The sequence below is a fragment of the Dreissena polymorpha genome, chromosome 12 (genome assembly GCF_020536995.1).
Source record: "Dreissena polymorpha isolate Duluth1 chromosome 12, UMN_Dpol_1.0, whole genome shotgun sequence".
Taxonomy (NCBI): Eukaryota; Metazoa; Mollusca; class Bivalvia; order Myida; family Dreissenidae; genus Dreissena; species Dreissena polymorpha.
Window position 1 is genome coordinate 63,837,031 of NC_068366.1, and position 72,089 is coordinate 63,909,119.

The 72,089-nt window shown below is 35.4% G+C and overlaps 2 protein-coding genes across 15 annotated transcripts; one reads left to right on the top strand and one right to left on the bottom strand.

The window, feature by feature from the left end:
* Positions 1–1,960: 1,960 nt before the first annotated feature.
* On the bottom strand, positions 1,961–53,974 carry LOC127853339 (polyphosphoinositide phosphatase-like). 14 transcript variants are annotated; one of them, XR_008036576.1, is made up of 24 exons: positions 44,504–44,685; positions 42,145–42,243; positions 40,187–40,313; positions 37,445–37,604; positions 36,629–36,679; positions 32,411–32,511; positions 31,364–31,489; positions 30,895–30,995; positions 30,115–30,277; positions 29,137–29,234; positions 25,236–25,378; positions 22,038–22,151; positions 20,443–20,578; positions 19,982–20,040; positions 18,909–19,075; positions 18,438–18,576; positions 17,146–17,204; positions 14,131–14,266; positions 11,629–11,703; positions 9,002–9,079; positions 5,961–6,215; positions 4,982–5,059; positions 3,229–3,458; positions 1,961–3,188 (listed from the first exon to the last, which is right to left on the bottom strand). XR_008036576.1 is itself a non-coding variant. In XM_052387782.1 (24 exons), exons 1-24 carry the CDS (start codon positions 44,558–44,560, stop codon positions 3,284–3,286), a joined length of 2,697 nt encoding a protein of 898 aa, XP_052243742.1. In that variant the 5' UTR covers positions 44,561–44,686; the 3' UTR covers positions 1,961–3,283. The 14 variants fall into 14 exon arrangements, 10 of the variants coding, with proteins under 10 accessions (XP_052243742.1, XP_052243743.1, XP_052243741.1 ...); XR_008036579.1 differs by having other exon boundaries at positions 1,961–3,068; positions 44,504–44,684; XR_008036577.1 differs by having other exon boundaries at positions 1,961–3,068; positions 3,189–3,458; positions 44,504–44,684.
* LOC127853340 (kelch-like protein 12) lies at positions 46,745–51,207 on the top strand. The gene is made up of 2 exons (XM_052387788.1): positions 46,745–46,877; positions 48,759–51,207. The coding sequence occupies exon 2, from the start codon at positions 48,786–48,788 to the stop codon at positions 50,817–50,819; it is 2,034 nt and encodes a 677-aa protein (XP_052243748.1). The 5' UTR covers positions 46,745–46,877; positions 48,759–48,785; the 3' UTR covers positions 50,820–51,207.
* Positions 53,975–72,089: the final 18,115 nt, after the last annotated feature.

Sequence of the window (72,089 nt, forward strand, 5' to 3'; positions counted from 1 at the left end):
TTCTACAATTGTTCTTTATCTGACTGTGTGTCACAAGTAATACTCAGGTCTCTAGGTCAAGGTCACACACTAACGTCAACTGTTACAAATTTTGATTAAATATGCCTTGTTATGTTAGGATTCTACTATACATCAAGAGATTTTCAAATGCCCTGATGTAATTGTTCATCGATATCAAGCAGTGGGGCACATGCAAGACTCATTACAGTCTGCAAAGGCTTTATTACTAGGAAAATGGGGCTTAATGCATGAGCATAAAGTGTCGTCCCAGATTAACCCATGTATTCAGCACAGAATAATCAGGAGCAACACTTTCCACATAAATGGTATTTTTAGTTTAAAAGAAATTTCTTCTAAGCAAAAGCTTGTCTAGGCAGAAAGTGTAGTCCCCATTTTAGCAGAGCGAGGCTCATACACATACATCGAACCGCCATTGTGCCAGATGTATCAATTGGATAGGAAACGGGCTGGGCACAAATGTTTTCAGTGCAGTAAGTGTAAAATGCTTCAAATGTAAGCAGAATGAATGATAAAACATAACTAACACGAGCTTTTGTCACAAACATGAATAACCGCCACAGCTCTATTGTCAGAAGCATAGCAGCCATGCCCATGGCTAAGTTTAAAGCCACATTATACGAAAATGAAAGGATTACTTGTGTGTTATTTATGTCTTGCACATCTACACTTCACATTGAGAATATATTAAAAGTTTCAGCTTAATCGCTTGAAAAATGTGTAAGTAGCTTGCTCTACAAACTTAAGAGCATTTAATCTTCTGCTATGAAAAAAAGCAATGTTCAAGGGCAAAGAATGTGCGGATCTCTTATAATGAACAAAAAGAGTCTTGCACATCTATATTTTATGGTGTTTATATATTTCAAGTTTATTTTTTAATTGCATCAGAAATGTAAAAGTACTTAGCTCAGGGTGCAGGATCACGTGACTTTGTGGGGTTCACAATTGAACGTTAATGGATGTAAACACACCAGTATGTGGTGCTTTTCTTCAAATAACTTTTTCAAACAATTTTTCTTAAGAATTTCAACTAGTCCATAAATGACAGTTTTTTACACTACTTATGGCAATATGAAAGACATCAGAATTACTTTGTGTAATAAACCTGTGTTCAATGTTGCACGCATTCATGTTCACTGTTATGCTGCACGCAACGTGAAATTTTGGCAACAAAATCAAATTTTTTCAATTATTTATTCTTTAATCTTTAGATATCCACACAAAATGCAGGAAAGACTGTCTTTTATGTACTACAGATTTTTGTAAATGTATTTAAATAACTTGAGATATAATATATATATATAATTCAAAATAAAAGTTCTTTATGGTGTGTTTACATTATGTCAGCCCGTGTGTAAACCCCTGTGAACCCCATTGACCCGGCACCGTGAGCTCCAAACACGTATAACATTTTATGCAAACCAACCTACAAACCAACCTTGTTAGGGGTAAAATTCAAAATTTATAAAATAATAAAGCAACTGTATTTATGTTGAACTGATAGCTTATTATATTCATAGAACCTTTTACTAGTATTTTCTTTACTGACTTTTGACCTTGAGGTCACAGCATCCCATTGTAGACACTCCTTTGAAATGTTTTACTTAACAATGTTCTTGTTTACACATATATGTATTGTGAAGATGATGTAGTTTTTGGCGCATAAGAGTATATTTTACAGCCTCTGAAGTGGTATTTGCAGACTTTACTGTTAAAATTGAATTTATTATCTTAATAATTGGAATAATATGTGATGTCCCATTAAATCATTATAGGTAGTCAATTAAATATTACAATTGCAATGATGTATTTCTACTTCATTCTCATTCTGTTCCCATTGATATTCATGTATCAGCAAGGGAGCTTATTAAAAATGAAACCCATTGATTGTAAACCAGAGTGACTGAACATGACATTAGTCTTAATCATATTGAGTATAACACATTTTGCACTCATTTTATTTTAAATTTATAATTTACAGTCAATATTTCAATGTCAACAACAAAGTAGTATTTAGATATCAACAATTATGGCACATACATAGCGCACACATGCATTGATTTATTGCACCCTAAGACACCATGAAAATTGTCAGACATGTCTGAGAAAACTTGAATATCACATATTTTGTGTTAGTTTCACATTAGTTCAATAAATAAAGGCAATCTTCTTGTAACAAATATCGTAAATACTAATGATGCATCATATAAAACATAACTTACTTTTTTATGCTGGTGTGCTTAAAAACCTGATATATAACATAACACAGACTGGATGCTCTTAGTGAATGACAACTATCCACATTTGCATATAGAGTTGAAATGTGCACCACTAAGTCCTTTAAGGTCAATCACATATAGAGCTGTCGTTATATTCCAACAAACACATTCTGGTTCATCACATATAGAGCTGTCGTTATATTCCAACAAACACATTCTGGTTCATCACATAAAGAGCTGGGGTATGTACCCATAGGTCCATTGTGATTGTAGCTGGCATATGTAGATCCATTCAGGTATTATTGAGTTTTATTTTATGCTTTCCGGTGGTTTATAGGGAAATATCAGTGAATTAAAACTGATTATTTCACTGTTCAAACAATGAAAATTATCAGTGAAAATTATCGATAATTTTCACTGTCTACTGTGAAATGACGTCATTTCTTTGACGAAATGACGTCATTATCGCAGCGAAATTCTTTAGTTAAACTCTTTAACAATGTATAAAAACTGTTAAAAAAGGCATAAAATAAAAAGAAAATTTGTTGGAATCGGTGGATAATCCATTTCAATTCACGAGTGATCATAGAAAATAAATGTTTTTTATGATCACGAGTGAATTAAAATCGATAATCTATGTCATTTGTAACACTATGTCCATTCTGGTACATTAAATTAAGAGCTGTCAATAAAAGGTCCATTCTGAAACATCACAGAAAAAATTGGCGTATGCAGTTGCTTGGTCCATTTCGGTACCTCAGATATAGAGCTGGCGTATGTAGGTCCACTCTACATGTAGTGCATCAGATAAAATAGAGCCCTCAAATATAGGTCCTTTCTGGTACATTACATATAGAGCTGGCCTATGTAGGTCCATTCTGGTACATCACATATAGAGCTGGCCTATGTAGGTCCTTTCTGGTTCATTACATATAGAGCTGGCCTATGTAGGTCCTTTCTGGTACATTACATATAGAGCTGGCCTATGTAGGTCCTTTCTGGTACATTACATATAGAGCTGGCCTATGTAGGTCCATTCTGGTACATCACATATAGAGCTGGCGTATGTAGTTGCGATAGATCTCCTTGTTGGCAGCAGACGGCTCACTGGCGCCTCCCAGGCCACACTGCACGTAGCGGATGTAGACATCCATGGACCTCTTGCTGACCTCTGGCTCTTCCACACCGTATATGTCACCAGGATACTCTCCTAGAGGCTCGCTGTAAAGAAATGCAGAAATACATGAGGATTGCTCTGTATAAACAGGGATTAATGCATGTGCAGAAAGTGTCATCCCAGATTAGACTTTGCTGTTTGCACAGGCTAATCAGGAACAACACTTACCGCCTTAACTGGATTTTTGCTATGAAGAGACCTACTTCATGCAAAATTACCCACAAGTGGAAATTGTCATTCCTGATTAGCCTGTGCAGACTGCACAGGCTAATCTGGGACGATACTTTCACACATGCATTAAGCACAATTTTAACACGGCGTGGCTGACCTCTGGCGGTTCCACACTCTATTCATCATTAACGTACTCCTCTAGAGACTGGCTGAAATTGAATCCACTAAAACATGAAGGTATGCCTTTATCTGTTAACCCTTCACCACAAAGATAAGCATTTTTACCTATTTTTATTCCCATAGACAATCAAATAATATATTTAAAACCTTAATTAGTTCTCATGACCAGCAAACAGCATAAAACCAGAACTCGCAGTTACTTGCAGACTGTTCTGGTTTTATGCTTGTTGCATTTAGGCATTTTCACTTTGTGTAATATTTCTAAAATCAAATCTACTGTCCAGTTGTCACGGCAGATTTAGTATTCTTGTTGTTTTTTACATTCAAAAGAAGTTTGATGTCTGAGGAAAAAACCCAGGGGAAACTGCTTTTAAATTTTTTAGAGCAGACTTCAGGGATATGGAAATCCCATCACAAAATTGTCAGATGCAGGTATTTACATGTATTCATGTCCTCTTGTCCAAGGACAATGTAGAGGTAATAATTCAAGGTACATGTATGAACATGACGCCAAAGTTGCATGGTATCATACAATCATATGCTAAAACATTTTAAAGGTGCCTTTTCATGTTTTGGTAAATTGACAAAATTAAAAAAAAAAGTTTCAGATTCACAAATTTACGTTGATATTTGTGAGAAAACAGTCATACTGGACATTTACTATGCTTTAAAATATCGATTAAATGCATCTTTTGACGATTGAAAAACCTGAAAATTATAAAGCATTGCAACACGAAACGATTGAATAATTTGGAGAGTTCTGTTGTTGTTGTTATATTTTGTGATACTACAAGGATTGCTTATATAAATTATAAAATACATCACTCATTGTATGAGCACAGATGGCCAAGTGGTCTAAGTGACAGACTTTTACTCCAGGGGTCAGTGGTTCGAGCCCAGTTAAGGGTCCAAAGGGATTTTAGGTCCAATCTTTACATTTATCAATATAAAGCATTTAATGACAAATTTCAATACATGCCAAAATCTGTGAAAAGGTCCCTTCAATTACAAATTATGTTGTTATATCAATTTAATGAAATTAAAAGTCTACAACGTGTGTATACTGCATCTATAGTTGTTTATTAGACCTTTAAGTGACTTTTTCTTGCAGCATGCAAACAAGTTAACATTTGCAATGTACTGGTCCATGGACAAGTACACCATTATGTTAATCCCACATTTCCTTACTATCAAATCAGAATGGTTAATGCCTTACATTTTAGGAGAAGCCATGAGGTGCGGCACCTTCATCTCCGACAGTTTACTCTGGTCAGCAGCACCAATGTCAACATACCTGGATATGATTCAATGATAATATGAGCCTCGTGAGAAAATTGGGCTAAATGCATGTGCCTAAAGTGTCATCCCAGATTATCGTGTGCAGTCTGCAAAGGCTAATCAGGGACAACACTTTTCAGTTTTATGGTATTTTTTGTTTTAAATGGAGTCTTGTCTTACCAAAAATCCAATTAAGGCAAAAAAGTTGTCCTTGACTAGCCTATGCAGACTCCACAAGCTAATCCAGGACCACACCTTACACACATGCATTCACCTCTGTTTTCCCAGAGTGACAGTCAATTAGTTGCCATATCTCAACTTCCAGCTATATATGACCCTTCTGGTTTGACCTGTACATCAAGGTACTCATATGCTCAGAGTATATACAATAAGAGTATAATCTACCGAAACGGCTGGATTGCAGACATCAATTGAAACACCTTATTATTAATAGCACTGACTTCAATGCACGCTATATATGGATTTTGATTGGTTGCATGAGTTGTAGTAAACTTTACTATATAAGGAAATTTACAACCAGTATACACATGTTCAGTGACGTGGTATCAGCATGACATTGTGCAAGGAAACCACAAACTAGTATCTTATTTCCCAGAGCCTTGCTCTTTGAAAACTGGGCTTGATGCATATTTGTGAAGGTATTACACTTTTAAGGTATTTTTCCTTTGATGGAAGTTTGTTCTGAACAAAAATCCAGTTAAGGTGAAAAGTGTTGCCCTTGATTGCCTGTGAAGAGTTCCCTGAGCTCAGTAACTTATTTAATGAATCACAATAAAAAAGTACAGTACCTATGCATGACCAAAAGATGATGGGAAGTGAGGATTGTTAGCATACAGCAACACATTTCATTTTTCTTTGCAAAGTAAATTAAAGAGAAGTAACTTCAGCTAACTTGCCTCTTGTACAACTCCTGTGTAAACTCATCTTCCTCATACTGGGCTAGGTCAAGGTCATACACGTTAGGCTCAGGGTGGCTGACCTTGGCCACGCGGTGTTTAAAGTGGGACTTTTCATCGTCACTACAACTGGAGGTGACAATATCCCCCTCCACGCTACTAGCGCTGCTTGAGCTGTCCTCCGATGATTTCGATGTGTTTGACGTCGTGGAAGCAGTGGAGTCCTTCACACTGATCGTGCGACCCAGTTCTTGGCTGAGAATGAAATGAGCCTTGTTCTTGGAAAACTGGGCATTATGCGTGTGCTTTAAGTGTCATTCGAGGTTAGCCTGTGCAGTCTTCAGAGGCTAATCAGGGATAAAACATTCCGCCTACACTGGATTTATGCTTAGAAGAGACTACCTCTTAACAAAATATTTTTTAAGCGGAAAGTTTCTTCTCTGATTAGCCTGTGCGGAATCCACAGGCTATTCTGGGACGACACTTTACACACATATATTATGCCCAGTTTTCAAAGAACGCGGGCCTTATAATGAACAAGTTACTTTTGTGATTCTAATAACATTTAGGCTTAAAGAGATTTTTAGGGTTCAAAAATTACGAAAATAACATGCTGACCCTTGAGGTAAGTTTCCTAGAGTCCTTTATATATCATCTATAGTCTGAATCTTAATGACTACAAAGATGAACTATTAGTATGTTATATTACGTTAAAATTTTCTGGCTGTTTGTGTGTATTTTTCAATAGGTAGAGTAGAGAATTTTCATATGCATGTTCAATTGAACAAGAGCTGTCTCCATAGGAAGACATATGCCCCAAATAAACACTTTGATAGAAGTTATTGAAATGCACTAAGTGACCCCGTGACCTAGTTTTTGACGAGGCATGACTCATATTCGAACTTGACCAAGATATTTCTAGATACAACTTCTGACCAAGTTTGGTAAAGATCGGATGAAAACTATTTGAATTAGAGAGCGGACATGAAAAGTGGTTATTGAAATGCACTAAGTGACCCCGTGACCTAGTTTTTGACCCGGCATGACCCGTATTCAAACTTGACCTAGATATTGTCTAGATACAACTTCTGACCAAGTTTGGTAAAGATCGGATGAAAACTATTTGAATTAGAGAGCGGACATGAAAAGTGGTTATTGAAATGCACTTAGCGACCCCGTGACCTAGTTTTTGAACCGGCATGACCCATATTCAGACTTGACCTAGATATTGTCTAGATACAACTTCTGACCAAGTTTGGTAAAGATCGGATGAAAACTATTTGAATTAGAGAGCAGACACAAAAAGGGGTTATTGAAATGCACTAAGTGACCCCATGACCTAGTTTTTGACCCGGCATGACCCTTATTCGAACTTGACCTAGATATTGTCAAGATACAACTTCTGACCAAGTTTGGTAAAGATTGGATTAAAACTATTTGAATTAGAGAGCGGACACGAAAAAAAAGTGTGACAGACTGACAGACAGACTGACAGTGCGAAAACTATATACCCCCTTTTTTTCAATATGAAATTGTTAACAAGATACAATAGTTTCACTCTGAACCCTGCATACATAAATACATTTACATATCGGAGAATCATTTGCTTTGGTTTAGATATACAATTAATTTTTTAGTTTAACATGTTTTATATTCATCATACGTGCAACAAGTAAGTGCTACACAAGAAATATTGTAATTGCGTTTACAGAACATGCGCAGGCATTTACAAACACAAGGTACACGGACTATTAAAACATCCATCACAGTACAGTATCATACATCTTTAGTTAATATGTTATTTACATGTTTACTATTTGAACGGTCAGTAGATATTCAAATATACTACTATGTTAACAATTAACTCTATACTAATTCTTTACCGGTATTTGTAACCATATCTAATATTAATAAACATAAAAAATTTGTAACTATTAGTAAGATTGTAACAGAGCCTACATTCATTTACACCCTTTCTGAAACTTTGTATTTATACTTATTGCAAAATTAAGGTTTCTTTTTACATCCATTTCTTTAAGACTACTTTTGCTTGTTTTGTATGGGTAAGAGTGGGCACATGCACAAAGAATAAAGCATAGGTGAAAGTAAAAAGACAGCAAAAGAACAAAGCAGTATATATGATTTTGTAGTTTTTATTAAGAAATGCTTCTAAAAAATTGTATATCTGTCAAATGGTTTACATTATTTTATGCATAATGCAGCCATTACATTTTTGTTCAATCTTAGACACATGCAGGATAACAATTTACCTGTTTTCATGTGCTGTACAGTCTTTGACTAACCAATCACATTATATTATTTTGGGGAAAATTATATCATCAACATGAAATGATGCCATACAAATTAATACACTTAGATAATAACTTATAATTTGCAAATATTATTTATTTATTAAGGTTTTATGTATTCTGAATAGAAAATGCAGGTCCAACAGAACAGGATATAGGAGATGGTGTACTTTTGTATAATGTAAAGTTCCAAGAAGACATCAAAATACTGTTTCAAACATTAATGTGTACTATGCATATTTTAATTCATATAGGCAAAGCAATAAACTATTGTTGAGTTTGCAAACGCGGTATCAGATAAAGAAATGTTACGCAGATATGTACAACAGTTTCACACTAAATCTTCAAAATTTTAATATTTATGAACACAAGGGAGCCATGGTGGCCATGAAGCCCTCACCTGAGTTCAAGGTACACTAATAGTCAAAGACTTGGCATGATGACCTTTTTAACCCCACTTACCCCAGATTTGATACTGTCAAGATAGACATTCTTACAAAGTTTCATTTATGATGAGTCATAAATGTTAATTTTAACATCATTTTAACTGAAAATTTAAAAAATTTGCCCCAAATCTTTTAATAAAAAAATACAAATATCCTTTGCAGAACAGGCTTATGCTTATTGATGTCTTATTAAAATGTCACATAATGCCGTGCTATGAGCAGTTTAAATATTTTGGCAGAAATATGGTCGCAGCAAAGATAGAAATTCAGGAAAGACATAAATAACCTGGCTGACTGTAACATAAATTTCCCAGAATGATGATGATGATGGGAACTACTTCCTCCAATGGATAAAGCAGCAAATCTGAGGAAACAATTTCCAGTGAAAAGAATACAAAAAAGTCATGCTTAACTTAACATTTACATCAAGCATAAATTGTCTTAACCGATACAGGATTTTAAAAATGTCTTCACAAAAACTTTTGGTCAAAAATTTCAGTCCCTTAATATTTTAAATACTCTGTTGATATTGAAACGATCATTGGTTTAAAAAAAAAAAATTACATTTAACAATAAAACAATTAAATTATACATTAAACTTAATGGTTTATTAGATTCCCCAATAAATAATGATTTAGAGCAAATACTGGTAAAATTTGTATATTCTTCTTTGATATTTTGCTCTAAATGCCTCAAAAATGAAAATAAAATTGTATTTCTCTGTATAAAATCTTTGAAGAAGAAAACATATATACATCAATGCCAAAACTTTACAAAAACAGTCTGTCCAAGGGAATCACTGTACTGGGTAACAAAACAAAAACTTAATTACGAGGACGTTACATCATTTCATGTACTGGAAGGCAGTTAGCAGACATTTTCTGTATAGAACTGATTCTGCACTCCATTGCCTGCATGAGAGCACTAAGAAACAAACAGTTATAGCACTTATCTATCTTCCTTTGAATTTCAACTTAAAACAGCATTAGCAAATAACAAACTTCTTAAGATTTTTAACTTAAAACAGTATTCAAATGCATTTCAACATAAAACAGCGATAGCAAATATTGAATTAATGTTAAATTTCAACAAATATCTACTTATTAAGTTCAACTTAAAACAGCATTAGCAAAAATCCAACTTCTAAATTTCAACTGAAAATATCATTATCAAATATCCAACTTTGAACAAAGTTTGAACCTAAACAGTATTGGTAAATATCCAATTTCTTATGCATTTCTACTTAATATAACAATATTATCAAATACACATGTATCCCATTTCTTATAAATTTATAATAAAAGTGACCTTAGCAAATATCCAATTTCATATGTATTTCAATCAAAACTGAATGAGCAAATAATCAATATCATTAAACCTCCATCCAAACTCAAGTTTTTCAGCAGAAACCATTTGTTTATGTTACAATGACCTTGACTTTTAGGTGACTCCCCCCAAATGCAATCCCAAGCTTGTTCAGCATGTAAGCTTCCTATACATTCAATTACAATACTTGCATCCAAACTCAGTTATTGAGTAAAAGCTGTATTTCTAATCAAACCAATGTGGTGATTGAAATATACCCGCTCTTAAAAACAAAATGTATATATATGACATAATATAAAATGCAACAAAAGCAAATCAAAAACAGTACATTAGCAAAAAAACATTAGCAAAAGAAAGATATACAAAATTCTACAGATTTGCCAAAAGTACTCCATTTACGAGTATTGTAAGAATGTAACTACATGTTAAACTAATCAGTCCCCAATGTTTCCATACCTAAATCAACAATCATACCTGTATACATCTCTCCCAAACACTGTTCCTTTTGCACTTAATAGTTCAAAAGCTCATTCCATAAAATTCCAAAAAATGTTTAAGAAAATACAAAGAAACCAACAGAGAGCAGTTTCGTAAAAATAAAGATCCAAGCAGCTGCACTTTGCACTTTTTTGTCACCCTGCCTAATCTGGCCAGAAAAATAAGTGTACAAATATTTGGATATTAAATATTATTTTGCAAATATTCAATACCATGTTAAGCTTTGTGCTAAAAATCTTCATTACAAGTATTACTAAGGGATCTCATGGACTAGCAAATATTTGGAACATGTCACCAGACTTTTCCACCCTGCCCTTTTTATCAATAGCTATCTTGATACTAAAATCTTAAAGGGACTGTCAACCATGAATGACGAAAAAAGAAAAGTGGTAAAATACCGTATTTGTATACTATTATTAGTTTATATTGATTAAAATTTCACGACTGGTGTATTACATAACATGGAACAAAGTTCGTATTTTCAGTATATTCGGTAATAAAATTTCGAGATGTGAAATTGAAAGTACATCACAAAAAAAAGTGACATAACGATATACTCACTATAAATAACCGAAGTAGATTGATCATTATATATATAAAATATATACAATTCACCACTCATGCAAAATTTGCATTCCTGGGTTTACCACGTGACGATGATAATCAATCTGCTGGCGTTATTTATTGATAACTGGTAGTTACCTGGTAGACATACCCAGTAAAATTTATTACCTAATATACTGAAAATATGAAACTTAACAACTTTTTTCAAGTAATGTATTATACCAGTCAAGATATTTTAATGCATATAAACTAATAATTGTTAAAAAATACAATATTTTACAACTTTTCTTTTCTTCGTCGTCGTGGTTGACAGTCCCTTTAAATCTCTATGAGCCTCTCTTTGGGAAAACAGGGTTACATACATGTGCGTAAAGTGTCATCCCATATTAGCCACATAAGCCTGTGCTGTCTGCATTGGCTACTATCGCCCCTGATTTGCCAGTACACAAATGCATTAAGAGTTGTCTTCCCATAATGAGGCTCGGACTCAGACTATTTCTGTGAACACCACATGCAGCATCTTACCTACTGTCTTTGCCATCAAAACTGGCCCGCCTCTCAAATGGACTCGGATTGCGGTAGATTCTATGCCTGTAGTTTCTACAAGAGATTTTCAATAACATATTATATGACAAATTTCTGACATAATTAACATTATGTTACAAAAAATAAAAATAACTCTTGCTTCATATGTAAAAAACACTGTTTTATCCATGATAGGTGGGTAACAAATTTCAAGGGCAATAAATGAAAAAAATCTTCCAATTCTAAGGCACTGACAATAAATGTTCAACAATTTTCGAAACCTATAAACTCAGTTAAGTTCGAAATCAAACTCAACACCAATGCAAATGATTCTAATACAAAAAGACTTGGAACTGAGCAATCCAGTGAATTTTGTCAATCCTACCTGATTTAATCATGATGTCTTGGTTCTATTCTTACACACGATAATATAATGGTGCCAGCCTTGTGACAGGTAGGCCTCATGTTTGATTCCTACTGGATGAAATTTTTCAGGATCTTTACATGGAAACCAAGACTAAGTACTGGGCCTCCACAGAAAACTGACTCAAGAGCATCGCTATAAGGCTAGGGTAGTACAGTTGTAACAATTGACCAGTCGCCAAATTAATCGATCGCTCCGCCCACATAGATGCGAACTCCTACAAGCAGATCGCAATTATAGCGGACTACGTGAGTGAAATACTATATTTGTATCGATGTATCATGCTCTTTTCTATAATATAAATTATTAAAGGCGCACATTAAACTAAACTGCTTTGGAAACTGTAATACAATACATAAATGCTTTAGAGAGAAATGGCGTAATCAAAATTATTGAGTTAACGGCAGACTGACTATCAGAAACGTTTCTTATACATTTTATAGGGATTTGTTGAAAAATCCGTTGTAAAAATGAGCATTTATTTCATATTGATTTTGAACTTGTATAAAACCGTCTGACAGTGAATCCGGTGGCTATTCATATATAATTTTGAAAATATTTTTATTAAAATGCAAATTACACATCCATATCATGATGGGTTTTTTGTTTATTAAAAATGTTTAGATCTTTGTTTTATTGTGTTATTTTTAAAAAGACACCGATTTTTTTTATTTAGATATAAATTAAAATTTGATTGTAACCATAATTTAATACAGGCCTAATTTCGTGGTTTCATTAACAGATAGTCTAATATGCATTTTATTTCATTTATTTTAAATGCAAACCTGTCACATTTCACTATCGAAAAATGAAATGTTGGTATTACGGTGCTGTTCACGACCATTCAAATTGAATACATTTAGCATATTATGCATTTGTTTATCTATAACAAGATGGTCCTTATATGTTAATTGCAATTTTCACATTTCTCCCTGTATCAATATATGTTGTATTAGAAATGTTGTTGTTGTAGATAAGTCGTACATTTTACACTTGAAGTCGCTTTAAGCTGGCTAAGCCGCGTTGAAATCACCTTTTTGTTGTTTTTACTTTAGTTAAAACGATATTTAAGTTAACAATTTATAATGATTTCCCTTGTTTATGATCAACAGAAAATAAATATATAATTGGAAATCATTTAAGTAATTAAATAGTTTTCTTTTCTTGTGTACAGTACCTTACAATGCCTTAATGTTCCTTCATTCTGAGATCCACGCAACATACAGTCATTTATTAATCATCAACCATTACACTAAGATTATTAAGCACGTGTGGCAATTATTATGTTGCCCAAACTGCTTTAATAATAATATTGTGCATCAAACGGTATAACACATTTTATAGAACACACAACTGGTGTGGTTAAACTATTTATTGTGTTTGTTTTCTCATTACTCAATCATATGTTCAAGAAATAAAGATACAATAATAACCTTTTATAAAGTATGTATAGCACCTACAATTTTGAATAATGATCGAACAGCAATGATCATGCATTTGATATAAAATCTGTGTAAACTCTTAAAAATTACGTCCATTCCATATGTACGACACGCTTTGTTTGTCGGACAAAATGGCGGCCAGATTAGCATTGCTGAGGGGTGTGTGAAAAATCGATATCTGATTGGCTGATCGAAAAATGTGGGCGGAGCGATCGATACTTTGGCGACTGGTCAATTAGGTTTAAACAAAGGGTTTCTTGATAATTTGCACAAAAGGCTTTTGATGTAATCAAGATAGTAAAATGAGCTGCATTCTAGAAAAACTGAACTTCATGTATCTGGGTAAGTGTCATCCCAGATTAGCCAGTGCATTCTGTACAGGCTAAACAGGGACGAAACTTTCTGCTTTTGTGGAATCTTTGTTTGAAGGAGATCATGTCTTAACAAAAATCCATTGTAGGCCTTGAGTGTTGTCCCTGATTAGCCTGTGTGCACTGCACAGGTTATTCTGTGGTTACACTTTAGACAACAGCATTAATCCCAGTTTTCCAAGAAGAAGGCTCACATAACAAAATAGCTTTAAATTGGGGATTCTCAACAATTAAGTTATACAAACAGGCTCTCAGTTTAACAAACCTTATGACTTTCTCCATGTCCTGAGCGAGACGTTTGATGTCTGTCAGTGTGTACGGCTTGTAGTTCTCAAACAGCACATTGACAGCCTCGTCTTCTCTAGATAACACCTGTATCAGGCTATGACTGGGCTTGCAGGCTGGAAATAACAAGAGAGGACAACACCTGTATCAGGCTATGACTGGACTTGCAGGCTGGAAATAACAAGAGAGGACAACACCTGTATCAGGCTATGACTGGGCTTGCAGGCTGGAAATAACAAGAGAGGACGACACCTGTATCAGGCTATGACTGGGCTTGCAGGCTGGAAATAACAAGAGAGGACGACGCCTGTATCAGGCTATGACAGGGCTTGCAGGCTGGAAATAACAAGAGAGGACGACACCTGTATCAGGCTATGACTGGGCTTGCAGGCTGGAAATAACAAGAGAGGACGACGCCTGTATCAGGCTATGACAGGGCTTGCAGGCTGGAAATAACAAGAGAGGACAACACCTGTATCAGGCTATGACTGGGCTTGCAGGCTGGAAATAACAAGAGAGGACGACGCCTGTATCAGGCTATGACAGGGCTTGCAGGCTGGAAATAACAAGAGAGGACGACACCTGTATCAGGCTTTGACTGGGCTTGCAGGCTGGAAATAACAAGAGAGGACAACACCTTTATCATGCTATGACTAGGCTTGCAGGCTGGAAATAACAAGAGAGGACAACACCTGTATCAGGCTATGACTGGACTTGCAGGCTGGACATATAGAGAGGACAACACCTGTACCAGGCTATTTAGGCTTGCAGGCTGGAAATAACAAGAGAGGACAACACCTGTACAAGGCTATACTTGCACTTGCAGACTGGAAATAACAAGACAAGAGAGGACAACACCTGTACAAGGCTATGTTTGGGCCTAAAGGCTGGAAATAACAAGAGAGGACAACACCTGTACAAGGCTATGTTTGGGCCTAAAGGCTGGAAATAACAAGAGAGGACAACACCTGTACAAGGCTATGTTTGGGCCTAAAGGCTGGAAATAACAAGAGAGGACAACACCTGTACAAGGCTATGTTTGGGCCTAAAGGCTGGAAATAACAAGAGAGGACAACACCTGTACAAGGCTATGTTTGGGCCTAAAGGCTGGAAATAACAAGAGAGGACAACACCTGTATAAGACTATGACTGGGCTTGCAGACAGAAAATAACAAGAGAGGACAACACCTGTATCAGGCTATGACAGGGCTTGCAGGCTGGAAATAACGAGAGAGGACGATGCCTGTATCAGGCAATGACAGGGCTTGCAGGCTGGAAATAACAAGAGAGGACGACACCTGTATCAGGCTATGACAGGGCTTGCAGGCTGGAAATAATGAGAGAGGACGATGCCTGTATCAGGCAATGACAGGGCTTGCAGGCTGGAAATAATGAGAGAGGACGATGCCTGTATCAGGCAATGACAGGGCTTGCAGGCTGGAAATAACAAGAGAGGACAACACCTTTATCATGCTATGACTAGGCTTGCAGGCTGGAAATAACAAGAGAGGACAACACCTGTATCAGGCTATGACTGGACTTGCAGGCTGGACATATAGAGAGGACAACACCTGTACCAGGCTATTTAGGCTTGCAGGCTGGAAATAACAAGAGAGGACAACACCTGTACAAGGCTATACTTGCACTTGCAGACTGGAAATAACAAGACAAGAGAGGACAACACCTGTACAAGGCTATGTTTGGGCCTAAAGGCTGGAAATAACAAGAGAGGACAACACCTGTACAAGGCTATGTTTGGGCCTAAAGGCTGGAAATAACAAGAGAGGACAACACCTGTACAAGGCTATGTTTGGGCCTAAAGGCTGGAAATAACAAGAGAGGACAACACCTGTATAAGACTATGACTGGGCTTGCAGACAGAAAATAACAAGAGAGGACAACACCTGTATCAGGCTATGACAGGGCTTGCAGGCTGGAAATAATGAGAGAGGACGATGCCTGTATCAGGCAATGACAGGGCTTGCAGGCTGGAAATAACAAGAGAGGACAACACCTGTATAAGACTATGACTGGGCTTGCAGACAGAAAATAACAAGAGAGGACAACACCTGTATCAGGCTATGACAGGGCTTGCAGGCTGGAAATAACGAGAGAGGACAACACCTGTACAAGGCTATGTTTGGGCCTAAAGGCTGGAAATAACAAGAGAGGACAACACCTGTACAAGGCTATGTTTGGGCCTAAAGGCTGGAAATAACAAGAGAGGACAACACCTGTATAAGACTATGACTGGGCTTGCAGACAGAAAATAACAAGAGAGGACAACACCTGTATCAGGCTATGACAGGGCTTGCAGGCTGGAAATAACGAGAGAGGACGATGCCTGTATCAGGCAATGACAGGGCTTGCAGGCTGGAAATAACAAGAGAGGACAACACCTGTATCAGGCTATGACTGGGAAAATATAGGGATAGATTTCCTTTTTCTGTTGGTTATATGACCCAATAACATCCTTTTATTTTACGCTTTCCAATGGTTTGTAGAGAAATATCAGTGAATTAAATCTGATATTTCACTGTTTTAAACAGTGTAAAATAACAGTGAAAATTATCGATAATTTTCATTGTTTGACCAGAACCATTTTAAGATATCTTTGATTTTCCAGTTGTGACCCAAATGTTACCAAAGGGTGAAAACTCTGCATTGAATGTTTATAAAAACATTCGGATAAGCTTCCCTTGAACAAACATGTTTTAACATTTCGTGGCGCCTAGCGTGGAACTATATTGTCCGGAATGGCAAAAATACAAAAATAATCATTTGCAAGCATAAAATAAAAAGAAAATTTATTGGATTTGAAGGAATATAGATTTTTATTCACATGTGATCATAGAAAAAATATTCTGCCCCACTCGTGAAAATATCATTTTCTATAATCACTTGTGAATTAAAATAAATATTTCACCAAATCCAACAAATATCCTTTATAAAATGTGCAAAATGCACTAAATAGCCTTTACAATCAAATGCTTACCTTCTTCAAAGGGCAGAGGCAGGTGATTGAAGATTGCAGGATCACACCACATGGTGTAGCTGCAATCAGAGTTGGCAATACACATCAGTACACAACTTTGAAAACTTTATTTGGTACAATATGAGTTTTATCTGCTATTGGCAATCTGATTGAATTTTTTTTTAAAGATTTTCTGTATCTTTTATAGAAAAATATTATATGACCATGTTTTACCTTATCATTCGTATTCAATTAAACTATCAATCCAAGTCAGTCTCAAGAGAGTGGTTGTTCTTGTGTATTTTGAAACAAAATATGATAATAAGAGCACTTCTGCAGTATCTATTAAAGAAATGTTAAGCTGATACAACACTTTTATGCTTAACCCCCAACAAATACTAGTTTCAAATTCAGCTGACTTTTTCAATGTGATATCCCGTGTCTAACACACTGTACTTATTATCAACTAAAAGTGTAAATGAATTCATTAGATAACAAGGGACAAAACTGTCACAAAACCAGGTTTTCATTGTGAAAAAAAATCTGATAAAGGGAGACAACTGAAACTGAACTTTTGAAATGAACAAACAAAATTAACCCCCTTTGTAAGTTTGTTTTAAAATAAATCTATTTTTAGTCGTGGCGACCTTAACATTGGAGATATTGACGTGATTCTTTTGTGCGACACACCGTCCCATGATGGTGAACAAATGTGCCAAATGATTTTAAAATCTCATAATGAATGACATAGTTATAGCCCAGACAAGGTCATTTATGGCTATTTTTTACCTTTGAACTCAAAGTGTGACCTTGACCTTGGAGATATTGACGTAATTTTTTCGCGCGACACACCGTCTAATGATGGTTAACAAATGTGCCAAATGATTTTAAAATCTCACAATATACGACAAAGTTATGGCCCGGACAAGCTTGTTCCGCCCGCCCGCCAGCCCGCCAGCCAGCCCGCCCGCATTCGCCAATCTAATAACCAGTTTTTTCCTTCGGAAAACCTGGTTAAAAAACAATGTTGACAAATTGTGCCTTGGTCTAGCAATAATGGGCTTAATGCATGTGCATTTAGTATCGTCCCAGATTAGACTCTGCAGTCAAAACAGGCTAATCAGGGACGACACTTTCCACATTAATTGTATTTTTTATTTTAAAGAAGTCTCTTCATTGGTCAAATTCAGTTTTAGCAGAAAGTGCTTTCCCTAATGAGCCTAGGCAGACAGCACAGCCTAATCTGGGAAAACACTATGCATATCGATATGCCAAGAGGCGCATTTTTCCAGACCAAGTCATGAAGTGCATACCTTTTTCTATGCATTTTCAGGCCCGCTGCATCGGGGTTATGAAGGTAGAAATCAGTGGGCAGGTCCCAGATGTTGAGCTCGTTGTCATGGGCAACAAACACCCCCAGAAACACGTTCATAGCCTGCTGCTTCTCTAGGTCTACAACAGCAAGACGTATGATCAATATGGAGCGTGTTTTCCCTTACACAAAACAATAGTACTTGTATGAATTTGGGTAAAGGGCTATCCAATAAACTAATTTGTATGTTTGTTAATAATTTCACATCTTTTCAACAATAAGTCTTGGTGTTTGGCTCTTTAAAAAAAACTTTTGGTTTGTTGAAATGGCAAACAGAGTCTATTGCAATACGGAATTGAAACAATTCTATAAGGGCCACCCACCAATTCTTCCAAGTTTAAGCATGAGTTGCAAAAAAATCTTAATGCCAATGAAAAATACATCTTCAAAATTTTCTAGGCATGCAACATACCAGAGAATGCGTTACTGTAGTATCGAGACAAAGTCTGGAATATGTCCACAGAGTGCGCCTTCCATGGTGCAATCTTGCGGTATCCTTCAATCCTGTGGACGAGTAGCGAACCTCCATATTGAAGGGCCAGCGTGTTGCCCATGTTTTCATACAGCTCTTCCAACATCCTGCAACATAAAAGAGTATACATTGCATGTGCATTTAGTATCGTCCCAGATTAGACTCTGCAGTCAAAACAGGCTAATCAGGGACGACACTTTCCACATTAATTGTATTTTTTATTTTAAAGAAGTCTCTTCATTGGTCAAATTCAGTTTTAGCAGAAAGTGCTGTCCCTAATGAGCCTAGGCAGACAGCACAGCCTAATCTGGGAAAACACTAAATAATAAATACCCGGTAATTACTTCTTTGTGACTGAACAGAGATTTTACAAGAAATTGCTCCAGTAAGTTTTAAAAGTTGTGATTTACTAAATTTAAAGTAAGCAAACACTTGGGGGAAAAAAAGCTGCGTTCTGGTAAAACGGGGCTTGATGCATTGTACAAAAGTGTCGTCCTCACAGGTTGATAAATTTTTCGTTTAAAGGAAGTCTCTTCTCAAAAACAAGAGCACTGCATAACGGGTGCCACGCTCGGCTGCGGATGCAGTTTTGAATAAATGAAAGCTTGTCAGATTTTTTTTAGGTAACAGTGAATTTGACCTTTGACCTAGTGACCCAAAAATGGGTGTGGCATGTAGAAATCATCAAGGTGCAGCTTCATATAAAGTTTCAAAGTTGAAGGTTGAAGCACTTTAATTTTAGAGCCAATGTTAAAAACCTTGACAAAATGTTAAGGTTTTAGCACGACGCAGATGACATGACGAGCAGGCTATGACAATACCTCGGGTTTTCTCCGAAAACAGCCGAGCTAAAAATCCAGTCCATGCAGAAAGTGTCATCCCTGATTATCCAGTGCGCACTTCACAGGCTAGTCAAGGACAACACTTTATGCACATGTATTAAGCCATGTTTTCCCAGAACCAGGCCCAAATGTGATGTACCAACAATCAAACAAACTTTATGAGCTACCTACGTGACACAGTCTGTATCAAAGTCGAGATCAGGGACTGGTAGAACACCAAGGGCACATAACTGTGGGGATAACAAACAATATTCTTTATTAAAATAAACATTATTTGTTGGTATGTTCTTATAACCCACCTCTTGTTTGATGGCAAAAAACTATTTTATTGTGATAAAATACAAAGTTAACATAATTCTTTGCAAAGTTTTACAGAAACCCACCAATCCATATGTGCAATGGTGATATGTTGTTTGACCCCAAATATATCAATATAAGTCTTATTTAGAAACTACTCCTTATTCATCAAACATACTTAAGCTGTACTCCAACATGTAAAAGTGTAAATGACGCCTCGTATACATGTAATAAATGCACCTAAACTATCAGATCCTAAATTGTGGAAAAATCAAGAAAACTGCCATTTTAATGCATCTAAACGCTTCTTTTCACATGAAAGCACTTTCCAATACCTGATATCCTAATGCACACTTCCCTACAGCAAACTGTGCCGTGTTGGTTCTGTCTATACAATCCACACAGTTGGTTCGCACAGCACCTGTCTGTCTGCACCCAGACTCCGTCTTGTTTCCCTTCACGCCATCATATCTGATTACGGACAGATAGAGCCAGGTTATTGGAAAACTGGACTGTATGCATGTGCGTAAAGTGTTGTCCCATATTAGCCTGTGCTGTCTGCCTAGGCTAATCAGGGATGTCACTTCTCTTTTGTGGAATTCTTTGTCTATGCAGAAAGTTTTGTCCCTGATTAGCCTGTGCAGACTGCACACTTTATGCGCAAATTGTATACAGCCAAGTTTTCCCAGAAAGAGCCTTAATTGCATTCTCTATCCTATTCTCTATTCAAGGATAATGAAGACATAGAAGAGTATTGCGAAATGCAATGATAATGTTTTTGTCGTAGGGTACAAATTATTCACAAACCATCCATACTATTTAGTTATTTTAATCTTAGGTTTTAATATTAATTTGAATACATTTCACTAGTCAAAGGGAAGCAACCTAACAATTTAACCTTATGCATGATTTACTAACATTAGCGTTATCTTATACTTGCTCATGATGCACGTGCACATAAATTTCAACTGTCATAGATGGTCGTATTTCTATTTGTTGGAGGAAAATTATATATTTACTCAGAGAAATTCTAAACGTTAACATTGTTAATACGGTCATCTGCAATAAAATCATTAATATTGCTTCTGTGTTTGGTCAAAATAAAACCTCGCAGAACGCGAACTCTGAAATTTTGGTATGCATGACTGATTACATCTTACATGCCAACATAGTTTTACAATGATCATTTTGTTCTTTTGATAGAATTTAGCTTTAACATATTTACTTTACCTCAATTGAATTGACAGCCAAGGTCTTATTGAAACACTCTAAAGTCTGTTTCCTGGGTAGAACCAGTACTTAGTGTCTGCAGAGGGAAATGAAAGAATTTAAAGAACCATTCAATGTAAAAGTCTGGATTCTTGAGAAGAAGAACTGTTGGACACCCGGCTTGACTTTTCTTGTACTTGTAAGATTTTCTGGCGCTTTTTTTCTCTAAACTGAACTGTTTGTAACTTAGGTACATTATTTAAGCTTTCAAGTTTTTTAGATGTTTTCTTATTTGCAAAATATACTTCAAGACACACATGTTTAAGAGAGAAAACCATTTTCAATGTTAATAAACAGTAACCTTGAATGTTAACCTTGACCTAATGTGCCCCATATGCAAACAAAAATGAGTAACTTGCAGGCTGTTCTGGTTTTATGCTGGTTGCATACAGCTATTTATACTTGCTGTTCTGGTTTTATGCTGGTTGCATACAGCTATTTATACTTGCTGTTCTGGTTTTATGCTGGTTGCATACAGCTATTTATACTTGCTGTTCTGGTTTTATGCTGGTTGCATACAGCTATTTATACTTTTCATCTGAGCGGGAAAGGGATAACTAAATATTTATCAAGAGCACTAGTAAGTGCCTTCGTTGAAGAATACTTAAGAACAAGGTCAAGAACATGTTAGATAAATACATCACTGGACTGGTTTACTCACTCTGGTTGCTCCCAGAAGCCACTTCTCAATTGTGGCAGTTGCAAAAAGAAACCAGTCTGCTTGACACAGAACCTGGATATCCCTGCCAGACGGTCAAACACGTCATTGGTGTGTCTGCAAGTGTGGAACACATGTATGAAAGATTATGTCAGCCTTATTCGGAGAAAACTGGCCTTAATGCATATGCGTAAAGTATTTTCCCAGTGCAGTCCGCACAAACTAATCAGGGACGACACTTTCCACCAAAACTGGATTATTGTTTACAAGAGACTTCCTTTAAACAAAAAATTCCATAAAAGTGAAAAGTGTCATCCCTGATTAGCCTGTGAAGATTGCACAGGCTAATCTGGAATGGCACAGTCACACATTACCCACATCAGGCTAATCTGGAATGGCACAGTCACACATTACCCACATCAGGCTAATCTGGAATGGCACAGTCACACATTACGCACATGCATAAGGCCCAGTGTTTCCAGAATGTGAATCATAATAATCTTTGTTACAGAAGGTTAAATATGAGTTTGGTTTTTAGGTTGGCACTTAGAATAGTCAATAATGATCAACATACTTTTGTTACAAAACTACATGTTTATATAAATATTTCTGAAAACTGGTCACATTGAATCTGTGAAATATATTTCACTTCCAAATATTGCAAGAAATATTATTGTTAAGTAGATTAACCCTTTGTATGCTGGGAAATTTGTCTTCTGCTAAAATGTCGTCTGCTGAATTTCTAAAATTAGCATTTTCTTCGATTTTTTTCAAAGAATACTATCAGAATAGCAAACAGTTTGGATCCAGATGAGACGCCACGTTCTGTGGCGTCTCATCTGGATCCAAACTGTTTGCAAAGGCCTTCAAAATTCGGTTCCCGCACTGAAAGGGTTAAGCAAACAGACTTTTTAGTATGAATTTGCTATTTAGCTACTTGCATTGTTATCATGTATTACTTTATATACTAAACATACAAAACAAAGGTATTTGTAATGGACAGTGGATTGTTCCTTTTCTATGAATAAAATGTTCATAAATACAGTTGTATACACATTATTTTCATTGTTTAAACAGAAATGATTTTTTAAAAATTACAAAGAGATTACCAATATCAGTTAAAGTTGAATTTATTTGGTAGAAAAAATATATACATGTAGCACACAAATGTTAGACTGTAGTAAAAGCAAAAGGCTGTGCATTCCACACTAGAAAGAATATAATCAACAGAAAAACAATTCCCGTAATATTCTGATGAAATACAAAGTACCTAAGTGATGGTACTTTTCCACCATTAAAAAGCAAAACAAATGTTTCGAAAATAGTGATTATGTTTAAATAATTTGCACAACCGAATACTCCATAAAACCATATAATATGCTTATTTTTATAAATAACACATTTCTTGATTCAAATGGAATTTACTTTTCTATATTCCAGATACATATTGATAAACACAATTTAACAAGCTGAACATATAAATGATAATTATATTTGGAAATGCGCCAGTCTCTGGGAGAACCCTGCTGAATACATGTGCATAGACCCAGAACAGCCTGTACAGTTCGCACAGGCTATTTATCGACAACACTTTCTGCCTTTACTGGAATTTTATCAAGAAGAGACTTCATTCAAATGATAAATTCCATAAATGCGGATATTTACTAGCTTTTGTGGACTGGGACAACAATTTAACCACATGAATTAAGCACAGTTTCCCCAGAGCGCCGCTCAAATGTAAACAGAATGGAAGCATAGTAAAGGAGAAACAGTCACATTAATCTGATGTGTTCCAAGCATAAAAATCAGCCTTGCTTTTGGAAAATGGCATTTAATGCATGTGAATAAAGTCTCGTCCCAGATAAGCCTGTGCAGTCCGCACTGGCTAATCTGGTACCATACTTTACACACATGCATTTATTCCAATTTTCCCAGAACGCTGCTCAAATTCTTTTCAAGAAATTTAAAGTAAGGGAAGATATTTTGGAATGTAATACACATGCAATAAAGAACATAATTAAGGTACACAGCTGATCTTTAAGCCAAACATTAAAATGTTCTTTTTGAAATAAAAAGAGTGCATGCTCATTTAAATGTATTATATAAGCAAGGGTGATACATGCATTCAATATTCAAACTCAATCAAAGTAGACAGTTTCACACTACCCATCTACAACGGAAAGAAAACAAAAAAAATAAATTATTTTTACTATTTAATAATTATCATATATACTTAATTATACACATTTCTTATGAGGCATTAACTTTTGCTAAACAACCAATTATCAATAAAATAGTTTCACAACTTAGCATGAAAACCTTTACATTGTCTGACTTCAAAAACCACAATTTTAAACATAACATCTACATGGTTTATAGGGATGGAAACAAATCCTACAATGATATTCAAATGTATTTTTTTATTTGAATTGATTCAAATATTAGAGTTATAAACCCATAGATTCAATTTTCGCTTTACCTTTCAATATGATGGTATTCTTTACAATAATTTATTTACTTTATCGAATACACTTACAAATGTGTCAAAAATACGCATGTATAATAGTGAAATCTGGATTGCCTAACTGAATATAAATGTGTATGCAAGTAAAACATAAGTGCTAAATTATATGTGGACATGTACAACATCAGGTAATCCATGTGGGTAGCATGATATGCAAGTTAAATAAAAACTGTGTACTGCTCAGAACTTTGGTACTTTCATTTTTATATGAAAGTTTCATAATGCTAAACAACAAAATTACGTATCTTAGCCCAAATGATGTGATATAGGTATTTCCAATTCCACAAAAGAATTTTACCCTAAACATTTATCGTAATTGTTTAGTTATGTATACAGCCTCCTTTGAACAAAGTGTTTTTCGGATTTTAATAAAAGTGACCTATAACAAGAGCACCGCATAACGGGTGCCACGCTCGGCTGCGAAAGCTTGTCAGAATTTTTTTTTTTTTTTAGAGGTCACAGTGACCTTGACCTTTGACCTAGTGACTCAAAATGGGTGTGGCGTGTAGAACTCATCAAGGTGCATCTACAAATGAAGTTTCAAAGTTGTAGATGGAAGCACCATATTCAAACCTAAAAAGATTCAAATTTCATCTCATTTGCAAAAGTTCAAATATTTGTTCCCATCTCTAAAATAACTCAAAATCAAAAGCTATAATAAAGCTTACAACACATACTTTGCATACTTCTTGGTGTAGTGCGCCATATCGAAGCCGATGTAAATGAGCTGCTTGTCAGGCGGTAGGAACTGGTTTAGATAGGCCTTGCAGTCCTTATACTCGTCACACAGCAGGCCCTCATGGCGACGCTTCTCACGACGCTTAAATAATTCAGCCTCGCTTTGGGAAAACCGGACTTAATGCATGTGGGATTAATGCAGTATGCATTGGGAAAACAGGACTCAATGCATGTGGGATTAATGCAGAACGCATTGGGAAAACAGGACTTAATGCATGTGGGATTAATGCAGTACGCATTGGGAAAACAGGACTCAATGCATGTGGGATTAATGCAGTACGCATAGAGAAAACAGGACTTAATGCATGTGGGATTAATGCAGTACGCATTGGGAAAACAGGACTTAATGCATGTGGGATTAATGCAGTACGCATTGGGAAAACAGGACTTAATGCATGTGGGATTAATGCAGTACGCATTGGGAAAACAGGACTTAATGCATGTGGGATTAATGCAGTACGCATTGGGAAAAACAGGACTTAATGCATGTGGGATTAATGCAGTACGCATTGGGAAAACAGGACTTAATGCATGTGGAATTAATGCAGTACGCATTGGGAAAACAGGACTTAATGCATGTGGGATTAAAGCAGTACGCATTGGGAAAACAGGACTTAATGCATGTGGGATTAATGCAGTACGCATTGGGAAAACAGGACTTAATGCATGTGGGATTAATGCAGTACGCATTGGGAAAACAGGACTTAATGCATGTGGGATTAATGAAGTACGCATTGGGAAAACAGGACTTAATGCATGTGGGATTAATGCAGTACGCATTGGGAAAACAGGACTCAATGCATGTGGGATTAATGCAGTATGCATTGGGAAAACAGGACTTAATGCATGTGGGATTAATGCAGTACGCATTGGGAAAACAGGACTTAATGCATGTGGGATTAATGCAGTACGCATTGGGAAAACAGGACTTAATGCATGCGGGATTAATGCAGTACGCATTGGGAAAACAGGACTTAATGCATGTGGGATTAATGCAGTACGCATTGGGAAAACAGGACTTAATGCATGTGGGATTAATGCAGTATGCATTGGGAAAACAGGACTTATTGCATGTGGGATTAATGCAGTACGCATTGGGAAAACAGGACTTAATGCATGTGGGATTAATGCAGTATGCATTGGGAAAACAGGACTTAATGCATGTGGGATTAATGCAGTACGCATTGGGAAAACAGGACTTAATGCATGTGGGATTAATGCAGTATGCATTGGGAAAACAGGACTTAATGCATGTGGGATTAATGCAGTACGCATTGGGAAAACAGGACTTAATGCATGTGGGATTAATGCAGTACGCATTGGGAAAACAGGACTTAATGCATGCGGGATTAATGCAGTACGCATTGGGAAAACAGGACTTAATGCATGTGGGATTAATGCAGTACGCATTGGGAAAACAGGACTTAATGCATGTGGGATTAATGCAGTATGCATTGGGAAAACAGGACTTAATGCATGTGGGATTAATGCAGTACGCATTGGGAAAACAGGACTTAATGCATGTGGGATTAATGCAGTATGCATTGGGAAAACAGGACTTAATGCATGTCTGATTAATGCAGTATGCATTGGGAAAACAGGACTTAATGCATGTGGGATTAATGCAGTATGCATTGGGAAAACAGGACTTAATGCATGTGGGATTAATGCAGTACGCATTGGGAAAACAGGACTTAATGCATGTGGGATTAATGCAGTACGCATTGGGAAAACAGGACTCAATGCATGTGGGATTAATGCAGTACGCATTGGGAAAACAGGACTTAATGCATGTGGGATTAATGCAGTACGCATTGGGAAAACAGGACTCAATGCATGTGGGATTAATGCAGTACGCATAGAGAAAACAGGACTTAATGCAAGTGGGATTAATGCAGTACGCATTGGGAAAACAGGACTTAATGCATGTGGGATTAATGCAGTACGCATTGGGAAAACAGGACTTAATGCATGTGGGATTAATGCAGTACGCATTGGGAAAACAGGACTTAATGCATGTGGGATTAATGCAGTACGCATTGGGAAAACAGGACTTAATGCATGTGGGATTAATGAAGAACGCATTGGGAAAACAGGACTTAATGCATGTGGGATTAATGCAGTACGCATTGGGAAAACAGGACTTAATGCATGTGGGATTAATGCAGTATGCATTGGGAAAACAGGACTTAATGCATGTGGGATTAATGCAGTACGCATTGGGAAAACAGGACTTAATGCATGTGGGATTAATGCAGTACGCATTGGGAAAACAGGACTTAATGCATGCGGGATTAATGCAGTACGCATTGGGAAAACAGGACTTAATGCATGTGGGATTAATGCAGTACGCATTGGGAAAACAGGACTTAATGCATGTGGGATTAATGCAGTATGCATTGGGAAAACAGGACTTAATGCATGTGGGATTAATGCAGTACGCATTGGGAAAACAGGACTTAATGCATGTGGGATTAATGCAGTATGCATTGGGAAAACAGGACTTAATGCATGTGGGATTAATGCAGTATGCATTGGGAAAACAGGACTTAATGCATGTGGGATTAATGCAGTATGCATTGGGAAAACAGGACTTAATGCATGTGGGATTAATGCAGTACGCATTGGGAAAACAGGACTTAATGCATGTGGGATTAATGCAGTACGCATTGGGAAAACAGGACTTAATGCATGTGGGATTAATGCAGTACGCATTGGGAAAACAGGACTTAATGCATGTGGGATTAATGCAGTACGCATTGGGAAAACAGGACTTAATGCATGTGGGATTAATGCAGTACGCATTGGGAAAACAGGACTTAATGCATGTGGGATTAATGCAGTATGCGTTGGGAAAACAGGACTTAATGCATGTGGGATTAATGCAGTATGCATTGGGAAAACAGGACTTTATGCATGTGGGATTAATGCAGTATGCATTGGGAAAACAGGACTTTATGCATGTGGGATTAATGCAGTATGCATTGGGAAAACATGACTAAATGCATGTGGGATTAATGCAGTATGCATTGGGAAAACAGGACTTAATGCATGTGGGATTAATGCAGTATGCATTGGGAAAACAGGACTTAAGGCATGTGGGATTAATGCAGTATGCATTGGGAAAACAGGACTTAATGCATGTGGGATTAATGCAGTATGCATTGGGAAAACAGGACTTAATGCATGTGGGATTAATGCAGTATGCATTGGGAAAACAGGACTTAATGCATGTGGGATTAATGCATAGGCTAATCAGGGATGACTATAAGTCTATTTCTGCCTAGTTTTGAAAATACCAAAAATAAACAAGAGCTGTGTTTGTGAAACACAATGCCCCCTACTGCGCTTTGAAGCCATATATTTGACCTTTGACCTTCAATAATGACCTTGACCTTTCACTACTCAAAATGTGCAGCTCCATGAAATTCACATGCATGCCAAATATCAAGTTGCTATCCTCAATATTGCAAAAGTTATGAGCGAGGTTAAAGTTTTGGGACAGACAGACACATACAATGACAGACAGACACATACAATGACAGACAGACAGACAAGTCAAAAACATTATACCCCCGATCATTCGATCCAGGGGCATTCAAATTATTATCCCTGATTAGCCTGTGGCAGGCTTATCTGGGATGACATTTTACACATTATGAATAAAGCCCCATCTTCCCCGAGTGAGGCTCATTAATTGTTATCTCTTCATAAATGCTTACTTTTGATTAAAATGATAATAACTAAATTTCTCTGGCAGTGCTTTAAACAAAATTGAACTATTTGTGTCCCTGCACGCAAATTTTGTTTGGATTGCCCAACAACTGATATACATCATACCTTGACAAGGTTCAGCAGTATGACAGGAGCTCCATATCTGTATAGAAGACGGTTGAAGTGCAGCCCAGCTGTGTGGAAGTACGGGTCACGCTTATCAACTGGAAAAGTGAGACAGTTGTGACAACACATGGGCCACACTCTGGGAAAATGGGGCTTAATGCATGTGCGTTATGTGACTTCACAGATAAGCCTGTGCAGTCCGCACAACTAATCAGGAAGGACACTTTTCACCTATACTGAATTTTTCTTGGAAGAAACCTCCTTTGAACGAAAAATTCCATAAAAGCGGAATGTGACAAACCTGATTAACCTGTGTGGACTGCATAGGCTAATTTGGGACAATACTTTATGCACATGCAATATAATTACACATATAATTACATTCATGATAATGTATCATAAAGACAGTCAGCATTCATGTGAATTCTGGTATTGTATTCACAAACCATTTTTTTCAAAAATTATTGCAAAACTTTACTGTAAGGTTAAAGTTTTGGGACAGAATGACAGACAGGCCAAAAACAATATACCCCGATCAATCGATCCGGGGGCATAAAAATCATCAGCATTTATTTGAATACACAATGCTCTGTACAGGCAATCACAATGACTTTTTTTTTTATATTTCATTGATCATGTGGTAGGAAAAACATTGTTGTGTACTACAAATTCAATGTTTTTCTTTAAGGTTGGAAACTACATGATGAGACCTTGACATTTCGCAGATTACCTTCAGCTGTAGTGCAGCCCCTAAATAGATAGCCTTAAAACAGTGTCAGTTGATTTGTGTCGAGTTATTTCTTACATATTGCACGAATTATCTTTTTAATTGTTGATATCTATTCGTCTTGGAATGCTATTTGAGAAAATTTATGATTATGAGGGTGTCTATATGCAAAATTCTGACTTCATTTTTTGTTAAAGTTATTGATTTCAACTTTGTTAAGGAAATCATTTAGTATATTGTGACATGCATACCAGTTATAGCTGGTTTGGGAACCATTTTCGAGATGTCCTGGGACCAGTACAGTGGGATGGATCCTCTCATCTGTACATATGAGGATATACGTCCCTTGTGAAGCTGGGTCACACACATGTCCTGCACAATCTGCTCTGTCTCCACCTCGTTAGCAACCGCTCCCTAGCAATCAGCAGTGTTACCATAGCAACATGATACTAGACAACCATAACAAGGGTTGAACGTGAACCGAATGTATTTTTAATATGGCACAAAGCTCATAATCAAATGTACAGTAAAAAATGTCATACTAAAATCTCTAAATGTGCAGTAAAAAATACAAAGAAATGTATGCACCATGTAAATTCATACTTTCTGCAAACGACAATTTGGTTCCTGTTACACACTAGAAACAAGAATCCTTCTATGAAACATGATTGGACACATGGTACCTTACCAACAATATTTTTTCATCTACTTTGTCGAGGTATAAAACATAGCTTTCTTAATCTAACAAGTCAGGTTAAAAACACAAGAACTGCAATTGATTTGAGAACTTTTCATTTATGCCTAAAGTCTAGAAAAAAGGCCTCGGCAAACAGCAAAGACCCGGATGAGACGCCGCATGATGCAGCATCTCATCAGGGTCTTCGCTGTTAGCATAAAGGAATTTCTGTAAGAAATATTCTAAATATAGAAATAAATATACTAGATATCTCTAATTTTGGAAATATATTGATCAAATTTAGAAGGATGGGAGAGTCCACTAGGCATAAATGGGTTAAAACAAGTGATCAAACCTGGCTATTAGCTCCTCTCTTCATAAATCGTGGTCCTGCAAACTGGTTGGAACGTCGTGCTAGCAATGTTATGTACACTGACTTTCCATAGATGTACATATCTAGGTGCAGAGTTAAGAAGACAAGATATTTAAACAAGCATACTTTGAAAAAAAAATGATTCTTTTTTTTTAAGTATTAAATTTTTCCATTTATACAACCTTTTTTATAATAAAAATAGCCATGAAGCAATAGCTATTGATACTAGACTGTGCTATGGAGCATTGGATTTTGAAGGATACTAGACTGTGCTATAAAGCAACTACTGTTTATTTATTGATTTATTTAAAGCAATCATTTTTATTAACTTTAAAGCAATGATTATACAAGGATGATAGACAATACTATAAAGCAACAATTTTTGTATAATTTATTTATTTAAACCATCATTTTTAATTATTTATTTAAAGCGATTATTATTGAAGGATACTAGACTGTGCTATGAAGCCATAGATAATGTGAAGGATCCAGTCTGAATGTACATGGGCCTGGTATGGCTCTATCAGGTACTTGTTCCACACATAGTTTCTCTCAGGTGCTACCTTCACTCCATACACTGTGAAGGACATTTCAATTGTTAAAACCAAATATAGTGCAGGCCTTTCATCAGGACCTTTAAAGCACAGGGTAACACCTCTAGCTGACATTCCAAATCAAAGGTAACCCTGTAGCTAAAATTCCAAATCAGATGTACCCCTGTAGCTGAAATTCCAAATCAGATGTACCACTGTAGCTGAAATTCCAAATCAGATGTACCCCTGTAGCTGAAATTCCAAATCAGATGTACCCCTGTAGCTGAAATTCCAAATCAGATGTACCTCTGTAGCTGAAATTCCAAATCAAGGTTAACCCTGTAGCAGAAATTCCAAATCAGATGTATCCCTGTAGCTGAAATTCCAAATCAGATGTACCTCTGTAGCTGAAATTCAAAATCAAGGTTAACCCTGTAGCTGAAATTCCAAATCAGATGTATCCCTGAAGCTGAAATCCAAATCATATGTATCCCTGTAGCTGAAATTCCAAATCAGGTGTATCCCTGTAGCTGAAATTCCAAATCAGATGTATCATTGAAGCTGAAATTCCAAATCAGATGTACCCCTGTAGCTGAAATTTCAAATCAAGGTTACCCCTGTAGCTGAAATTCTAAATCAAGGTTACCCCTGTAGCTGGAATTCTAAATAGATATACCCCTGTAGCTGTGTGCTTTGCCTGTGTTTTATAAACACAAATATTAGATCAAATATGTACTGGCTATATATTTCCCAATCAAGCTTATTATTTATACTGTTCAAACTGAACTTACCAGCCTTGTGTGATATATACCTTTTTATAGATATTTTTGTTGTTGTTGACCCCTATTCAGGTGACCCACAACCGCCAGGTATGAATCTGACAATCAATGTGATAATGATAAAAATAAATGTCTTATGCTGAAAAATGACATTGAACTATCTAAAACCATGTAATTAGTGTTTACCATTGCTCTTGTGTTTGTCCGTCTGCTTGGGTTCACCAAACTTGGGGTCCACGGACGGAGCCATGTTGTACTGAAGAGTGTGAGTCAAGTCATAGCTGTAGCTGAAACGTGAAATGAGAGAGTGGCAGTAATAATTCAAAGTAATCCATATTGTATGAAAGAGTGTGAGTGAGGTCATAGCTGTAGCTGAAACATTAAATGAGAGAGTGGCAGTAATAATTCAGAGTAATCCATATTGTATAAAAGAGTGTGAGTCAAGTCATAGCTGTAGCTGAAACATTAAATGAGAGAGTGGCAGTAATAATTCAGAGTAATCCATATTGTATGAAAGAGTGTGAGTCAAGTCATAGCTGTAGCTGAAACATTAAATGAGAGAGTGGCAGTAATAATTCAGAGTAATCCATATTGTATGAAAGAGTGTGAGTCAAGTCATAGCTGTAGCTGAAACATTAAATGAGAGAGTGGCAGTAATAATTCAGAGTAATCCATATTGTATGAAAGAGTGTGAGTCAAGTCATAGCTGTAGCTGAAACATTAAAGGAGAGAGTGGCAGTAATAATTCAGAGTAATCCATATTGTATGAAAGAGTGTGAGTCAAGTCATAGCTGTAGCTGAAACATTAAATGAGAGAGTGGCAGTAATAATTCAGAGTAATCCATATTGTATGAAAGAGTGTGAGTCAAGTCATAGCTGTAGCTGAAACATTAAAGGAGAGAGTGGCAGTAATAATTCAGAGTAATCCATATTGTATGAAAGAGTGTGAGTGAGGTCATAGCTGTAGCTGAAACATGGGAAGAAAAGAATGGCAATTCATTTACAATGGGTTTTTTTCCATGAAATTCGGGGCCCAATTTCCCAATTGAAAAAAGTATATAATTTTCCAAAATTGGACCTAAAATTTCCAATTAAAGGTTTCCAAGACAAAATAAATTATTTGGTTTTGTGGATTTTTTTATCACGACAATTAGTTCATCTCCCATCCAGCTCCTTATACCGGTACTATTGAAAACACTTTTAATCTCAATTTTGAAGCATTTGTTATCAAAACAAAAACAACAACACTTAATTCCCAATTTTAGTCAAAATGCCCCAACTTTTCCCAATCTTACTGTAAGAGCCCTGGCCTCAATCCCAAAATGGTGGAAAACAACGCGGCTTCAGTTATTCAGTGTAATACATGTTGTACATGTATTATAGTTTGTAAGAAAAGTCACAGCTTCAGCGCTGAAATCCGTAACAGACTGATGTTGAATTATTACACCTTTCCATTGACATTCTCTGCTTTTTGTTACTGCATACATGCGAACAAATTTTTTTAAGTTGTGAAAAATAATCACCTTGCAGTGCGTTCATGTTTTTCAACGTGTTAATTACAATGTGTAAATGCCTTAATTTGTTTCATATCTGCAGACAGTAAAGATTCTACCTTAAGAGATCAGTTTAAGGCTTCACAATTAAACTTACTGACAAAGATTGGCCAGATATTTGAGCCGTGTGCTGGGAAAACTAGGCTTAATGCATGTGTGTAAAGTGTCATAGCAGATTAGCCTGTGCAGTCCGCACAGATTAATCAGGGACAACACTTGCCGCTTTTATGGTACTTTTCATTTAAATAAGTGATAAACTTAGCCCTAAGTTTAGGCGGAAAGTGTTGTTAACCAGATTTTCAGAAGGAAAAAACTGGTTATTAGATTGGCAATGTCGGCGGGCGGGCTGGCGGGCGGGCTGGCAGGCGAAACAAGCTTGTCCGGGCCATAACTTTGTCGTTCATTGTCAGATTTTTAAATCATTTGGCACATTTGTTCACCATCATTAGACGGTGTGTCACGCGAAAGAATTAAGCCAATATCTCCAATTTCAAGGTCACAATTTGAGTTGGAAGGTCAAAAATGGCCATAAATGAGCTTGTCCAGGCCATAACTTTGTCGTTCATTGTCAAAATCATTTGGCACATTTGTTCACCATCATTAGACGGTGTGTCACGCGAAAGAAATACTTCAATATCTCCAAGGTCAAGGTCACAATTTGCGTTTGAAGGTCAAAATGGCCATAAATGAGCTTGTCCGGGCCATTACTTTGTGATTCATTGTGAAATTTAAAAATTATTTGGCACATTTGTTCACCATCATAAGACGGTGTGTTGCGTGAAGAATCACGTCCATATCTCCAAGGTCAAGGTCACAATTTGAGTTTGAAGGTCAAAAATGGCCATAAATGAGCTTGTCTGGGCCATTACTATGTCATTCATTGTGACATTTTAAAATCATTTGGCACATTTGTTCACCATTATTGGACGGTGTGTTGCACGAAAGAATAACATCAATATCTCCAAGGTCAAGGTTGCCACAACTAAAAATAGATTGATTTTGTAACAACTATGTAACTATGAACAATCAGTAATAATGCACATTTTGATTTGAGTTGTCTCTCTTTATCAGACTTTTTATGCCCCCAGTGGGGTGGCATATAGCAGTTGAACTGTCCGTCAGTATGTCAGTATGTGTGTGTGTCAGTCTGTACGTTCGTCCGGAAAAAAAAACTATAACATTTGCCATAACTTTTGCATTATTGAAGATAGAAACTTGATATTTGGCATGCATGTGTATCTCATGAAGCTGCACATTTTGAGTGGTGGAAGTTCAAGGTCAAGGTCACCTTCAAGGTAAAAGGTAAAAAATAAATAAAAATCAAAGCGGCGTTCTAATGAAGCTGCACATTTTGAGTGGTGGAAGTTCAAGGTCAAGGTCATCCTTCAAGGTCAAAGGTAAAAAAAAATAAAAAAATAAATATGTATTTCAAAGCGGCGCAATAGGGGGCATTGTGTTTCTGATGAACACATCTTTTGTTTTTTTTAGCTCATCTATTTTATTTTTTTTAATTATGAGCGATAGTCATCACCTTGGCGTTGGCGTCCGGTTAAGTTTTGCGTTTAGGTCCACTTTTCTCATTAAGTATCAATGCTGTTGCATTCAAACTTGGTACACTTACTTACTATCATAAGGGGACTGGGCAGGCAAAGTAAGATATCTCTGGCATGCATTTTGACAGAATTATGTGCCCTTTTTATACTAAGAGAATTGAAAGTTTTGGTTAAGTTTTTTGTTTAGGTCCATTTTATTCCTTAAGTATCAAAGCTATTGCTTTCATACTTGCAACACTTACTTACTATCATAAGGGGACTGTGCAGGCAAAGTAATGTAACTCTGACTGGCATTTTGACAGAATTATGTGCCCTTTTTATACTTAGAAAATTGATAATTTGGTTAAGTTTTATGTTTAGGTCCACGTTATTCCTAAAGTATCAAAGCTATTGCTTTCATACTTGCAACACTTACTAACTATCTTAAGGGGACTGTGCAGGCAAAGTTATGTAACTCTGACTGGCGTTTTGACGTAATTATGGGCCCTTTATACTTAGAAAATTGAAAATTTGGTTAAGTTTTGTGTTTTGGTCTTTACCCTAAAGTATAAAGATATTGCTTTCATACTTGGAACACTCGCAAACTATCATAACGGGACAGTAAAGGACACGTTTCATAACTCTGGTTGTCATTTTTACGGAATTCTGGCCCTTTTTTTACTTAGTTACTTTGAATATATGGTTAAGTTTTGTGTTTAGATCCACTTTACTTCTAAAGTATAAAGGCTATTGCTTTCAAACTTCAAACACTTTCATGCTATCATGAAGGTACTGTACCTGGCAAGTTGAATTTTACCTTGACCTTTGAATGACCTTGAGAGTGGTTAAAAAAACACAAATATTTATTAAGGGACTCTAGTAGAATCCCCACCCCAAAAAAAAACACACACTTTTTTTGCATTTTTTGAAGATAATTAAACAAATGACCACACCCCACACTATAAACCCCTCTCCACTCCACCCCTCCCTCCTTTGTGATTGAAATTGAGATAATCCCTTCACCTTTAAAAAGAAAAATAGATGAGCGGTCTGCGCCCCCAAGGTGGTTATCTTGTTTTAATTGAAATCAAGGTCAATTTTACACAAGGGGGTTAACAATACACATTTTGAAAAGTCTCCTTTATCAGACTTTTTCAACTGAAAACCTGGTTTTGTGACAATTTTGTCCCTTGTTCAAGATTAGCCTGTGCAGACTGCACAGGCTAATCTGGAAATACACTGTATGCACATGCATTAAGCCCTGTTTTACCAGAGTGCAGCTTTGTTAATTTCAGTGCTTAAATAGGCTGTGTTCATACCTGAAGTAGAAGTTACTGGAGAGGTCCACACTCTGGAACATCTTTACATACCTGAAACACGTGACAAACAATTGAGCAGGACTCTGGGAAAACAGGGCTTAATTCATGTGCGTAAAGTGTTGTCCCAGATAAGCAGGTGCAGTTTGCGCAGGCTAACATGGGGCGATATTTTCCACCTCAACTGGATGATTTTTGCTTAATGGAGACTTCCTTTAAATGAAAAATTTCATGAAAGTGTTAAGTGTTGTCTCTGATTAGCCTGTGCAGCCTGCTTAGGCTAATCTGGAACCACACTTTACACACATGCATTAAACCCCATTTATCCAGAGTGAGGGTCAATTACAAACTAGAGCATGTCGTCGAAGTCACAAATATCCCTTAACGCCATTTACATTTTCAAGTTAAAAAAGAGGTATAACTTGTAAAGCATTTTTTATTGTAGGAAAATAACCATAGCACATGAACAAATTCAAAGCCTAATGAACAATACATGCAATGTTGAATGTCTTATGTTGCAAAGTGTAGGAGTAATTTGTGGTACAAGTTTGTATCGAGACAGGTTTGTGTCTTTAGATAAAAAGACATCCTTGGTGACTGTAGTTTTACTCCCATTTACTTCATAATGAGGTATAATAATAATGGTCATATTACAATACAAATGCTGAATTCTTGGAAGGCACAAGAGGATTCTGTCAACCCAAGGCATTACTGTTGTCTATTTCAAGAGTTAACAAAATTAAGTATGGCCCTACAAGAATGTAGTATTTATTTGATTTCATCATAACAATAGCTTAATATTGACATAATTCAACACACCTGGGCTCATCAGGGTGCATGTACTTATCAGCGGGCATGTTGGGAATGTACTGCATCACTGTATCCTCGATCTTGTAGGTCACATGACCACCAATGACTGCCGCTATGCTTCTCTTTGTTACCAGAACCATGTAGTACCCCTCCAGAAAGCGCACAAATCCTGTATGTGTAGGTAACCGGGCTTAATGCCTGTGCATTAGCCTGTGCATTGCACGCAGGCTTATAAGGGATGACACTTTCTGCCTTAAGAGAATGTTTGCTTAGAAGAGACTGCCTTGAAACATAAAATACCATAGAGGCCGAAAGTGTCATCCCAGATTAGCTTGTATTGTATGGGCTGGACAGGCTAATCTGGGATAATTCTTTACCCACATACATTAAACATGTTTTCCCTTAGAGCGATGCTAATGTTTATGTTATACAAATTACCCACTTTTCGAAGTAAAATGCTTATTTGATCTGTACATTTTATGGATGCCACACAATTATATGAATACCAATTCTTATTCACAGTGTTTTCTTAAACCTTTGGGAAATGGTGGCCTATCTGAGATATAGTATAGAAAAGTTACATCATGCAAAAATAACAAAGAGCAATAACTCTAAGTTAAGAAAGTGCAGGGTTATGGTTTTCGTGCATGGTACTTCTTCCCATTTATTTTTACACACCCATGAAGTTTCATGTTAAAATGTTGTATCATATCTGAGAAGGAGCCCTGAAAAAGTTTCATCATACAAAAAAGGGCAATAACTCTTATTTAAGAAAGTGTAAGGTTATGGTTCTTGTGCATGGCACTTCTCCCAATCGATATCTATGCACCTCTGAAGTTTTATGTTGAAATCTAGTTTCTGAGATATAGCCCTAAAAAGTTTTGTGACAGACGGACAGACGGACAAACCCAATTTTATATCCCTCTGCCTTTGGCGGGGGATACAAAAATTTCAAGACAAGAAAACTGGAAAATATGAAACAAAGAAGGCTGAATGCTCTGTCATTATGATGATTGTGATATTACCTACTTACATGTAACTATCATTTGTTGCGTTGTTGTTGTGACTTGTCATGTTGTTTTTGATCATATAAAGGAATAAATCAATGAAATATTTCATAGTTGTTGTGTTCCGATGGTTTGTATCGCATCCACTGCTTACAAATTGTATTACCCTCGCCCTGTGGGCTCATGAAAACCACATATCACCATCAACTTGTATTTAAACCAACCGGAACACCACCATCATGTTATATTCCCAATGCATTCAAAATAGAAAGCACATATAATAGTTTCATGCCCAAACCTTGATCTGCAAACCAAAAACAAAGGTTTACTTAAGTGGACACCAGCTCACCATTGGCGGGTTAAAAGCTGAAGTGATCTTCCAAAGTATAAAGAACCTCAGGCAAGTCATTTTTTTTAGCAAAATTTCTATGGATCTTTTTTTGGCAATTTATGATCCCCTGTTAGATAATATCAATGTTTTATTAGTTCCATTTAAAACAAATTTGGATATTTGTATTTTACTAGCCAATCAAACTGCATTTTGTTTGGTCTTGAGTCAACAGGGCCGAAGTTATGTCCCAACCCAAAATTCAGAATACAAAGTATTAACATACCAAAATAACATTAAATTATAAAACAAATAAACTTTAATAACCTCATAAAATCTGGTAGAAGAATAAAAGGTCTTTCCAGCAAGTTTAACGATATATGTTTAGAAAAACTAAACACTTTGAAAACATTCAGCATGCAGATAATCTGAAGCAAATCTATGATTTTTTTTAATTATCACAATAGTTCCAAACAGTGACATGTAGATGATTATCAGGACCAATTTTCAGAAAAAAATGTTTGACTTCTTTCTCTAAATTGTTTGAAACATTTCATTTATGCATTTTTTCATTAAAAACATACATTTGTTTAATAAATAATCTTGTCATTCATATGTTTATTTATATTTATATCAATCAATTATCATCCTAAAGATTGGACAACCTTGTTTCATTGTAATTTGTCAAATCCTTACATATGCCCATGTAATACTTCCTTCTTAAGAAAAGGAACATCAATAACAAGGGCTGTTTGTAAAACATGCATGCCCCCATATGGGCTGTCAGTTGTAGTGGCAGCCATTGTGTGAATACGATTTTCGTCACTGTGACCTTGACCTTTGACCTGAAAATCAATAGGGGTCATCTGCCAGTCATGATCAATGTACCTATGAAGTTTCATGATCCTAGGCCTAATTATTATTGAGTTATCATCAGGAAACCATTTTACTATTTTGAGTCACTGTGACCTTGACCTTTGACCTAGTGACCTGAATATCAATAGGGGTCATCTGCCAGTCATGATCAATGTACCTATGAAGTTTTATGATCCTAGGCCTAAGCATTCTTGAGTTCTCATCCGGAAAACATTTTACTATTTAGAGTCACTGTGACCTTGACCTTTAACCTAGTGACCAGAAAATCACTAGGGGTCATCTGCCAGTCATGATCAATGTATCTATGAAGTTTCATGATCCTAGGCCTACGCGCTCTTGAGTTATCATCCGGAAACCATCTGGTGGACAGACCGACCAACCGACTGACCGACATATGCAAAACAATATACCCCCTCTTCTTCGAAGGGGGGCATGAAAATCTGAACCTTTTATATAATGAAACAAAAAAATAATTAACCAAAATAAACATAATACCGGCCTATTAAGCATGGCCAATCTGACCATGTATGTACTACTCACCTACTATCCCGTATGCAGACACATATTTCATGAAGCCCTCCCCTGTGTGCTTCTGCTTTCCAGCTTTAACATTTCCAGAGGCTATCATCTCAAGGAGCTTTCGTATGTCCACTTTATTGTATACATGCTGAAAAGGAATGTGCATATTGGGTAAATACAATCTGCATCATGCAAAAAGGGATCTTATGCCATATGCAGCAAGCTTAGATCCAGCTCAGTCTATGCACTGGCATTCTTGCCAGGAGCTAACTGTCAGCTAATGGGACCTGGAAACCTTGCGTGGCTTTATAACAGACTGGGTAGCTCCTGATAAGACTAGGCAGATGCACAGGCCCCGAGTGGCATCAGAACCATCTGTGCATGATGCATTTCATATAAAACATAAAATAACTTGCGTATAAGAAATTAGGATTTTTATTATATCAAGAAACGTTTCGATCAGTTCTGGTGGAAACAAAAACAAATAATACTATGAATATCTAGCTTAAGTCCCTCAATATTTCATGAGGTATCAATCACATTAATAATAAGGAAAATCTATCGCTGTTACAAACACACTTCTATAGGTGTTATAAACTTGTGGCAAATCATATTTTTGTAGTGATGAATTGTTATGTGGCAAATTGTATAGTGGCAAATCTTTATTTATTCCATTATTGTTAAAGCACCATGTTTACTAGATGTTTATTGAATCATCAATATCGGAAAAACATGGCAATAAAGGAAAACTAGGAATGACGCGGCAGATGCTGACGCTTCATTTCTAGTTTTCCTTTATTGCCATGTTTTTCCGATAAATAAACATCTAGTAATCTAGTAAACATGGTGCTTATCCCCACGCCACATGTTTGACCAAGGGGCCCCCCAGGGTTGGTAATGTATAGTTGAGATTGACTGAATTGTCATAAGAGATGTTCAGTATCAATTTGAAGTAAATCGGTGTAGAATTGAAGAAGTCAATTTAAAACAACCTAAAACAAGAGCTGTCAGAGGACAGCGCGCTCGACTATTCGAGTGCTTGACAGTATAACGTAAGCCATCATGGGGAAATTGTTCAAATTATTCAATAAGGTCAAGGTAGTAGTTCAGGTATATTTTCCACAATCTGAACATTTGTAAAGACATAAAACAAACTTATAAGATTTAATTTCAAGTTTGAAATTTTTTAGTTTTTTTATGTAATCATGTTTGAAAGAAAAACATATTCGTTTTGGGTTGGGTATGGGGGGGTTGAGAGGGGGGTATAATGTGGGGTGTGGTCATTTATTAGACGATCTTTCAAAAAAAAAAAAAAAAAAAATAAATAATTTGGAGGGGGGGGGGCAGGGATTCCGGGTTGGGCGTGGGGTATTGTTTGGGTGGAATCCATTCGGTATTCAGGTAAGTGTTTTTTTGTCAAAGTATTAATAAAATCTGATCATAAATAAAGAAGTTATGGCAATGTAACTAAAGTAATATGCATATTATAAGTGAAAAAAGGCCCATAATTCTTACAAAATGCTTGATACAGTTGTCTGCTCTTATAGATTGGTCATGCTAGTAAAGAAGTATGCAAAATATTAAAGCAATATGTCAAGGGTCAATGAAAACATTTGGGGTGGTACGCAAACTTTAACATTTGCACGCTAACACTATCGGGAATAAGAATGCTAACGCCGATGCCGGGGTGAGTAGGATAGCTCCACTATATATATATGATATATAAAAGTCGAGCTAAAAATGAGTGAAAATCTCTGACTCTGCCCCACCCCAACCCCCATTACTATTGACCCAGGGGTCAAATAAACATTCCAAATAGTGCACAGTCGCACATACGCTCATAGCTACCATGTGTGTAAGTTTCAAGGTTCTAGGGCTAATAGGGTAGCAGGAGATAGTGGCCAGGACGGACAGACGGCGGAGATAACCACATTATCTCCACTTTTTCTCCGAAAAGTGTGGGGATAACTACGCCATACCTTGTCATCTTGAATCACGAGATCCTTTGGCTCCTGTCTGTCAATCTTGAGAACTCTGAACGTCGTCTCTGTACTGTTGGACCCAATAATGTAGTAACGCTGAAAAAGGGAGATTTTCAAATTCTGGTGAGCAGAACTCTACTATTAAATGATAAGTGTATTAAAGTTTTCTTCATTGCTGTCATAAATCAGAGGGGTTTTTCACCATTTTGTGGGAATGGGACCTGGTGCCTTTGGGGTGGGAAAAATGAGGTAGTTTTGATAACAATTGGGAAATTAGTGTTTTTGTTGTTTTTACTAAACAAAGACTTAAATATTGAAAACAAACATGTTTTCAAATAGTGTATTTACTTAGGTTCAACTTAAAGAGCTGGATAGGGAAATGAACTTAATGTTCATTTTTGTTCTGACGATTTATATTGATTATTTTGGAAATAATATGAGTCGTGTTCTGAGAAAACTGGGCTTAATGCATGTGCTTAAAATGTCGTCCCAGATTAGCCTGTGCAGTCCGCACAGGCTAATCAGGGACAACACTTTCCGCTGTTATGACATTTTTCATTTAAATGAAGTCTCTTCTTAGCAAAAATCCCAATTAAGGCAGAAATTGTTGTCCCTGATTTTTTTTATCTGGGACGACACTTTACGCACATGCATTATGCCCAGTTTTCTCAGAACATGACTCATATACACTTTTTGAGATTGAGAATGGGGCTAAAAAAAACACTGTAAGTGAATTGTCTAGATGAGATTTCGAGAATAACTGTAGTTTTCTGTTTAAAATATTTTTTGAAAATGTGAAATATGCAATTTATTTATATGATCTCAATGTATTTACTTGTGTACAGCTAAATGTAATGTATGTGCTGTTTTCCTGATTGGACTATATTTGCTGAATAAAAGCTTGAATATAAGTTCTTATCCCTTACTCTCATAGCAGTGCTCCAGCTAGGATTTTAAAAGGGCAGGGGCAGCTATTTTGTTAAAAGGGCACTTTCGATGCACAGTATTTTATTAAAAGGGCACTTGCGAGCACGCAGGCTTATCTTGAATGCTCCCTGTTGCAGTTTAATTTATATGCTATTAATAATTGTTATAATTTATTATTCCCCTTATTATTAAACCATTCAAATAAAATATCTAAAATGAGGAAAAAAATAATTATAATGTAAAAATCTTTTTTTTTTAAATAAAAGGGCAGGGCAAGATGGAGCCTCTGCAGGGTGGGGCCTCAGAAGGGAAGGGCTGGGCTTCGGGATGGCAGGGCGGGGCGCTCTTCCATTTAGGCCTAGCTTAAGCATTACATACATGTAGGTACTCCGGATAGTATCCTGCCTTTAACGAAAAACTTTCAAGAAGAGCTGGAAAGATAATGTTTTTTCAATTTTTAGAAGTTATAATTTATTTGATGGTTTTGCATGACTATTATGACGATCATTGTCATGATTTCCTGTGATTGTTGGAAAGTAGGTCATATTTATTCCAGGGAAGTGCTGTGATTTTTAATTACGTAACACTTAATGTGCTAGTTTGTTTATGGGTTAATAGTAGCTTCATCATGTTTAATATTTCGCTTACTTTTGAATAAACTGTAAACTTATTTTAAGAGCAACATGAGCAAGAGTTTCAATTTTCCATTAAGTTACTTTTTGTCACAACAAGCACATGTGCATAGTATCAAATCTTAGCAACAAACAGAAAGACGAATACTATGAGACAATTAATTGTACTTGAAACAGATTACTACAGAGAGCTTAGTCTAGCCAGTATTTTGTCAAAACATTGCTGATTTAAATGCGGTTTTCGTTGTTATATCAAATAATACACATTTAACTATAAATTGACATATAACATATGCATGTTTTTGTATTTGTTCACTTCCAAAATGTGTATGTATTCATTAAGAGGGACGATACTAAGCATAGACATGCTAGGTGGAAACAGCGCAATCAATACACTAAACAATGTTCAAAGTTTACAATCTGACGCTTATTTATGAAAGATGTCACCATTCGCCTTTTTAGGCCACCAGGCATTTGTCAAGTCTGGCAAAATCCTTTTGTTTCATTGTAAGACTTCTCTTTGGAATATATGACTTGAATGAAACAACTACACCTAGTTAATTTCTAGACTTATCATTGCTATTAGCATCTAAACATTACTTAAGAATAAGATTTGTTTTTATTCTCATCGCTTCCATGTGCGAAATGTAGGCTAAATTTTTGTAATATCAAAAATGAGAACGAATCCATTGATAAATGGGCACGACATGGATAAGAACGAATCCATTTTCATTTTGGAACGATTAAAATTGGGACGAATGATTTGATTGCAGCATGTAAAACGATATAAAAATTACCGCTTTTGTCTCATAAACTTGAACACGTTGAATTGATGAGATTAAAGGCAGCTCCATTGCAACAACCTCTTCGTTTGGTTGCAGTCGTATACATTAATTAATACATCAGCTGACCATTTCCTTATTTACATACTTAGTAAGTACAATATTGTGGTAGGTTATGGTATCGGGTCCGTTCGCCCTAGTTACACGTTCGCCCTGGGTCCGTTCGCCCTGGGTTTGTTCGCCCTATATTATCATTTGCAAATAAGTATTACTAGCTAGCGGAAAACGGCCCGGAAAGCCTTTCGTATGTTTAGTAAACCTCACAGAAAATGGAATAACTAAAGAATTACAAAACCTTAAAATTCATAAAGCCTCAGATCCAGATAAAATATCATGCAGAGTTCTTAAGGATAGAAATATCCCCAATCCTGATTCTAGTCTTTACACAGTCCCTGTCCCTTGGAAAAATTCCATCTGATTTGAAGCATGCAAACGTATGCATTATCTATAAAAAAAGGAAACAAACACAATGCTAAATATGTCATCGCTAGCTCTATCATGTACCACCAGGATAAAAATAATATTTAATATGACCTCCAACACAACTGATAGCATTCCTCCAAAACCTTACACAATCAAATAATCAAGGTATACAAACTGACATAATTATAATGGATTTTACTAAAGTATTCGATAAAGTACCTCACTAGCACATCTTATACAAACTAAAATACTATGGAATTTATTTGAATGCTTTCTTCTGGATATCTGACTTCCTAACAAAAAGAACCAAGACTGTTGTCCTGGAGGGAACCATTTGAGACTAGGTACCTCAAACATCCGGAGTCCCAAAAGGCACTGTCTTGATCCCAATCTTATTTCTGATCTATACAAATTAATTTGCAGATTATATAAAACATAACACTCTAAGACTTTTGCAGATGATCATCATTTATACAATATCAACAACCATGCACTTCGACGCCCATAACCTCCAGCTAAATATTGAAGCTGCTGGTCGATGGGAGCAGGACTGGTTGATGAAATTCCACTATAAAAATGCAACATCCTCACCATAAATAAAAAAAGAAACCCTATAATTTGCTCATATAAATTACATGATCATATCCTTGAAAAAGTAAATCATGCCAAATATCTAGGTCTCACACTTCAAAGTAACCTCAAATGGGATAAACAAACTAACTCAATCACTAATAATTCAAACCAGGCACTAGGATTTCTTCGCCGCAACTTAAAAATATCTCATCGACAGTTAAAAATCATACTTAGTAATAGTTAGGCCTACATTAGAATATTTCTCCAGTGTATGGGACCCACATACAAAAGCTCAAACAAATCAACTGGAAAACGTACAAAGACGTGCGAACAGATTCGTAACAAACAGATTTCACAACACAAGCTCAGTTACTAATATGATAGACACCCTAAATTGTCCCACTCTTGAAACATGCAGAACACAATTTCTTCTAATCATGTTATATAAAATTATCCATCACATAGTTGCCTTGACTCCTCCAGATAATCTCCTTGTTCATGTCGACCGCCAATCCAGACTCGGCAGTAACCATTGTTTTAGACACATACAAACTTTAAAATACTTTTATAAATTCTCATTATACCCAAGATTTAAAATGATTATCAGTTAAACTAAATTGATTCTCCGCACAAGACCGAACTTGTTATCTCATCGAACTTCTCTTTTATTTTACTGCTTATTCCGTTTGAAACCTGTTACTCCCAAAACGAGTCCTTCCTTTATCTGATTTTCTCTCGTGTGTCTAGTTTTTGATTCCATCCTTTACGCCGATGTAACCACATCCTTACTCCGATCGTTATTCTTTTTTCCCTTAATCCATTCTGATTTGGCTCCAGCTACTTACTACTTTTGCAATGCTCACCTAGCCGTTCGGAAAGTGTTTTTTTTTCGTAATCTCGTTATATTTTCAATGTAAAATAAGCATTAAATACATCCCTTTTCTGTTAACGGGCAAATAGCCACATGTTGCGTAAACATATTAAACAAATTAATATGTGCAAGGGCATTGAGTTTTCTGGTTATCAACTCAGAGAGCTGTAATCTTAAACATGTATATTGCGGATGACAAACACTTCAACCGACATAACAGTAGCATTGTTCAACCAGTCACACGTCTGAAATAATTTCCCGAATAAATGCCACACAATGCAATAGATCAATAGTTTCAGTATCAATCATGTCTTTGAGCATTGTTTTTGTATTAAGTGTTCATTTAGCCATGCTTTGCCTTTCTTTTTGTGGAAATCTTAATTTTACACTCAGCAGTTACACTTGCAGGCATGCGGACCGAATATATATTTTATAGTTGAGGGATTTCGAAATAGTTGACAGGTTAGATATAAACAGACGTTTTAGATTCGATAACCTATTCAAACATTGTTTAAACTAGCATTGATTATCAGTGATTTCATTTTGACCATTGATAATATCCATAAGCATATATAATTCGCAACTATTTACTAGGTCGACAGAAATCACCTTTACATATACGTTGATACTTTTAACGTACAGTTCTTGATTTTGATCGAAAATGGTGAAGATGATAAAAGGCTTTCTTATGATATATTGACGAATATGCATCCATTTATCAGTACTTGTCTGCTTTACTGAAGTACCAGGCCAGCAAAACTGTGTTTTATAACGCGCCATCCAATGTTAGTTTTCAGGTATTAATAACTCAGGATCAAAATACGTATTATTCAAGCCTTCAATTAATATAAATTAATACCCTAGTGCCGCGAACTGAAATTGCATTGCCATTTAATTATATGTTAAGCTGTTATGTTTTTTTTCTACTTCTTGAACCAGAAAATGTTGTCTGTACTTCTCCATGTACATTTTTATGTTTGCAATAAGTATTGTTTCAATGCAATAAACTTTACGTATCGTAGAGTGCCGAAAAAAGATATATACGGAACGTGTTCTCTGAAAAAAGGGTTTAATGCATGTGCGTAAAACGTCGTCCCTGATTAGCCTGTGCAGTCCGAACAGGCTAATCAGGGACGACACTTTCCGCCTAAATTGTATTTTTGCTACGAAGAGACTTTCTTGAAACGAAAATATCATACGAGCGTAAAGTGCATTAAACTCCTTTTCACAGAGCACACGGCTCCTACCTATTTAGTTAGTGAGAAATGGTTAACTCCATTGAGACAACTTCATAATCACATTTTGTATTATATGTTTATTTCTTCAACAATATTTTTAAATTGAGTGTTAACAATTTGTATGAAAGTTGTAGCATGGTGTAGATATTAGATATAATGAAAACGTGGTACGAGATCAAGTACAATAACTGCGCCCTGACATTTAACTGTACAAATGTAGTGTTATGTTTCGGTGGAAACTACGTCGGACTATATATAATCATGTTATCTAGCAATAATTGTACCTTGAGCAATGTTATTCTGTTCAAAAGAAACGAAACCAAAATACATGTAAGCTGAATTCATTTTCCATAACGTTACTTAACCCCATTAGTAGTAATCCCCAGTAAAAAAATGCTTAAATACATAATAAATGCTTTATAATTGTGTTTTATTAGAACCGTTTGAAATCATTAATAACAAAATTGCAAGCATTCGTTGTGTTAAATATTTATTATGTTATATATGCGTTCAATGCCGAATAATAGCGGTCAAACTGTTATTGAATGTTGATATCAGTTGATCTGGTATCTGATATCAGTTCAAATGGAATTGAAATAATCAGTATATATCAAGAAATGCCAATATTTTAAAAATCACAAGAATCCTTATTCTAGTTTAGCCAAAATCAATAATGCCGACCTAATTGTGTCTTGTTCTGAGAAAACTGGGCATAATGTATGTGCGTAAAGTGTCGTCTCAGATTAGCCTGTGCAGTCCGCACAGGCTAATCAGGGACGACACTTTTCGCTTTTACTAGATTTTCGGTAAAAATGGACTTCCTTTCAAAGAACAATACCATTAAAGTAGAAAGTGTCGTCCCTGATTAGCCTGTGCTGACTGCACAGGCTAATCTGGGACGACACTTTACGCTCATGCATTAAGCCCAGTTTTCTCAGAACGCGGCTCAATTTCATTTAAACTAGTATGACACATTACAGCAACGTCATCTCTGCCAATTCCGAAATGCTTGGTTTATCCAACTCGGCTTATCTTTAAGAATGCCCACCTGACATTAGTATAACGGCATTTAATTATATATATAATTATATTATTTTTGTTTCAGGCAATTAAAGACGGTATAATCGATGCCATGTCAAAGCCACATTTCACCCGGCTGTCTGTTCAGCTGACCAGACTGAAAGAAAATGGACACCTGTTGGACGCGAGCATTCCGACACAGACTACCAGCGTTGTTCTTCACAGGCTTGTGCTTTCATTGTTTTCACAAGAGATACGACACAAGTTGATCCAAACGGGAAAATGTGACCTCAGCTTAGTAGGTTACAGTGATGCAAGTGTAGAAAATTTGGTAAAATTTCTGTACGGAGAAAAGATAACTATTGGACCAGAATGCGCTGAAATAATTCAAACTCTTCATCTGGATTGGACATTTGATAAAACCACGCCCATTAATTTAGTTTCTGAAAACACAGAAGAAGATGCTAATTTAGATTTGAAATACCTCAGGAATCGTTCCTTTGCAACGGAAGTGCCATTGCTACTAAAAGCCCCAAGAACATTAGCAGACGTCAAAATAAAAATTGCAATACATATACATAGATGCCACAAAGTTATATTATCAGCAATGTCAAAATACTTTGAAGTTATGTTTTCTTCAGGAATGAAAGAAGCTACGGATGAAATAATAACTCTTCAAGGGATCAAAAACAATGTATTTAAGGAAGTATTAAATTTTATTTATACAGGCCATATCTCCGTCAACCGTGGAAACGCACAGGTTATTTTATCAACAGCGGTATATCTTCAGATAGCTTCATTGCAAAGTCTTTGTGAACAGTTCTTACTTCCGACAATTGATAATACTAACTGTGTTGACCTTTGGAAATTTTCTGAAACATACAACTCTGTTCTTCTCCAAGCTGGAAGTTGGAACTACATACTGGACCACTTTCTTGAAATAAATAGATTAAAGCTGATAAGGCAATTGCAGTTCAATGACATTCAAAAATTAATCAAAGATGACAATTTATATGTGAACAGTGAAAGAGATGTGCTTAAGTTTGTTTTAAGATGGCTTAAAAACAATGAAGGCTCTGAGTCACTTGAAAATCTGCTTATGCACGTAAGACTTTCAGAGCTAAAAACTAAAGAGCTGCAAAATCTTCTACACTATAAAATTGTTGAAAGAAATCCTCAACTATGTGAACATGTGAAAGAAACCATAGATAAAAGAAAGAAGAGGAGCATGTTTTCGCATCACCTTACACGTAAAGAAAAATGTTTGGTGGTTATGAAAACCTGCCCGTGGACACGTAGTATTAGGGTGGTTTGCTACAGCTTGTCAGGAAAGTCTTGGTATCAACTGGATCCGTCTCCATCTTTATTATTGGACAGAGGCTCTGCTGCCTGCTCTAGCAAAACAAATGTCTATATCACAGGTGGAAAATGTACCTTTAGCTACTTTTACAAGTTTTCTGTTGAATCAAATTCCTGGACAGTACTTGCTAAAATGAATGAGAACCGCTGGTACCATGCTATGGGGTGTATCAATGATGTTGTATATGTTTTGGGTGGGACATTCGAAAACGCCGGGAATAAATTAAGAACTGATCCACTATGCTCTATTGCAAAAAATGACCTCAAAGTTAACCAATGGATTACACTCAATGTTACATTAAATATTCCAGTATTTGATTCAGCATATGCCTCTATTAAATCTAAAATATTTCTGATTGGAGGTTCAAACGGGGAGGTGTACTTGAAGGACATTCAGTGCTTTGATAGCGCGCTTGAGACGTGTACGACCTTGCACCATCAGCTCCCTATCACATTGAGCCTAGCAGCTGCCTGCACAAACAACAATGATGTGTTCATCGTGCAAAGAAATGGAGACATTATTCATTTCAACGAAGAAACATCACCGCCAAAACTGTTTCACGGGAAACAAAAATATCCGCTGATAGGCGTCACCACTGCGTTCAATGAAAATACGATCCTAGTCATCAGTAAGTATCCATCAAAAGACGAGACTTATGCCGTAAGGAAGTTTGATGTTCTCTGCGAGAACTACGATAACGTTGATGAAACAAAACTTCCTTTTGACGATTACTTATATCAAAGTCATCGAATTCCTTTTTTTTACTGCTGTCATGCATGTAGATAAAAAGTTTTTATACCTTAAACACCGCAATTATAATGAATCACTATCTGAACAGTGGGCTACACCACGCCGTGGCCATTGGCAATATTGTCAGAAGGTTCCCGATTGAATAAATCATTGAATGTTGTAATGCAACCATTTTCTAACGGCAATGTGCATTACAAGATATATGTCAATGCATATATATTGTATAAAATTAATGACGCATGACATGATCCCGAGGTCAATGTATTACATCATGTACGCTCTTAAAACATTGATGAGATTACTTGTGTTAAAGAATCACTTAATATATTATCTGTTAAATATTATTCATGCAAAGAATACTGGTAACTTCTTTGGTTTATTAACATAGCATCATAGTTGTTATTGTTTACTTTATCAATAATATATATAAGTGTGCGCATGTGATTGTGTTCACGCTTTTTTAATTATAAGAATGTCAATTATGTGTTACACTATGTAAAAAGATGTCTTTGTCTTGTATGCATGGCAGTAGCCCGAATTGTGTACTCGTGGTTTAAATTAAATTTTGAGTCTATTGGTTTTTGCAAGATGATTGTTATGCGTGTTTATTTCTAAAAGCAAAATAGAACCCGATATTTAATGTGAGCACAGGAATACGAAGAGTAACCTAGATAGATACGTTCAGCAATTAACATTCAAATTCAAAACTATTGTTATGAGATCATATTTCAATGCTAACATTATATAAAAAAGGAACTACGAATGAATGCCTAAAATAATCTTAGATAATTTTGCTTTCGCAAATTTTAGATTACTTTGCATTATTGAAATATACAGCTACACCTCACAGATCCCATCGTTTTCTTATATCCATATAAGATTATAGTATGGTGGTTAGGTGAGATCAACTCACAGGTTGTTCATACAATATCGATAAAACATAAGGTGTAGACTTTATTGAAAATATAACAGCACTATACGTACTCATTTCACGAAATGAATTCATACCTACTGGTCGGTGTATAAAAGTATGCAATACGAGTATTACGGTTACAAACTGTTGTATTCAAATACGTTTGAACATTTAATATATTTCCATTAACTTCAGCATGGGGCAAAGGTAGGGCAGGGGATACCTTTTTAAGCGGCCAAAGTAACAACAGTTTAGAAGAAGGAATTGTGATTAATAGAAAAAAAAGAAATACATATTATCGAACATAATGAAATTATAGCGAGAAGACTTCATGTGTTGAAGCTATTAGTCCACAAATACAAAATAGCTATTATCAACATGTATGCACCAAATAATAACGACAACTACGTTTTCTAATACACTTGAAAATACTATAGCTGATCTAGATGAATTTTTTGCCGATAGTTGGTGGTGACTTCAATGCTTTGCACAATTTTATAAAAGAAATGATACCAATAAAAAGTGTTCTGAAAAAATCAATGACATAAAAGAAATACACTATTTAGTGGATATTTACATACAATGTACATAGGCGGATCCAGGGGGGGGGGGGGGGGGCGGACGCGGCCCTAAAATCGCCAAAATTAAGTCAATTCATTTGATGTTTCACACTTAACTAGATCTAAATCACCTATTTCAACTTTTCAAAGCCATCAAAATCACTAAAATCGTGGAGCTTCCGGGGGGCTTCGCCCACCTGGACCCCCAAAACTGTAAACTATGCATTTTTTTGGCATTATAAGAAGGTACTTTGAGGAAAGTATATAAGGCGTGACATGCTCGAAAAGTGGATGTCAAAGCATTCACAATCATTAAAATTGTGAAGCTTCCGGAGGGGGGGCTTCGCCACCTGGCCCCCCTAAAAGATAAACTATGCACTTTTTTGGCATTATAAGAATGAACTTTGATGAAAGTATATAAGGCGTGATATGCTCGCCCCCCCCCCCCTAACCAGAAATCCTGGATCCGCCCCTGATGTAAACCATTTGCAAAGGAATATACATTCCATTCGAATACCCACCAATATTTTGCAAACTTCGTTTGGCATCTTCACTGGTTAGTAATGCATAAAATGTAATATTAATCCTGGCTTCATATCGGATCACTTAATTGTCTTACTCAGCATTCTTTTTAATAAGTTAACACGGGGCCCAGGTTATTTTAAAATAAATAGTCCACTTGTATTGGAGCAGGATTATAAAACTTTAAGTAAAAATTAGTTAAAAATTCAATAAAAGAGGTAGTTGATTTTAGTAAAGAAAATATTTTATGTGAATTAATCGTGGAGCTTCCGAGGAGCTTCGCCCACCTGGACCCCCAAAACCATAAACTATGCATTTTTTGGCATTATAAGAAGGTACTTTTAGGAAAGTATATAAGGCGTGACATGCTTGAGAAGTGGATGTCAAAGCATTCAAAATCATTAAAATAGTGAGGCTTCCGGGGGGGGGGGGGGCTTCGCCACCTGGACTCCCTAAACGATAAACTATGCACTTTTTTTGGCATTATAAGAATGTACTTTGATGAAAGTATATAAGGCGTGATATGCTCGCCCCCCCCCCCCCCCTAACCAGAAATCCTGGATCCGCCCCTGATGTAACCCATTTGCAAAGGAATATACATTCCATTCGAATACCCACCAATATTTTGCAAACTTCGTTTGGCATCTTCACTGGTTAGTAATGCAAAAAATGTAATATTAATCCTGGCTTCATATCGGATCACTTAATTGTCTTACTCAGCATTCTTTCCAAGTTAACACGGGGCCCAGGTTATTTTAAAATAAATAGTCAACTTGTATTGGAGCAGGATTATAAAACTTTAAGTAAAAATTAGTTAAAAATTCAATAAAAGAGTAGTTGATTTTAATAAAGAAAATATTTTATGTGAATTAATAAAGGGTATGATTAGGGATGAGAGCATAAAATACTCAACTAAATGTTACGCCCGAACCCCCGTTATAGAAAAACACCCTAGGTAGGGTAGCGTGGGCAAGCGGCAAGGGACTGATTTATTTTATAATGATACTAAGGGCTTGACGCAAGCAATTCAGAGCAAGAAAAGAACAAACACAATAATCACTTACGCATTTATTAATCTTGTGAGTACGTTTAGATCTATTTAAGATATCATACAAGTGTAATTTCATTTACCAATCAATACTCTCAACGTACAATATTAATTTAACATACCATCGAGCTCGGAGACTCATCGTCAACCGAACGCCCGGCAAACTTAACTATTCATGACGTCACTTTACACAGAGCGTTCTAAGGTAAAAAGCGAGGGACACCGAAACTAACGAAAATGCAGTTTAACAATCAGCGGTATTTAAACAGATAATTAAGAGGTTCAAAGTCGTTGAACAAAGTGAATATTCGGCATAAATATAAATGAGTTTCTATATTTTCAATTGCATGTACAAATTAATAGGCAAAAAGACATTTATCTTATAAAACAATGAAAAATATTAACCACATGGAATTGAGGTTACAACCCACTATTTTAACTGTGGCGAAATCGACAAGATCGCAACAATTTAAAAAGAAACTAATAATTAAAAGAGAATAAGAAATAGAAGCAAAATTACATGATATTGAAGAAAAAAATAATAATTAACCTTAATGACGTAATATTACTACAAACATATCAAACAGAAAAGAATAAATTTAGTGCTGTAAATGTTGAGAAAATCAAAGGTATTTTAATAAGGGCAAAAGCAGAGTGGATTGAGGGAGCCGAGAAAAATACTAAATATTTCTTTAATTTTGAATAAAAAAGATCGGAACAAAAAGTACTTAAACAGCTTAAAATTAATGATGAAAGAGAATAAGATCATTTTAAAAAAAAAGGAACACGTTAAGCATTATTTCGCCTCGCTCGATAAAATAGAAGTAACTCTGGATCAAGAAAACAGTGGCCCATTCTTTCAAGATCTTTGCGAAATTATCAAGCGAAGATTGAGAACAATATCTCGACCATTTATCAGAAAACGAATGCATCCATCCATTAAAAGACATGAAAAATAACAAAAGACCAGGCTCAGATGGACTAACAGCAGAATTTTATAATTTCTTTTGGACTGACATAAAACAATACTTAATCAGCTCAATAAATCACTCCTTACAAACCGGACATTTAACTTAACTTCAAACAGGTTTTGTTTCACTTTTGCCAAACAAGATAAAGATATTTTATCTATCAATAAATGGCGACCAGTCTTTTTGTTAAACGTTGACAATAAAATTGCAAGTAAATCTATAGCTAATAGAATTAAACCTTATCTTCAAAACAGGTTTCATAAAAGAGAGATATATTTGAGAAAACATAAGAGTTTTGAATGAAGTAATTGATAAAGTGAACGATTTAAATGAAAGAGGATTGATATTTTTCTGTGATTTGCAAAAAGCTTTTGATAGCTTAGACCTTAATTTTATGTTCAAATGTTTAGATAGCATGGGCTTTAGCCTGTCTCTAATACAGTGGATAAAACTGTTTATAGTAATGCAAATTATTCTGTAATTAGTAATGTGTATTTTCTCTAAATTCTCGACATCAAAAAGGGAGTATGGCAAGGTTGTCCCCTTTCGCCCTATCTTTTATCATATGCATTGAATTACTAGCTAACTATTAAAGACATTATACAAATATAAAAGAATTCACAAAGGCAACATCAAACTCAAACAAACATTGTTTGCAAATGATGCCTGTTTCCTCCTTGACGGCAGTCAAAGGTAATTTGAATATTTAATAATTACCTTTGACAAATTTTCCAGTGTATCCGGTTTAAAATTGAATAACAATAAATGCTCTTTCATGTAATAAGGTGCACTTATAAATGAAAATGTAAAATGTTGTCCACATAAAAAAATGATTGGGACTGTAAAAGCGCGACCTACTTGGAACAACAATATACAGCAAACCATTTTAACGGCTTAACACAATATATGTAATTAAATTCAAGAATTCGAAAACTGTTTACATAAATGGAGAGAATGGAATCTTTCACTGATAGGAAAAATCACATGTATCAAAACATTTGCATTACCATAACTAATTTACCCATTTACAGTTTAAAAAAGACCAGATGAAAGTAAAATGAAAACTTTAAAAACAGATTTTTCAAATTTGTATGGAATTACCAACCCGACAGTATAAAACGTGATCAAAATCTACAATAATATAAAAATGGCGTTGGAAAATGATTGATATGGAAAGCTTTGCGGATGGTCTAAAAGCTAGTTGGATTAAACGATTTATTCGTCAACCTGAATCATAAATAACCAAATTATAAAAATTTTTTTTTCGAAAACTGCAGTAACCTTTTCATTTAAAAAATTCGCAGCAAACCTGACGATATAAACACACTTAACATTCGATCAGTGTTTTTAAAGAACTAAAGTCAAATATGTTATATAATAAGTTTTTTCCCACAAAGTTAAGATTATTTTACATTTGACAAAAAAATTTCGTTGCGTGATGTCATTTTTTTAGGGCGAGTTGTCTTTCATTTGGGGCGAGTCGTCTTTCGAATAGGGCGAGTTGTCCGAAAAATTGGGGCGAGTTGTCCAGATTTTTTTGGGTGAGTTGTCGCGGGTTGTCTGGTAACCGTATAGAGATATTAGAGTTCTTAAATCTTTGATTTAATGTAATGTCAACTACATTTTTAAAGATATATTATTTTCATATTTCATATAATATAAAGAAGTGAAACTCCAGCTGCTGGAGCAGTATTTAATTCTTATTATAAACAATTAGTTGGTCCTTTATTTAAGGCAAGTGACCGATTGCCCAAACAGTACAAAACAGCACAATACAAAACAACATAAACACATATAAGAATAAAGCTGGGGTCACCGCCTTGGAACGAGTCAATGCAAAGCATTTGGGGTTTTAACCGGTTATAGAGCGCTCAACCTCACACTTGGCCCAGCAATATTCATGATACATAAACGTGTAAATAAAATTTAACCTCATAGCATTGTAACTCAATTTAAACATTAATATAAGGGAATTAAAACGCATTCAATTTAATTACCATTTCATTACTCAATAGTAGGGAAGATACCAGAGCAACAGAGTTACAACTTTTTGAGGAACGATGAAATAAAACTACGAACAAGTATCAACTACATTCCTTCATTATAGAAAAAGATTTTAGAATATAGCGTCATGAAGTTAATATTTCAGATCATCATCGCGCACATACAGGAAGAAGCAGCAATAATGGGTGTAAAAGATCCATTTTGCATAGCTTGGTTGTTTATGTGACTGCAAAAGATAATAAATAAATCAAACAAGAAACGCCTGGTAGAGAGAAAATATAATTAAAATTTAACGTTTTAAACTCAATGACCTATGCATGTAGATTAAAAAAGTTAAAGTATGTGGTATGAAGCATTATAAAAGCAATGACGTCACAAAAATCAATGTAGCCAGGAACAGAGAGAGAGAGAGCGTATCATATGACGTAATGGACAATCAAAGACACGATGACGTATACAAAATCCAGGGGTAGTACTGTAACATTAAAATAAAAATATTAAAGGGGTGGTACTGTAAAATTGAATAACCAATGAAACCAGCTGCGATGATTAAATATTTAAGAATCAAACGTTTAAAATGGTAATACCATTAATGATTCCAAATTTTAAGAGAAGTAAGATATAGTAAATCGAAAACTAACAAGCACGTGCTTTTAAGTACGTTAACATCATATCCTTTAGATACATAAGAGTTTATTAAATTGAAAACTTTAATATTAACATTTCCTTTAAGATATTTTAATTTGCGAAAACGCTTCAAAACATCTCCATAAAATGATGGGTGTGAAAGTCCATTAGTTAAATGCCATTTTAAAGAAACATTATATTTAGAAATTAAATCACCATACTTTGAGTGAAATTTAGCGAATTTATTTCTAAGGTAATGATACAGAAAACCTTCTTTTAGCAATTTCTTAGTTAATATGCGATTACGATCATTAAAATCTTTAATACATGAACATACTCTGGCATAACGTACAAACTGCGAAATGTAAATACCATAGGATGGACCTTTAGGGATGTTGCCATCTAGGAACGGAAAATTCACAATTTCAAAGTTAAAGTCGTCCCGTTTGTCGTATAAACTAGTTTTGATCATATTATTATTATTAATTGATGCGTATACTAGAGCCTTGACAGTGATCAGACGTGTTTTTCTTTGCTCTCGTAGATACAAGCTAAAATCTGTGATTCTCAATTCAGTTTTGGGATTTAACACTATCGCAGGATCATATTACGATATGTGTTTGCGTGGAACTGTGTGGAACTTAAACTAACATTCAAAACTTAAGGATTTAAGCAGGTTTCTTGCAAAAGTATCATATTTTCGTGGTTTGTCTATTTATGTTAAAATTGTGACAGTGTTAGTGAACATATAGTGAACATATATCAGTCCGATCGAATCCAAGCCGTGGGATTATCTTCACAAAGTACCTTTACGAATTGGCCACTGAAAACTGCCAGAGGCATTATTACATATCCTATTGTCCGTGGTAATGATAATTGGGACAACTGTGTTAACCGTAGTGCGTACATTGGATGAGTGTGGCAATTAATAAGTGAACTCAACTCTCTACAGATGGCCAGATGTTATGGGTAAATCGGGTAAAAAACGCTCCAAGGAAGAGGCGTCACCGAATTCTGTCAATGACCACCCCGATAAAGTTCATAAAATGGCAACCAATACGCCACCAGCCAGCAATCCAACAGCATCATCGCCGCCACTCTATGGCACCCCCGTTGCGCAAGGAACATTTATGCCACCCCACCTCCAATATCTTACCCAGCAGAGTCCTGCGCAATTTGCTTACATGTACGCGCCAGCCTTGCCACAAAATGTCAGCCAAGCTCACACTGCTACGCCAATGGACTCAGATATGTACAATACAATTCTCAGTAAACTGAATAGTATCGAAGCTACACAAAAGCAAATGCAAACAAAATTATTAAAATTAGACCAAATTGAAACTGACGTTAAATTCATCTCGAACAAACTTGCAATAGTTGAATCCAAAGTAGCTTCGCTAGAATCCAAATTTATCGAATCAGAAAAAAGGCTATCGGATGTTGAGATAAGTCGTACTTTTGAAAGTAATACAAATGATGAAATGAAAACCAATATTGATGTTTTGTCAAATAATATAACGTCTCTGTGGAGTGAAAACATTAATCTAAATGAAACAATCATCGACCTCCAAGCAAGATCTATGCGCGACATTTTATTATTTTTTAATTTCGATGAGGAAACCAGCTTTGAAGACCGGAAGTCCGAAAATTGTACAGAAAAAGTTTGGCATTTTTACGAAAATAATTTAAAAATCGAAAACGCAGCTACCCTGATGAAAATTGACAGAGCTCACAGGATCGGACCTTACCAACATGGTAAAAAAAGACCAATAGTAGCCAAATTTAATTACTTTGGTGACAAACAGACCGTCAAAACAGCGGCATGGGATAAACTAAAGAACAGTAACTTCCGCGTAAGCGATCAGCTTCCCAAACAAATACAAGACCGCCGAAAGAAACTGTTGCCATTCTTAATTGAGGCGAAGCGGAACGGAAAACAGGCCAATCTATCGTACGACGCGCTCTACATCGATCGCGTCAAATACACCCACGACCGTCCACCCCAAGGTCCAGTTCCGGAGCTGCCCCCACGTGGTCGGGGTGAATACGGCGGACAACGTCTGAACAGCACCGGAAGTCACCATGAACACGAACTTCCGACGGTACGCTAGGAAGAAGACCGGAAACAGCTAACTTTTTTATCATGGAATGTACAGGGTCTTGTCTCGAAACTTGAAGACAGTGATTTTCTAAACTTTATAAAAACATATGACTTGTTGATATTTACGGAAACTTGGAATTCAAAAACAACTAATATACATATTGATAATTTTGAGTGCTTCTCATGTCCAAGACCGAAATGTAACAGAAATGCAAAAAGGCATAGCGGAGGTGTAATTTTTTGTTATAAGTCAGAATATCACGGTAAAATTGAAGTGGTAAATATAAATGAAAAGGGGATCATTTGGTGTAAGCTTCTTAAATATGTCTTCGGTTTTGAAAACGATGTTTATATGTGTTGTTGCTATATACCACCAGCTGAGTCCCTTGTGTATAAAAATGTAAATTCCATGCTACAAGATTTTGATTTTTTTGACCAAATATCGAACGATCTTAAACTGTATACCCAACTTGGAGATGTTGTTTTAACGGGTGATTTTAACTCGCGAATAGGTCAAAAGTCGGACCTGATAGATAATATAAATCTCGACCGATATGTTATTATGCCTGAACAAGATTTGCCCATTGATATTATACCGTTACGATTGTCGGCGGATCAGCAGACGAATGCGTTCGGAAATAAACTGCTTATACTTTGTAAAGAAAATAGTATTTTCATTGCAAATAGGCGCCTAGAACCAGGACTTAACACATGTTACAATTTTTGTCGAAACACTGTAGGGTCAAGCACTGTTGATTACGTGATCGTTAATTATAATATGTATACGCGTATAAGCTCTATGAACGTACTAGGCTTGACCGAATTTTCTGATCATTGCCCGATTGAATTTACGTTGCTTTGTAATAAATGTATTTTATCACAAAAGGGACTCAGCTTTAAAAAATAGTTTGGAAACAAAATAATATTGATTTGTTAAATAATACTTTAGAAGAGAAAAGGTACATGTTTGATGAAATAACAAATACATTATTATCGGACCGCGGCAATCTGGATAACTGTATCGATGCCTTATCGAATACTATTTTTGACATCTCGTTTCAGATTAACGGTAAAACTATTCACACAGGCAATAATAAAAATAAAAATAAACGTGATAAGAAATCAATATGGTTCAACGAGGCATGTAGACTAAACAAAAAGGAGTTTCACGATTGTAAACGAATCTTTAAAAGTAATCCCTGTGACGCGAACAGGATTAGATTTTTACATGCCAGAAATAATTATTGCCGCATTAAAAGGGAGACAAAAAGCGCATATTACAATAAAGAAAAACATACATTAGCAAAGCTGAGCAAAACTAATCCAAAAGATTTTTGGCGATATATAGATAAATATAAAAAGAAAAATTCTCCCGACAATAATGATATTAGCATGAATCAATTTTTAAATCATTTTAAACAAACGTCGAATACTGCACATAGCAGTTCATTTAACGTTAATGACTTTAATGACCTTTATCCTTCACATTCCATTGAAACGCTCGATTGCGCTTTCACTGTAGACGAAATAAGAAAAACGATATCCAACATGAAGCGTAATAAAAGCTGTGACTTGTTTAACCATGTAGCCGATTTCTTCATTGATTCCACTGATTTTATCTCACCATATCTAACTAAAAATTTTAATTACATTTTCGATCGTGGTTTGTATCCAGAATCTTGGTGCAAAGTCGCAATCATACCTATATTTAAAAAAGGTGACAAGAAGGATCCTTCAAATTATAGAGGAATCACCCTTGTAAATGTTATTTCAAAAATATTTTCATTATGTCTTAGAAACAGAATCAATAGTTGGTGTGAAGAAGAAAACATATATAATCCACTTCAATTCGGTTTCAGAGACAAACGAAGCACAACTGATTGTATATTTATATTACACAGTATTATTCAAAATGTTCTTTTGCAGAAACATAAATTATATTGTGCTTTCATTGATTATGAAAAGGCTTTCGATACAGTTATCCACGAAGCATTATGGATAAAATTGATTGAATCAGGTCTTAGCTGCAAAATGATTACAATGATAAAATGTATATATGCAAATGTTAAATCATGTATAAAAAACAGTAAGGATATGTCTTATTCCGACTTCTTTGACGGTTCTCTTGGTGTTAAACAAGGAGAACCTCTGTCACCTCTACTTTTTATTCTGTTTATCAATGATATTAAAGATTGTATTGATGTTCACAATTTTACAAATGATGATTTGCATTTGCTATCTGTTTTTATGATGTTATTTGTTGATGATATTGTAATATTTACTACTAACCCAGTAAGCCTTCAGAACCAACTTAACAATATTTACCTTTACTCTACTAAGTGGGGTCTTAAAATAAATGTAAATAAAACGAAAATTTGCATATTTGAAAAACGAAAAAGCAGGTGCACCTATTCATGGTTAATTAATAACGAGTTCATTGAGATAGTCGATAATTTTGTGTACCTGGGTATAAAATTCTATTACACTGGTTATATGTCACATACGGTAAAAATATTAAATGAACAAGCCCTTAGATCTTATCATCATCTTTTATCTATTTTTAGCCGTGTCAAATTAGATGTCAAAACCAAACTATCTCTGTTTGATTCTCTAGTAGCGTCAATCATCTTGTATGGTTCTGAAGTTTGGGGCATCTATGATATCCCTGATATTGATAAATTGCATTACAAATTTTACAAAAATATTCTCCGTGTAAAACAATCTACTTCTAACTATGCTGTTCTAAGTGAATTTGGTAGATTTCCTTAAGCTGTTATAGCCAAACTAAAGGCTTTGCGTTATTGGATGAAAATTGTAAGTAATCAGAATTCAGTATTATATCAAGTGTTTACGGAACAGATGCATATTTTAACCAATTTAAATTGTACGAAAAATAACCTATGGTGTAAGGCTTTAAAATTAAGTTTAGACAACCTTGGCTTTGGCTATATGCTTGATACTCCTGAATTAACAGACGATACTGAATACAAGGTAACTCAACGTCAAAAAGACCAATTTATAAAAGAATGGAGTGATACATTATCTTTACAGCCGAAAATGGAATCCTACTTAAAATTTAAAAAAAACTTCGAATATGAAAAATACCTTGATTGTTTATCCAATGAAAACTCCAGAATTCTAATGAGCAAATTAAGATTAAGTGCACATTGTTTTGAAATAGAAGTTGGCAGATATAATAGTATATCCCGAGAAGAGCGGAAGTGTAAACTTTGTCATCAAAATGTATGCGAATCTGAATATCACTTTTTACTTTGTTGTCCATTATATAACGAATTGCGTATAAAATATAATATCAGGACATCCTGGCCTACAATTAGTAAATACATATCAATGATGTCTTGCACAAATGTTCTAAAAGTCAAATCTATGGCAAATTTTTTTACAGAAGCTTTTAAACTTAGATCTGAGAAATTAAACCGTTTAGCGGATGTATAATTGCATGTTTTCACACATTAATGTATTGCATAGTCTTATATGTCATTTGTTATTATGCACACGTGTTTTGCTTGTTTGATATATCTGTTAATACTTAAATAGGTTATATGGTATCTTGTACGATTCCCTGTCTTGGCCACATCTTGTTTGTATATATGTTCTTGGCCAAAGGCAGAATGCCGGATTGCCAATAAACTATTGAAAAAAAAATTAATAGTTAGATGTAAATCTAAATACGCAGCGTCTGAATTGGATTTACACGATTTATTTAAGACTAGTTCACTCGGGTAGATTTTGTGAATATATTGTTCAAAGAATAAGTTATCTAAATTAAGTATGTCATCAATGTACCTGCTAGTAAGGTTAAAACATTGGATTAAATCTAGTTTTTTAGTTTTAGATAATTCTACCATAAAATCGCTTTCATAACAAATTTAAAAAAAGATCAGCTATAAGTGGCGCACAATTAGTACCCATAGGAACGCCGATAATTTGCATTTATCATGTTATGATAAAAAAAACAACAACTAACGTGTTCAACTGATGATTCGTATCTCGACAATGTCCATATAAACAGACTCACAGATATGTGACCCTTTGGGTTATAAAGCTAGAGTTGAATTAATACTGCAACTACTCCATAATGGTAATTCAGTAAGAAATATACAGTTTAAGTCACCGGTATAGGGACTATTAGCACAATGTGTCTTTAATTTATACAATCGTTCAGAATTAAAAACTTAAATGAGCTTCAAATAGAAATTAATTTAAATTACAGTCTTGCAAAGAGTGCTGTAACGGCTTACAATCAAAACTGCCCCAGGTCAAAACATCCCTTAGTCAAAACGACCCAAAGTTGGTCAAAACGTCCTCATAATTGGTCAAAACGGCCCCACTTTAGTCAAAACGACCCGAAGTCAGTTTTTAAGTTGGTCAAAACGGCCCTAATCGAAAATAGGGGAAGTGAAGAAAAAGAAATATATTACATGTACTTCTGTTATTTTCTCTATCTTACAATGATATTCGTAGTTTTTGTTTTAAATAAATTAGTTATTTCGTAAGGTAAATCTGTAATTACAGCTCTAAAGGATTCAGTTTATTTTACACACATACAAACATTACATACAAACATTGATTGCGCCGTTTTCTATAATATTTCTATAATAATTCTAAATCGTTTAACTATCTCACAAATAAATCGCACAAATAACTGATTGCGTCGGTACTTAATTTAAAATAATTTGTTTGGATGCGAGATTGGATGAAAGAGCGTAAGTTAATTATGATAATTATGTATCTTTAAGAAATTAGATCAATTGTAATTATATTATAATTATATCACAATTTTATCACAATCAAAAGGTATTTGATCTCTTTTGATCACATTTGAAGTCGTTGATGAAGTTTACTTTAGAGGAATTAAACTAGCTTAACATGTATTGTTTAAAGCAAACTATTGAGCATAATCTGCATAACTGTTAATAGTATGCATTATTATTAATTATTTATAAAATTATCATTTCCGAGCATATAAATATCGGCCATAGAGCAACTAGTCCATTATTATGATCCATTTGTTACATTTTATATATATATATATATATATATATATATATATATATATATATATATATATATATATATATATATATATATATATATATATATATATGAATCGCGCCATGAGAAAACCAGCACAAATGACATCGACGACGTCATTGGCAAATCGTCGTTTTCATTACGTCATAATTTTCTGCGAAAAATTGCTCTGCATTTATGCGTGAGGTATTTGTGTACACGTTTGTTTGAATTCGTTTGAAAGTTAAAAACTTATGGAATGGATGCCGAACTTGAGGTAAGAGCCTTAACACTATATTATTTATATATATATTATGTGTTCGCACAATCGTCACTGACTGTTTTTTTAACATTATTTATTTAAACCGGATTTAGAAACACGTCACGTAGGCCTATTGTTTTGCAATGGATCAGTGAATGAAAGAAACTTTGGTTGGTCGTAGAATAGTGTCTAGACTATTACGATATTTTGAAAACATTATCTATTGCGTATTAGATAAATGTGTTGTTGTTTGATTAATTATATGCAAGTTTATCTTATATTTAAAGCATCTTATAAATAGACTCTATGTGTGTTTGCAATAATATTAAAAAAAGCATATGCCAACTACTAGCCATAGTAATTAAAATCTAAAGTTTAAGTAGCAATATTAAATGGACAGATTAAAATAACAATAAGCCGTTTTATTTCTGTGCGGATTTTCAAAATGATATTTGTTTACAAAATACCGTATGGATATATTTAGATTGTACAATTAATATAAAATAGAGTGAATAGCGCAGTCGGTATAGCAGTAGGCTAAATACTCTTTTAGATTGATAGGCATTGGTTCGAATCGTGAAAGTTCCTTAAATTTTGTGTTAGTATGTGCATGTTATATAGATCTAATTCAATTATTATTAAATTGCCACTTCATTGTTGTTTTAAATATACTGATATATATAAATTATCAATTGATTAACGCATATTTAAATATTTTATTACACTTTTATTTTGTTAAAAAAGCAAACACATTTAACTTTTAAGACTTATTAGCAGTCTCCGCCAAACATGGGCGGACCGACGGACATGTCCTGTAAAAAATTTTAAGGTCCGGCCTGTCGGTCTAATTTACAGGACTGATTGTCCGGTAAAAAAAAGAACGAAATTGTTGATTATTTATGGTTTTACGGCTCTGAAAGTTTTCCGCGGTATAAAAATAGCGATTGCGTCTTTCCGTTCCAACGCTCAACTCTACGGAATTTTGCGATGCACCTGATTGGTCCATTTTGTTGTGTCGTTTCCATATGACGAATGCTCGTCAGGTGGGTCTAAATCCATGACGGCCTAGTCGCTTATTAAGTTAATCATAAATCTGATAATTAAATGATACACATATCAATTTGTATGGACGTAATCGAGATAGTTATTAATAATTTAATAATTGTGATCATCTTCATTCGCAATGTCATGATCTTGACAGTCAATGTCCCTGCGTGAAAAAGGCTAGAGATCAATGATCTAGGCCGTCGTCGGTTTAGGCCGTATTAACCAGATTCCTCTCTGACATGCGCACTGAGACTTAGCAACAAGAATCAACAAACGCTACCGCCGAGTTTGACTTTGAAAACTGTTTGAAAAATGTTTCTACGATATTACGAGGGAGCGACTCCCGGTGGAAAAGACCGGCACCACATGAAAATGAAATGCTCCTAAAATCTTTTTGTACATAGTGCAATTATAATGATAAATGTGTTCAATAGTTTTCAGAACATGTTTCATCAAACTAAACAAGTACCATGTATGGCCCCTTTTCGTGTTATTTTATTAATATATTTATGTAGTTGGTAGGTCCTGTAAATAAAGAGGAGGTCCTGTATTTTTTCCCAGTTTACAGGACCTACTGTCCTGTAAAAATTTGACTAGTTTGGCGGAGACTGTATTAGTATGTTTAAGGCCACGCGCGTTGTCACGTAGACAGCGGGGTTGCCTGTGTTAAAAAGGCTTACAGACAAAGCAACGTACAGACAATGGACGAGTTGGCAGCGGTTGTGGACGGATCGAGTAGCACTATAAACGCTGCAGTTCGTTTCCCAGCGTGGTGGTGCCGTAACCGGAAGTCGTTCATAGGCAAACACTTCAATGCGCTACCTAGCATACGGTATGTAGCAATAATTACATTATAGAAAATGTACTTAATGTATATTATACGCAAATAGTTTAATAACAATCCTACTGATTTGGGCAAAATACAAATAATGAAAATTATAAAATGTGTCCTTCCGCTGCAGGAAATATCAGTACTTCCGATTTTTGTCTGCCTACCCGTCGTTGTCATGGCGAAGACATGCAGCGACGGTGAAGAAACCTGTTTGTGTTTATTGAAGAACCCAGGTTTCCTCTTCACGAACACCGACCGGCCCGTGCAGCTGCTCGCTCCTGGATTATTTGCAGCACGGCGCGACTACTTTCGTGATAACGTGCGACCTCAAGTGTCAGCTCGGGGTCAGGAAGGCTTCGCGTGTTAGACAGAATGTGACATGTTTACTGTTCTAACTGTGCGTAGTGTTTATGTTACCAGTTTGAGTTAATGTATTATGCTTCACCCGATTGTATAAACAGTTAAACCGGCGGTTAACCACATACCGGCGGTTAAAAGTCGGTAACTTGTTGGTTACTGGTCGGTAAGCGTTTGTATAAAATTGGGTAAGTTATACCGATCGGTTAAAACCCAGTTAAAACATGCCCTGCTTCTCTAGGTGGGTAAGTACAAGTAACCGAGAGGTTACTTACACAAAATGGCCGAGTCGCGCGACATTATAAAAGCTAACCATCGACAACCTTGGACATTTCGACAAGTAAACAGACAATTGCAGCGACTAACACTTTATTTTACTTAATTTACAGGGCAATACGTTTTCCGACTTCGGACGACGAATTTAAGGACGCGCAGAACGTGTTTTTTAATATAATGTTATGGATATGCCGTGTGTGATCCGATGCATCAATGGTGCCCATGTTAAAATCATTTCTCCGAAAACAGTAAACGACAAAAGTACAAACAAAAACCAAAACACGTTCGAACTAGTATCTTATTTAATAATCCTTTAAAATCCATAAATAACCCATTTAACTCAATAATTGACAATTTTGCATCTAGGGTCTTTAATAATTATTTTAGCATAGTTTAATAAAGACCCTAATGCCATCCTATTACTATTTTCAAATGAGTTTATGAACTCGATAAACTTTCTTTTTCGTCACACGCTACGTCACGTACTCTACATTACTGCTGTTCAAATGAACCGGAGCAGTTTAACAAATAATAGCCGTTGGTAAACTCGGTTACATTTGCAGATTTCTGCATACAAACATATGTTTAAACTTACACGATGTTTTATTTGTCTATGGTAAATGCTCTTATTGTACACGAAAATAATTTAATATATAAGTAAACAAAGAATGAAAAACATTCCATTACACAACAGATAAATGAGTCGTTAATACCCGTGTAAAAAATGGGACATTCCGAATTCCAGTGTGGTGCTATTTTTATCATCTTATACTTTACACATCTCTATGCCTAACATGAATTTAATCGGAAAGCAAATATTGCAGATTATTTATGAATTGTGCGATATTTGTATGGCTTGTTGTACATTCTAAAAATGTCAAGAGTATATGCACGGATTATAAACAATGCACATTGCACGATATAAGGAAATTGTGACAACTTGACAATTGAAATGCGTCGATATACAGTGCATGTACGTGTGAAATAAGTCGCGTTTATAATAAATCGTCAAAAGGACTCGCACTTTTCTTAATTTCAATATGCAATATCGGACTAGATCTACAGACAGAGTGATTTTCGGATGTAATTTTAAGTTAATGATATACTCAGCGTTGTGCTTTGAATGTGTAAACATCGTTATTTGGCGAAAGATATTATTTTTTAACGCAGTCATATGAAAACGGTTTATAAGCAAAATTAGAAGAATAGGCTAGCATGTTACGGCGACCATGAATATGTTACATCATTTAAAAAACAAGAAAATAAGGCGTCTTTGCAAGCACTCTCTCGCAGTTGGAAGCACCAGGGATTCCGCTAAATGAGGCAAATCCCGACATCATGATATTTTTTCCCTGGTCTGTGACATATGTTCGTAAACATTTTGAAAAATTTGATGAACTCGTAGTTAAAATGTACACTTTATTTTATTGTAAAAGCATTTGTAAATGAATTTGATAAAAAAAATACATGACGCTGTTTATTTTGCTTGTTAACAAAATCGAAGCGTGACACGTCGCGCGAAAATTACGTCATTAGAAAATGCATTGTGGGAATGTTTTGGTTAAATTTACCGTTGGTTAAATTCCACTATGCGAGGTTAAGTTACTTTGCGGTATTTCTTGTTTATACAATCGAGTTACCTTGACGGTTACTAAACCTGAATAACCGCAAACTTACCACGGTTTAAAAGTTACCGAGCGGTAACTTTAACCAGCGTTTATACAATTGGGTGCTGTACGTTTGTTTGTATAACAAAAAATATATAAACATACCGATTGCATTTAAATTATCAAACAAACTACGGTATTTATGTTCGTGAAGAACAACATAAATAAATATTTACACATTATATGACATAACCAAACAGTCACACATTAATGTCATCGGTATCAACAACAACATTGTTGAAATTCTAAATAATGATGACGGACATTTCCAAATAAAATATATACGACGTGAGTTCGTAAATAAAATGAAATATGACTCGGCGTCAAAATTACGACGTAATGACGCTCACTTAAGCGTCTCATGGATTAACGAAAATTTAAATTAGTTTAGGTTATAGTCTGAAAAGTATGACATTGAATACATATATGGAACCGGAAAAGAACGTAGATACCGAAAATGAAAAGAAGTAAAAATCGAAATTTTTGTCATTTGTGCTTGTTTTCACATGGCGCGATTCATATATATATATTAAACAAAGTCTCTATTAGCCTTGTATTATTTAAACAAAAACGCTGAATTTATTTTTTGCCGAAGCTTTCGACCTCACGGTCTTCATCAGCGGCCATTTTGTATTTTCAGATGTTTTATTATGAACGGAAATGACGTCTTGCATTTCCGGCGTCATCGTTGTTTACGCGCCCTTTTATTAATGTTTATTCTTGCACGTTCATGCCATATGGTCGGTATGTCCTTAGTTATGACTTCCAAAATTGCTCCATGGATTTGCGGTACTCGTCCGACCCGCTGAAATTTTCGAGTCCCATTATTTGGTAATCATCCATGGAATGTCCGTCTGTGTAGAAATGTTCAGCTGGGTCACTGTGCTGTGTGCGAATACGCGACAGATTCAATAGATGTCGCTGGTACAGAGTTCCGCCGGTCTCTCCCACGTACACGAACCTGCGACAGCGACGACAGTTGACCGCGTACACAACATTGGATGATTTGCAATCAACATTGTTTCTGACGCTGTACTTCCTGCCGCTGGGATCTGTGAAATATTCCACCTTCATAATGTACGGGCAAATGGCGCATCTCTGCGCCCAACAGGGCCCGCTCATATTGGGCTTTCGGAAGAACATCCTATTGTGTTTTTGTGCAATAGAATGTCTTGCAGGTTGCAATCCCTTTTGAAGGCTACTAATGGGGGCTCAGAGAACACTTCCTTCATTCTATCAGACGTGTGCAGCGTCTTTATAATACATACATTTACATTCATTCAATAATACATTTCGAAAGAATAATTATTTTATTTTTTTTATTTTGTGTTCTGATTTACATATAAAACTTATGAAATGTTGGCAATGATTGATAATATGACTTTAAATAGGTTTTTCTGATATCTTTGTATATTGGGCATATTAATATGAAATGATCACTTTCTCCAACATTCAGATAATAGATTTCAACTTGTTTCGTTGTAATTATGTTCAGCTATTTTTCTGTTTTAAACGTAGTCTTGATGCGGAAATATGTATCTAGTCAAGTAAATCTAGTAAAATCAGCAATATTTAATTTCATATGGGACGGTAAGCCTGATAAAATAAAAAGAACTCAGTTAATTCAATCTGTAGAAAATGGAGGTATCCAATTAACGAACATTGACTCATTCTTGAATGTAGTCAAATGCAGCTGGGTTAAACGATACCTAGATAATACCAATACGAGTAAATGGAAATTATTCTACCAGAAAATCCTAAAAAAATATGGTGACTCCGTACCCTTTGAATGTAACATCAGCAATACTATCTTACATGAAATTGCAAACGATAACATATTTCTGTCTGATGTTCTATCAGCGTGGAGTGATGTCACTCATAACTTAGAAACCCAAACCAGCAGTAAAACAATTTTATGGAATAATAAAGACATAACTTCAAACAATAAGACGTTTTTCTATAAAGACTGGTTTGAACGAAGCATTAAATATGTCGACCAATTATATGACTACAGAATTAAGGATTTCTACTCTTTTGATAATATATGCTACATATACGGAATACCTTCAAATAATTTTCTGAAGTACTACACACTTATCAAAAGCATACCCATACATATTAAATATGAAATCAATACAAATAGTACACCATGTACTCAAACAACATTTGTAGAAAACATAATTGGAAGAAAAAACAAAACAACTAAAATATTGTACACACTACAATTTAAAAACCCTACAGAAAACGCCAAAATCCAAAATAAATGGCAAGTCCTTTTTGGAGAAAATGAACTTAATTGGAAACACATATTCACCATGCCATATAAAGCAACTTTTGAAAGCACACTGAAAAATTTTCAATTTAAATACATCCATAGAATTATAGCTACAAATAAATATCTCTTTAAATGCAAATTATCTAACTCAAATCTGTGTGACTTCTGCAGTGAAAACATTGAAACTATAGAACATTTTTTTTGGGAGTGCAAACGCATCCAGCCTATTTGGAATCAATTAATATCTTTTCTTGAACAACATCAACTAAACGTTAAACTATCTTTCTTAAATGTAAGTTTCGGAATTAACTCATTGAAATCAATAGACTGTAATAATATTGTGAATTTTATGGTTATATTGATGAAATATTTTATCTTAAACATGAAGTACAAAAAACAAGTACCAAATTTTAATTGTTTTGTCCATAGTCTTAAACTAAAAATCCAGATTGAGAAAGAAATAGCCCTCAGTAATGACACATTACACATCTTTGAACAAAAATGGAATCGGATTAAATTCTCATAATGTTTTGTCCACTTATATACATTTCACTCTAATGTTAGTTTATCTCTCTAAAATAGTTTTGTTTATTTTTATTTTTATTTTTCAATCTTGTGAATATACAACAAAACACACAAGTCCAGTATGCTTTCTTCCGACTTTATACAACTCATCATTTTTCATAACTATTCCTCTGTTCTGTTCTTTTCTTTTCTCTCCAAAAAAATAAATAAATATATATATATATATATATATATATATATATATATATATATATATATATATATATATATATATATATATATATA

What these genes read in the sequence shown, in the direction of transcription:
- LOC127853340 (XM_052387788.1), top strand. Translation starts at nt 48,786, where the DNA reads ATGTCAAAGCCACATTTCACCCGGCTGTCTGTTCAGCTGACCAGACTG.
- LOC127853339 (XM_052387782.1), bottom strand. Translation starts at nt 44,560, where the DNA reads ATGGAGCTGCCTTTAATCTCATCAATTCAACGTGTTCAAGTTTATGAG. An exon ending in TGGCTTCATAGCACAGTCTA is followed by an intron (nt 30,996 to 31,363) that starts GTATCCTTCAAT and finishes CTCTGCACCTAG; the next exon opens with ATATGTACATCTATGGAAAG. An exon ending in TACACCAAGAAGTATGCAAA is followed by an intron (nt 22,152 to 25,235) that starts GTATGTGTTGTA and finishes CCACACTTGCAG; the next exon opens with ACACACCAATGACGTGTTTG.